General features: G+C 40.9%; 2 protein-coding genes and 1 pseudogene across 6 annotated transcripts in view; 2 read left to right on the top strand and 1 right to left on the bottom strand.

Moving 5' to 3' along the window:
* Positions 1-22,727: 22,727 nt before the first annotated feature.
* LOC112264680 (mucin-5AC) lies at positions 22,728-38,913 on the bottom strand. Of its 4 annotated transcripts, XM_042295515.1 has the most exons (9): positions 38,733-38,913; positions 30,238-30,398; positions 29,974-30,047; positions 29,436-29,575; positions 28,826-29,334; positions 28,103-28,780; positions 27,845-27,985; positions 27,076-27,160; positions 22,728-23,861 (listed from the first exon to the last, which is right to left on the bottom strand). In XM_042295515.1, the coding sequence occupies exons 1-8, from the start codon at positions 38,794-38,796 to the stop codon at positions 27,107-27,109; spliced, it is 1,821 nt and encodes a 606-aa protein (XP_042151449.1). In that variant the 5' UTR covers positions 38,797-38,913; the 3' UTR covers positions 22,728-23,861; positions 27,076-27,106. The 4 variants fall into 4 exon arrangements, 3 of the variants coding, with proteins under 3 accessions (XP_042151449.1, XP_024297215.2, XP_024297216.2); XR_002955662.2 differs by having other exon boundaries at positions 27,044-27,160; positions 28,103-29,334; XM_024441447.2 differs by having other exon boundaries at positions 28,103-29,334.
* Positions 38,914-48,608: 9,695 nt separating this feature from the next.
* Positions 48,609-59,100, top strand: LOC112266007 (annotated as a pseudogene).
* A 3,467-nt stretch (positions 59,101-62,567) lies between these two features.
* Positions 62,568-72,089, top strand: part of LOC112264679 (thrombospondin-3b-like) — a 24,664-nt gene continuing 15,142 nt past the window's right edge. For both annotated transcript variants that reach the window (XM_024441446.2, XM_042295514.1), the window contains exons 1-3: positions 62,568-63,073; positions 70,260-70,466; positions 71,403-71,656. In XM_024441446.2, the coding sequence (XP_024297214.2) occupies positions 62,989-63,073; positions 70,260-70,466; positions 71,403-71,656 (546 nt within the window). In that variant the 5' untranslated portion in view covers positions 62,568-62,988. The remainder of the gene's footprint in view (positions 63,074-70,259; positions 70,467-71,402; positions 71,657-72,089) is intronic.

Here is a 72,089-nt window from a genome sequence, read left to right as displayed (position 1 = left end):
TAATTTAGGCTTAGGTGAGGCTTAAAGTATGTGAACCCAGGCAGTTTGTTTGAGCAGCAACAAAACATTTCATCTGGGCTTGGCTACCATTAGCCTGATAGCAACATGCTGTACAAAGTAGACAACTACGTGTCACCAGAGAACTTGTTTTGTCAGTAAAGTTATGAGGTTAATATTGTTAGGTCGTGTCATTTTTAACATTTTGCTAAATGCACGCAATGTACTGTAGTGCTCATTGAGAGGATTGTATAATGTTAGAAGGTAGAATAGTTGTAGATGAACACTGATGAACACAGTAAAAAGCAAGCAAATACTGTTGTGTCACAATCAACATACAGAATATATAATTGACCCCTACCATAGCCTAACCTTTTCCTTGTGAGTTATGATTCCATCATAAGAAACCTGTAGTTTGTTTGAATATCTGCTTTCTTTATTTGATTATTCATTACTTGTTTTTTCATTTAACAATTGACTCTAACAAAGCGTCTGAGTCTTTGGTTTATGCTCTAATATTCCAGATATAATAAAATACTCAAACAGCAAGAATATTCTGGACTGCCCTTAAAATAATAAAATGTCTGTCCATTTGACATTTAGTCAAAAGCTAACTGACATTGCTGTCCTTGTTTTTGTGTCATTCCAGCCCTTGTGGACCACTGAACTAACTTTTAAAGTTCTTCCTTTTGTGACATTCTAGCACTTGTCGACCACCCTCCACATGTTTTCATTGTCAATAAAGTAACTGCTTTTACCGTAATATTTGTGCATGGTCCACTGATGCCTTATCCTCACTAGAGGGCAGCAGTGGTGAATGTGTTGATGTTCTAAATGTCTATTTTTTTTAATTATTGGCGATGTGTTTGACTGTGCTGTTCATGAGTCTTCATACCCCTTGAATTACTGCACATATTTTTTTTTACAGCCTGAATTCAAAATTGGTTAATTCAATTTTTTTTCACTCATCTACACACAATACCCCATAATGACATATTTTAAGAAATGTTTGCAAATGTTTTGAAAATGAAATGTGTGGGCCTGGGATGGCGTGTCTCATTCACATAAGTATTTAGTCAATAAGCTTGTAGAAGCACCTTTGGTAGCCATTAGAGCTATGAGTCTTTCTGGATAAGTCTCTGAGCTTTCCACACCTGGATTGTGCAACATTTACCCATTATTCTTTTTTTTTATTCTACAAGCTCTGTCAAATTGGTTGATGATCTTTGCTTGACAACCATTTTCAGGTCTTGCCATAGATTTTCAATCAGATTTAATTCAAAACTGTAACTCAGCCACTTAGGAACATTCCCTGTCTTCTTGGTAAGCATCTCCAGCATATTTGGCCTTGTGTTAGAGGTTATTGTCCTGCTGAAAGGTGAATTAATTTCCCAGTGTCTGGTAGAAAGCAGACTTAACCAGGTTTTCCTCTAGGATTTTGCCTGTGTTTAGCTCCATTACGTTTCTTGTTTATCCTGAAAACCGCCCCAGTCCTTAACAAGCATTATGCTTGAGTGTATGGAGAGTGGTACTCGGTGATGTGTAGTATTGGATTTTCTCCCAAACAAATCATTTATTTTCAGGACAAAAAGTTAATTGCCACATTTTTTGCACTATTATTTTAGTGCTTTGTTGCAAACAGGATGCATGTTTTGGAATACTTTTATTCTATACAGGCTTTCTTATTTTCACTCTAAATTAGGATAGTATTGTGGTGTCTACAATGTTGTTGATCCATCCTCAGTTCTCTCCTATAACAGATGTTAAAGTCTGTAACTGTTTTAAAGTCACCATTTCCATTCAGTTATTTAAAAAAAAATTGAACTAACAGGTCCTCTTTGCTTTTATTGGAAGTCAAACTGTAATTGGGAGAGAGAAAAAATTATACTGATGTAAGCATCCGCGATTATCATAATTTACGATGTCAAAGAGATTATTTGATTTGATTGATATCAGGATGATATCGACACCTGCTTTCTCCATACGCTGCCAATAATTCTTAAGTGTACTCATAATTACCTGTCCAGGTGTACAATATAGAACATTCAGTCCCTCGGTCCTCACTTTGTGTGTGTGTGCGTGTGCATGTGTGCATGTGTTACAATCTGATATCTCTGTTCAAGCACTTTGGGCGTTTCTCCAATATGATGAATAATGATTGCCATTTAATGGAAAGGCCTGTTGATATATTATCCAAAAATAAGGCCTTTGTTCTGCCCACCTCTCACCTTCTGACGCAAGTAATCTTCTGTAGATACTGTAGATCTAGGTGAAGTGGTGGTGGCCTTTGCCAATGTTTTACCTTAGAAACCAACCGTTAAACATATCAAAATTAACCACAAGTTCTCTTTACACAGTTGTGCTATCAATAAAGCAAACTCTTTGGTAAAAGAGTAAACGTATAACGCATTTGCAAAAATGTTGCTGATCACGTATTAAATCATTACTCCCACATTTGTAAATGTTAGTAAGCTAGTTAGTCACAAATGTATAAACAATGTTTAAATTATGCGTAAGATCATTAATAAGATGTTTAATATAGGCCCTTATAAACCACTGACTAATCATTAGTAAAGTATTTTTGCAGGGTCGACCTTTTTTGAATAAGTTCCTCTATTTTTTTTGTTTTTCCTCTAACTTATTCTGTACCTCTCCTGTGCCGTTTTTATTGCTATTTATCTGTACTGTTAGTTCCTCAATTTCCTTTGTTAATATGAACTCATTTGACCTCAATTGTTTCTGTTTTAAAGATGAGTATTTAATTGCATGGCCTCTACTGGAACATTTGAAAGTGTCCCATGCAATAAGGGTATCTGCTGTACCTATGTTATGTAGGAAAACGTCAATCATACATTCTTCTGTCTTGGTTAAAAACAAGTTGCCATCTAGCAGCTTTGATTAAATGTCCAATATCCTCGCCCACGTGGAAATTATGTAAGAGTAATGTGTACGCAAATTACAGTTGCAAGAAAAAGTATGTGGACCCTTTGGAATTACCTGGATTTCTACATCAATTGGTCATAACATTTGATCTGATCTTTATCTAAGTCACAACAATAGACAAACACAGTGTGCTTAAACTAATTAACACACAAATTATTGTATTTTTCTTGTATATATTGAAACAAATCATTTAAACATTCACAGTGAAGATTGGAAAAAGTTGGTGAACCCCAAGGCTAATGACTTCTCCAAAAGTGGAGTCAGGAGTCAGCAGCATACCACCCTGAATCTCACTACTGACTTTAAACAGGTGTCCTGGCACTCTGTGGTCACTAAAGATCCCATAGCACTTATTGTAAGAGTAGGGTAGTTAACCCTGGTGTCCTGGCTAAATTTCCAATCTGGCCTTCGTCAACTAAGCATCCCCAGCTTACAATTGGCTCATTCTTCCCCTCTCTCCTGTAACTATTCCCCCGGTTGTTGCTGTAAATTATAATGTGTTCTCAGTCAACTTGATTAAAATATATATTAAAAACCTGGAGTCCAGTCAATGAGATAATATAAAAAAATATACATAAAATATAAAAAACAGACAACATTTGAGTTTGCATTGCCTGATGTGAAGGATGCCTTGAACAAAAGAGATCTCAGAAGACCTAAGGTTAAGAATTGTTGACTTGCATAAAGCTGGAAAGGGTTACAAAAGTATCTATAAAAGCCTTGATGTCCACGGCAAGACAAATTGTCAATAAATGGAGAAAGTTCAGCATTGTTGCTACTCTCCCTATGAGTGTCTGTCATGCAAAGATGACTGCAAGAGCAGAGTGCAGAATGCCCAATGAAGTTAAGAATAATTCTAGTGTCAGCTGAAGACTTAAGTGTCAGCTGAAGACAGACATCTTTGGAACATGCTAACATCTGTTGACGAGTCTACGATACGTAGAACACTAAACAAGTGTGCAAATCTGTCATCAAGGGTGACTGAAGAATCTAAAATATATTTTGATTTCTTTAACACTTTTTTGGTTACTACATGATTACATATATGTTATTTCATAGTTTTGATGTCTTCACTATTATTCTACAATGTAGAAAATAGTAAAAACAAAGAGAAACCCTTGAATGAGTAGGTGTGTCCAAACTTTTGACTGGTACTGTATACATGGAGAATGATTAGTACCAAAAAGAAGGGGTTAAATACACATAAATATATATATATATATATATATATTTCCTGATCTTTCTTAAATCTCTCAGAACAAACTTGTTTTGATTATTTTTTGGGGACTATCTGTTGTTCCATGTCGTGAATCTGTTATTCAATGCATTTGTATGGACTAACAGCAGTAAAGCCCAAAACAAATTGTACTCAAATTTTATTTTAATATATACTTTATACTTCAAGGTGTCTTTAAAATTCCAAATCAAATAGCAACATTTTCCTTGGAATTATCTTCTTAAAACAATTCCACATAGCTTAGTAGAACCCCCCTCCCCCGGCTTAGACATGGCTTAGACTCTTATGGGTTAAAACTGTATTATAATATGGGTTAAAACTGTGTTATAACCGTAATAATAGGTTTAAAGTTAGTAACATTTCAAATAACTAACTACTATGTTAATTAGTCTGTAGAGCATCTACAGATGAACTATTCAAATAAAGTGTTACCTATTGTAAAATGTTCAATATATTTCCATAATTTTACTGCAGTGGGCTAAATCAGGGTTTACAAAGTGACTTTTAGTAGTGTTAAACACATCTACTTTGAAACAAAAGTATACAACTCACACACATGGATATGGGCTTAAAAAAGGAAGACACCAGTACCATGTCAGATACATAGGGGAAATGTATTACATTTTGAGTTTCCATCCTAATAGTATACTTCATATACATCACAGAAGACTGAATTATAACCAAACTGTTTGAAATAGAAACACCTGAAACACAAGATGCACAGGGACGCAGATGTAATTGCGGTGTACAGTGAAATACTTTAGCTCTGAGCTCCAACAGTGCAGGTGTGAATGAAACCATTTATTTTAAATAATAATAATATATACATATTTACAACTGTGACCATGATAAATATAAATGTCCAGGGTAATTGTCCGTGTGGGGGTGGGGGTGGGTGGGGGTAAAAGGGTTCTCCAGCTGTCCGCATAGGAACGAAGAAGAACCCCTTTTAGTTCCAGATAAAACCCTTTCCACAAAGTGTTCTACCTGGAACCCCAAACAGTACTTATATGGGGACAGCCTTATAACCCTTTAAGAACCATTTTTTGTAAGCGTGAATAGAGAGCAGCAGATGAGGGGAGGTGTAGGAGTAGTGGCGGCTATTCAGCATGATAAATGTCCATTGGGATAGATGTAGATGTCAGCTGGGGGGACAGGGGGAGCAGGTAGCTGACTAGTGGTGGCTATTCAGCAGCCAGATGCTCTGGGGGTAGAAGCTATTGGCCAGTCTGTTAGTTTAAGCCACAATGCTCATGTACTGCCAATGTCTGAGTGATGGAAGAGGGGAGAACAGGCCGTGGCTCGGGTGGCTGAGGTCCCTCGAGATCTTCTTGGCCTTCCTGTGGCACGTGGTGTTGTAGATGTCCTGGAGGGCAGGCAGTGTCCACCCAATGGTGCGTTCGGCTGAGCGTACCACCCTCTGTAGTGCCTTGCGGACAGCGGCAGTGGAGTTGCCATACCAGGCTGTGATGCAGCCCCGTTAGCATGTCCCGATGGTGATCTTTTAGAACACCGTGAGGGCCCTCAGGAACAGTCCAAATTTCTTCAGTGTCCTGAGGTTAAAGAGTTGTTGTTGTGCCTTCTTCACGATAGTGTGTGGTTTCACAATTTCAGCTCCTCGGAGACGTGTACGCAGAATTACTTGACGTTTTTGACCATCTCCATGGCAACCACATTGATGAGGATGGGGGCGTGCCCAGGCTGGTTCCTCCTGAAGTCCACAATCAACTCTTTTGTTTTGCTGAAGTTGAGGGAGAGGTTGTTTACCTGGCACCATACCGTCAGAGTGCCTACATCCTCCCTGTAGGCCGTCTCGTTGTGTTGGTAATTAGGCCTAGTACTGTCGTGTCATCAGCCAACTTGATGATGGAACTGAGTGAGGCCACGCGGTTGGGGGTATACAGGGAGTACAGGAGGGGACTGAGGAGCCCACGTTGAGGATCAGTGTGGAGAAGGTAATGTTGCCAACAGTTGAAGTCGGAAGTTTACATACACTTAGGTTGGAGTCATTAAAAATTGTTTTTCAACCACTCCACAAATTTCTTGTTAGCAAACTATAGTTTTGGCAAGTTGGTTAGGACATCTACTTTGTGCATGACAAGTAAATTTTCCAATAATTGTTTACAGACAGATAACTTCACTTATAATTGACTATCACAATTCCAGTGGGTCAGAAGTTTACATACACTAAGTTGACTGTGCCTTTAAACAGTGTGGAAAATTCCAGAAAATGATGTCATGCCTTTAGAAGCTTCTGACAGGCTAATTGACATAATTTGAGTCAATTGGAGGTGTACATGTGAATGTATTTCAAGGCCTACCTTCAAACTCATGGGAAAATCTAAAGAAATCAGCCAAGACCTCAGAAAAACATTTTTAGACCTCCACAAATCTAGTTCATCATATATATATATATGTATTGATTGTATATATATATATAATATAACTTTATTCCAAGGAAATGTTTGATTTTGCATGAATGACTCAGGAGAAAGATGTGTGAATGCACAATCAAATGTTCTGAACATAAGATATGGGGCATTACAAGTGTTATCAGTTTAGAGTGTGATGCTAACTAAAGCTAGCCAGCTTTAGTAAATCCTGAGTAGCTCTAGCTTGCATCGTAGTACACTGCAGATTTGTACATTTAATATCCATCTATTTACAAAACATAACTGGGTTCACTAGACTTGATGGGGGTAATGACAAAGTAAAGTCAAAAGGTCAAACACTGCAAATATGATAATCACAGACGCAAGTGTTCTTTATGGCATACAGTATCTATTTAATTGATAATGCCAGAGAAGCCGGTGTTTGGAGGACATATTGTCAGAGGTGTTGTTCGTCGAGGGCCGGCAAACGGTGCCGATATATAATATACAACGGGTTACCAACATATTCAAATAATGATTGACATATTTTCATTAAATCGTTATTTTTATTAATGTATTCATACTATTTAATCCTTCCACAAGATATAGTCCCGACACAAATCTAGGGTTGCTAGAGACGCGACCCAATCATTCAGTCTTATTGTTCTGTATCTATGTATGCGACTAAGTCGTTCGTTCTAAATGTTGCATTGCCATACTGGCTGGCAACGTTCTTGAGAGCAAGGTTTATACAAATCTCCGCTGTTGAAAACAAAACGTTAGTCTAAAAAGAAATGTGAGATCATGTCTAGATGCATTTTATAGTGGAGATCAAGTTTCCTGGCTGGGCTGATGAGACAGTGGATTGATGAAAATAGGCATTTTAACATCATAGATTTAGCCGGTGGCAAGTTATGGAATAGACACCGTCTGGAATGCGGTTTTAACCAATCAGCATTCAGGATTAGACCCACCAGTTGTATAAAAACATAGAGTTCATTGACAGGAAACCAAACAAGCTAAAACATTCCAAAGTTTTTAAAACCAGGCTTTCATTCTCTCCAAAAATTCAATTAGCTTTTAGTTCTGGGAAGCTAGTACTATCTAATCATGAATTGTTAACATGGTACAGTAAATAATGTAATTATTTCAATTTCCACATCCTGAAAATAAATCCCTTTGCATTACACAGTTGTAAGACACTCAACACCCTAGAATGTGATGCAAATCTGAGCCCATGTTGAGTGTGCATGATGTGTGATTTATTTTTGTATACTAAAACAAGGATTTTAAAGACAAGTGTAGGTGTGCATGTGTCTCATTTTCTAAGTGTAGGCACATTCTTATGGCCACATTGGCATTGAACGTGGTTACACCCTGCATTGTGTACGTGGCCTTTTCAATCTCATTATCTCCAATTCAACTTTCGACTCTATGTTCTCAATGGAGTGCCAATTAATCATCATGCAAATGGACCCGAAGTACTGCCTTCAAACACTCTATCGTCAGGCTATCATCATTAAGAATAACTCTGTGTTAAACAGTTTGCCGTAGCTGATAAGTGTCTTATCATATTGACCAGTGACGTGACAATCAGATATTTAAGACCAATCGAGCATTGCTACAGTGTTCATTGAAATAATTGAATGTAAAGTTTTAAATAGAAGTTACTGCCCACTATTGTAATGCTGTATGCTCATAGAAACAATGGGCAATAAATGACTGACATTGTCAGCATCAGATCAGTCCAGTCAAATACTGTAGCTTATGAAGAAATGCTTTGTTTAAACTATGACAAAAAAGTATGTGGACACCTGCTTGTCTAACACCTCATTCCAATATCATGGGCATTAATATGGATTGTGAGGAAGGTTGTGAGTTCAAACCCCCGAGCTGACAAGGTACAAATCTGTCGTTCTGCCCCTGAACAGGCAGTTAACCCACTGTTCCCAGGCCCTCATTGAAAATAAGAATGTGTTCTTAACTGACTTGCCTGGTTAAATAAAGGTAAAAAAAATAATTTTTAATTCTTCTGGGAAGGCTTTCCACTAGATGCTGGAACTTTGTTGTGGGGACTGATGTTAGGCGATTAGGCCTGGCTCACAGTCGGCATTCCAATTTATCCCAAACACGTTCGATGGGGTTGAGGTCATGGCTCTGTGCATGCCAGTCAAGTTCATCCACACCGATCTCAATAAACTATTTCTGTATGGACCTTGTTTTTTGCATGGAGGCTTTGTCATGCTGAAACTGGAACGGACGTTCTCCAAATTGTTGCCACAATGTTGGAAGCACAGAATCGTCTAGAATGTCATTGTATGCTGCAACATTAAAATGTCCCTTCACTGGAACAAAGAGGCCTAGCCCGAACAATGAAAAACAGCCCCAGACCCTTATTCCGTTCCTCCTCCACCAAACCATTCAGTCGGCACTATGCATCCGTGCTGGTAGTGTTATCCATTCATCCGCCGAACCCAGATTCGCCCATTGGACGAAAAGATGGTGAAGTGTGATTCATCACTCTAGAGAACACGATTCCACTTCTCTAGAGTCCAATGGCGAAGAGCTTAACACCACTACAGCCGACACTTGGCATTGCACATCATGATCTTAGGCTTGTGTGTGGCTGCTCGGCCATGGAAACCCATTTCATGAAACTCCCGACAAAATGTTATTGTGCAGATGTTGCTTCCAGAGTCAGTTTGGAACTAGGAAGTTAGTGTTGCTGCCGAGGACAGACAACTTTTACGCACTAAGCACTTCAGCATTTGATTGTCCTGCTCTGGGAGCTGGTGTAGCCCACCACTTTGCGGCTTAGCCGTTGCTGCTCCTAGACGTTTCCACTTCAAAATAACAGCACTTACAGTTGACCAGGGCAGCTCTATCAGTGCAGAAATTTGACAAACTGACTTGTTGGAAAGGCGGCATCCTATGATGGTGGCAAGTTGAAAGTCACTGAACTCTTCAGTAATACCATTCTACTGCCAATGTTTGTCTCCGGAGATTGCATGGCTGTGTGCTCGATGTTATCCACCTGTCAACAACTGGCTTGGCTGAAAATCTGAATCCACTCATTTGAAGGGGTGACCACATATGTTTGTATAATAAACAGAAACAATGTTAAATAAACTATGTGCAGGAAAACAATAGTACTCAATGTCAGTCAATGAAAAATAAATAAAATCTCTTAAAATGGATCGTATTAAGTTGTCTTGTTAGTTGGCTGTCTTTGTTAGCTGTCTAACTAACAGTGGCGTACAGCAGGTCAGCCACCAGGGGGAGACTCGTCGTGCTCAGTCCCAGAGTTAACAGAGGGAGCTCAGTTTTGTTCTCCCCAGGATACAGTCAGACCACGGAGCCCTGAAGACCACGGAGCCCAGTTTCCCGGAGGAGGTAAAAGACCTAGTCTTTTCTTTTCGGATGTTATTTAAATAAACACCCTTGAAACTATGCTAATCCAACTCTGTCTTTATCTGATCTATGTAAACGTCTTAACCAAATCCCCTAGTCTGCCACAAGTGGTGGAGATTCTGATACGTGGTCAGATCAGGGTTGACGTTTATGCAGCATCCGCATGGACGAGTTGATAGCTCAGTTCGTCCGGGCCCAACAAGCACAACGTATCTCCGTATCTTCAGGTCCGGAGTCATGGCCAGAGGAGCCCATCCTCCCCTTCATTGATTTCGAGGGACCAGCTGAGACACTCGTTGGGAGCCAACTGAGAGGACAATTTGAAAGCTGCCGAAGCCCAAGTGATAGTGATAGATGGACAACTACTTCCGGGAGTGAGTGACTGGTGATGCACCCATTTCCAAATGAAGAATAACCTTTTGTATCAGGTGTCGTGCCAACAGGGGGAATATTGAGAGGTACTGTGGGAACCGTTCTTCAGCTGGCCCACACCCACCTGTTGGGGGAGCACCTGGGAATGGATAAGACCTGGGAATGGATCACTGCCAGGTTCCAGTTCCACTGGCCCAGGATGAGGAGGGCCGTGGAAGACTAATGTCGCAGCTGCTCGGAGTGTCAAACCACTGCCCCAAATGCACACTTCCGAAACCCGCTGGTCCCCCTAAGGATTATTGGGGTACCCTTTAAACGCATTGCCATGGACATAGTGGAACCCCTGGTAAAAACAGCATGAGGACACCAATACATCCTGGAAATAGTAGATTATGCCTCCCGGTATCCCAAGGCCATTCCCCTACGGGCGGTGGTATCCAAGGAAATCGCCCGGGAGCTGTTCCACCTCTTTAGCCGGGTAGGCATCCCGAAAAAGATCCTGACAGACCACGGTACTGAGTTTATGTCCCACCTAATGAAAGAGTTGTGTGCTCTCCTGCAGATCAAGCAGATCCGGACCTCTGTCTTTCACCCAGAGACAGATGGGCTTCCACCGGGTTTCCCCCTTTCAAACTCCTTTACGGGAGGAGGCCACGTGGCCTACTGGACCTTGCCAAGGAGGTGTGGGAAGCCCAACAGACACCTTTACGCAGCGTGGTAGAACATGTGGAGAAGATGAGGGAGCAGATGACAGCCATATGGCCAGAGTTAAGGGAACATATGGAGAAGGCCCAAGTCGCCCAAGCCCAGGTCTACAATCTGGGAACTCAGCCCCAAAAATTCTAGGTGGCAGACAAGGTGTTGGTCTTAATCCCCACGACAGAAAGTCAATGCCTGGCAACATGGCACAGGCCGTACGAGGGGGTAGAGAAGCTGGGACCTGTCAATTACCACGTATGGCAGCCAGGGAGACAGAAACCCCAACAGATTTACCACGTGAGCCTATTGAAGAAGTGGCATGAGAGGACAGACTTGGTCGTGTTATGGTCGGGACCCAGGACGCCAACTGTACCGGTGGTGGTCCCGAGCAATGAAGACCTCGACCCGGTCCAGAGGCAAGCGCTGCGGAAACTTGTCAATCGGAACATGGCGGTGTTCTCCGAGAAGCCTGGCCGCACGACCCTGATTGAACACAACGTCCGTACCCAGCCCGGGAAACAGTAGGAAAGAGGCCATATCAGATTCCGAAGGAAGGCCTTGAAGCAGGAAGTGGAGGCTATGCTGAAGATGGGGGTCATCGAAGAGTCCCACAGCGCATGGTGCAGCCCCATGGTGTTGGTACCCAAAACAGACGGTAGCCTGTACTTCTTTAATAATTTCCAGGGTGTGAATGACATCAGCTTATTTGACACCTACCCCATGCCGAGGGTGGATGAGCTCATCGACCAATTGGGAAAGGCCCTGTACATCAGCACCCTCGACCTGACCAAAGGATATTGGCAGGTACCGTTGGCAGCCTCCTCCCAGGAGAAGACAGCGTTTTCGACACCGGATGGATTATATCAATACCGCATGCTCCCATTCAGGCTCCTCAGTTTCCTGCCCACATTCCAGTGGCTGATGGACAAAGTATTTCGACCTCACCAACAGTACCCAGCGGCCTATTTGGATGATATCATCATCCGCAGCCAAGGTTGGGAAGAGCACCTGACACGCCTCTAGGCAGTGCTGGACGCGCTCAGGCAAGCCAGGTTGACAGCGAACCCCAAGAAATGCAAACTAGAGTTCGAGGAGGTGGAGTTCCTTGGGTATTTGATCAGACGGGGGAACGTCAAGCCCCAGGAGAGAAAGGTCCATGCGGTACGGGACTGGCCCGTTCCATGCACCAAGGCACAGGTCAAGTCCTTCCTGGGACTTTTATTTATTTATTTTACCTTTATTTAACCAGGTAGGCAAGTTGAGAACAAGTTCTCATTTACAATTGCGACCTGGCCAAGATAAAGCAAAGCAGTTTGACAGATACAACGACACAGAGTTACACATGGAGTAAAACAAACATACAGTCAATAATACAGTATAAACAAGTCTATATACAATGTGAGCAAACGAGGTGAGAAGGGAGGTAAAGGCAAAAAGGCCATGGTGGCAAAGTAAATACAATATAGCAAGTAAAACACTGGAATGGTAGTTTTGCAATGGAAGAATGTGCAAAGTAGAAATAAAAATAATGGGGTGCAAAGGAGCAAAATAAATAAATAAATTAAATACAGTTGGGAAAGAGGTAGTTGTTTGGGCTAAATTATAGGTGGGCTATGTACAGGTGCAGTAATCTGTGAGCTGCTCTGACAGTTGGTGCTTAAAGCCAGTGAGGGAGATAAGTGTTTCCAGTTTAGGATACTATAGCCGGTTTACCCCCAACTTTGTGGCTATAGCCTCCCCCATTCCTGGAAGGCCCGCCTCCCGAAAACAGTGAAATGAAGGGCGAGACCAAAGCGGCATTCAGGCGCCTGAAGGAAGTGCTGTGCTCCCATCCGATTCTCGTAATGCCCGATTTCCAGATGCCGATGTTGGTCTAGACGGACGCATGCGTCTCGACACTAAGGGCCGTCCAGTCCCAGGTACACGATGGGGAGGAGCACCCCGTCATGTACATAAGCCGAAAGCTGATACCAGAGAGAAAAAGTACTCTATTGACGAGAAAGAGTGGCGAGTCACAGACCATGCTGGTCACAGACCATGCTCCCCTGGTCTGGATGGCCAGGGGAAGGGACACAAACGATCGAATCACCAGTTGGTTCTTTGTCCCTTCAACGCGGATGCCCTATTGAAAAGGGACCCAGGGGGCTGTCGCACTGACAGGCTCTCCGGCCAGGACTAACTGGGGTTGATTGTGCTTGGTGAGTAATCAAGGGGATGATTGCTCACCAGCTGGATGAGTCCCATAAAGCTGCCAGAAGGGCAGCACACAAGGGAGGGGACTGGGGGCAGAGAGGTTACTCCCGTATAGTCGTGCTCAGTTCCAGAGGTAACGGAGGGAGTTTTGTTCCCCCCAGGATACAGCAAGAACGCGGAGCCCAGAAGACGGTATCCCGGAGGAGGTCTCCTAGTCTTTTCTTTTCGGTTGTTTTTTTAAATGAACACCCTTGAAACCGAGCTAATCCAAGTCTGTCCGTGTCTGATCTGTTTAAACGTCTTGACCAAACCCCCTGGTCTGCCACATAACATATAAAAACAACACATCCAGTGATTGTGGGAGGCCTGTATGATCCATGGAAAAATTCATTACATTTCTGTTTCCAAAGAAGTTCCAAACAGCACAATCACCAATAAGGATTGCACAAAAAAGTTAGATTGAAGAATTCACATTGAATGGGACAAAATAGACATATCAAATGTTGTATGTGTGTTTGAAGTTGCTATATTTGTTTGTGTATGGAACTAGAAATGTAATGGAAATATATTCAATGGATTACACAGTTCTGGGTGAAGCCATCTCATTACAATCACACTGGTAGTACGTACGGCAGGAAGGGCTCGGCTGAACATAACTAAGTATTTGTGTAAAATTTTGTGGGATTATGGCCTGAAAGACTATTTTATTGTATAGATTATTGATTTTCCCCATTGTGTATTGACCCTGTACTTTACAACTCATAATGCACAAACACAATGTGGAGTTGGTGTTCATGGTGGTAAAGGAGGATATTCATAGACATCTTTATATTTATCTTTCTTATTCCTGATATTTACATACACCTGTGGTACCAACTGGTTTTGAACCTGTTAGCCTACTGAGCTAATAAAGCATAATAAAAATGAATACATATTTTTTTCATGTTTTATTGGAGTTTTTTTCCTTTTTTAATGCAAGATACAACAATACATGCCACAATATTTAATAAAGCATTGAAATTATTATTTCATATTTAAGCATTATTAAGAAAGCAATATAACGCACAAGTTTTCAGATCTCAGCCAAGTTTACTCATCATGCGAGCATAGTTAGTTTATCAAAGTACTTCATCAAACCACGTCTATTACACCTGCATCCTACAGTGAGATGGATGGAGAGAGATTTATAAGTTTCTTGCAGCATTGTGCCATTCACATATTACTCATATACCACACATGCTAAACAACCTGTCTGCTTATGAAATGCCAATGGTATTTGAATTGGCTCAAATGGATATGAATTTGGCAATTAAAAGGCATATCTTTTTTTGTGCTCTGTAGATTACATAGACAGAGGTAAGCGGTTGATGTGAATTTTCATTCATGAGTTTATTTTGTACCCGCCCACATCCTTTCTCTATGACTCATTACAGCCCCAACCAAATGTCATGTAAATCAAAGGACATTTGGGATTGAATGCATTTTGAATGACTTCAGATCAGATGACTTGAAGCATGTACTTCACTACATGACCAAATGTATTTTATACACCTGTCAGCAACGGGTGTGGCCTGAAATAGCCAAATCCACTAATTTAAAGGTGTGTCGACATACTTTTGTATATATAGTGTATTTCTTCATTTAACTACTTTTAAGGTAAAAAAAATACCAACTTTGACATTGGAGTGAACTGTCATTTTAATGACAATACTTCAATGAAGAAAAGGTTCTTGATTCTCCATTATTATTCTCTTTATTTACAGTAGAAGTCTTCCATTAAATTGTGCATAACGTGATGCAATATAAACTCAATACACAGAAATGTGCTCCTATTTACATGTGTAGTGCTCAAGTCCCTAATCCTAACTTGATATTTGTTCAAGTTCAAGTTATCTTTATTGTTCCAATTGGGAAATTTGTTGTGCAGAGTAACTTGAGTTTTTTCAAATCTTCCATTGACATCAATGATCTCTCAAGTGAAGTTAGGATTCAGCCTTAAATTGATTTGCATTTTGCAAGATGTCACATTATTACTGCACATGTTACATTATACTGCACATGTTGTAAGCCAATGATATGTATATACACTAGATGACTATTTGGCGGCGCTGTGTTGAAGCCACAATGCCTCCATCTTGGCATTCCCTCACCGTTGAAAAAATATTGTCACGCCCTGGCCTTAGTTATCTTTGTTTTCTTTATTATTTTCGTTAGGTCAGGGTGTGACATGGGGGATTTATGTGTTTTCACTTGTCTAAGGGTTTTGTATGTTTATGGGGCGGGACCCTTTCTAGGTAGTTTTGTATGTTTATGGGGCTGTCACCTTTCTAGGGGTTTGTAAGTTTATGGGGCTGTCTTCGTTCTAGGTAATTGTATGTCAATGGTTGCCTAGATTGGTTCTCAATTAGAGGCAGCTGTCTATCGTTGTCTCTGATTGGGAACCATATTTAGGCAGCCATATTCTTTTGGTATTTTGTGGGTGATTGTTTCCTGTGTCAGTGTTTGTGGCACAAGGGACTGGTTTCGGTTTTTCACGTTTCGTAGTTGTGTTCGTGTTGAGTTTTCCTATTAAAACCATGGGCACTTACCACGCTGCATTTTGGTCCTATCCTTATTTCACCTCTTCAGAGGAAGAGGAGGAAATCCACCGTGACAAATATTTTGGACGCTTTAGAAATGCATTCATTAATTTCTACATTTGTTTTTGACACATGTATTCTATTACAGACACCTTATTGCATACTTTTACATTATATTATGTGAGCTAAACGTAGAAATAAAAAACACAAATACATACATATTTTCCTTCAAAAATATTTTTTTTAGATTACGAATGCTACTGTTCCAACTACAATTTAAAAAAAACTTAAATAGATGTAATTTTGTCCTTTAATTGAAATACAGTAGAATTCTACTCATTCATATGGAGTAGTGCTCCTAACCGGTGAGTGCAAATTTTGGTTGACCGGTGGCTTCAAAGTCTGTCAATGGCCAAAATATAGCATCAGCAATCCAGGATTTATATACATCATTGCTGTAAACTCCCGATTCAAATATCTGACCAATTAAGGAACTCTTGATTTTCATATTTAATATTTCATAAATATTTAATATTTAAATTGAACAGTTGAACACAATGCAAAGCAAAACTGAGATATTTGTACCAATGAAAAGTCAGAATATAACAGACAGAAAAGATATATCAGGTTGATGCTGATTGTGTTCATAACAGGGTCAAAGACATCAAATACAGTACAAAAATACTATCAAGGTTGCCCAAAATTCATGCTCAAACATTGTGTAATAAATACAAACATATGAAACCAGTCATTCTGATCATTTGCATCCTTGATATATAACATACTAAATTCCTGACTAAATGTACAGTATCTGCAGAGGCTGTGACTTGGTTTTGCTTGTAGCTCATCTTTGTCCGATCTTGCTTGACTGGAAAAATAAACAAAGATGATCAGATAAATTAACATACATTTAATTAAGATGTTCATGAATATCTAACATATCAGATAGATTCTTATTTTCTTGATCAAGCAAAATAATGTTTCATGTTTGTTTTGCTTTAGGTCCTGTCGCCTTGACCAGACCTATACATAAAGATACTCACCCAGAGTATGGAACTACTGTTGGTTTCAACCAAAAGTGAAATTGCTTGTTCATGCCAATATTACATATTCTGTTTGAACCCATTTACTGGTCATTTAGACTGAAAATTACAAGTGATTCAAACCACAAACACACACAAACACACACAGGGTGAACAAGCCTGTTTTTGCCATTTGTCAAAAATAATTACTCATTTTGATTGAGCCTCAAATGGGAAAAGATCGCTTAATGAATTACCCACAATGGGAAGTGGGGAAAGACAGCATTGTATAGGCCTCTTCCCATACAATATTGAGCCATAACATTTGAGGCTATTATCAATATGATATAATTGCACTGGGCAGGGCCACTAGAATGCAGGTGTGAGTATATCTGCCACCTTTACTACCAAAGTAAATACAGTGGTATCAGTCACCATAAAAACAATGTGCCGGGTATCATTCCCAGGAAGTATCCCATATACGCCTTTGTAAGAGTGACATACAGTGGTATTAAGAATCAATGAAAGATTGTAGAGCTTTGATGTGAATGGGCATGCTGGGTATTGATCCAATATAATCTGATATTAAATAGCTAAGACAAACTGTTTTCAATGTTTTTAACTGTGAGAATCCTCTCTGCCCACAGCAGGCCGTTTGGTTGTCAAGAAATCTAAACTACAGGTTGCGAATTAGATTGAATGTGTTCCATCATTCCATCACTGTGCACATTGACACTAAACACAATGAAGCCATATCTATTTAATTCTTAACCTCAAATATATCTTAGCCATGATTGTGCTGCAAATGATTTGCGTAAATTCCTGCAATGTGATTACCTGACTGTTTCCTTTAACTCATTCCACTGTGTTGTGTATTTTGACAAGTTTGACGTATGTTTCTGTTCTGCTTGTATGTAATCTGCTGCAAACTAATTAAACCTCTGTACAGTACCAGGACAGTCAGTCGAAAGTTCTCTGTATATATATATATATATTTAATTCTAGCATTTTGACTTAAATAATTGTAAAAGTCATTGTCGAACAGTATTATGTGGTTGAATTGATATGTATTACTAACAATAGCAATATGTTATTTCTATGTCAAAGGTCAATGATATTTTAAGCCTTATTATAGAGTGACATAACATTCACAACCAATCCAGAATGGTCTTACATTGAGGGTCTGTTAAAACCACCAATCAGGTAATTCAACACACACACACACACACACACACACACACACACACACACACACACACACACACACACACACACACACACACACACACACACACACACACACACACACACACACACACACACACACACAGTGGACAAGCCTGTTTCTTTGCCATTTGTCAAAAATAATGACACATTTTGATTGAGCCTCAAATGGGAACAGATCGCTCAATGAATTACCCACAATCTGAAGTGGGGAGAGGAAGCATTGTATAGGCCTCCTTCCATAGAATATTGAGCCATTACATTTGAGGCTATTATCAATATGATATAATTGCACTGGGCAGGGCCACTAGAAGGCAGGTGTGAGTATATCTGCCACCTTTACTACCAAAGTAAATACAGTGGTATCAGTCACCATAAAAACAATGTGCCGGGTATCATTCCCAGGAAGTATCCCTTATATTTAAAAAAATGTATTTAACCTTTATTTAACCAGGTAAGCTAGTTGAGAACAAGTTCTCATTTACAACTGTGACCTTGCCAAGATAAAGCAAAGCTGTGCGACACAAACAACAACACAGAGTTACACATGGAATAAGCAAGCGTACTGTCAATAACACAATAGAAAAAAAATTATGTCTATATACAGTATGTACAAATGGCATGAGGAGGCAATAAATAGGCCATAGTAGTGAAGTAATTACAATTTAGCAGATTAACACTGGAGTGATAGATGAGCAGATGAGGATGTGCAAGCAGTGATACTGGTGTGCAAAATAGCAGAAAAGTAAATAAAAACAATATGGAGATGAGGTAGGTATATTGGGTGGGCTATTTACAGATGGACTATGTACAGCTGCAGCAATCGGTTAGCTGCTCAGATAGCTATATAAGCCTTCGTACGAGTGAATCAATGAAAGATTGTAGGGCATTGCTGTGAATGGGCAAGCTTGGTATTGATCCAATATAATCTGATATGAAATAGGAAAGACAAACTGTTTTAAAGGGACATAACTGTAAAAATCCTCTCTGCCCATAGCAGGCCTACTGGATGTCAAGAAAACTAAACTACAGGTTGCAACTTAGATTGAATGTGTTCCATCATTCCATCACTCTGCACATTGACACTCAACACAATGGAACCATATCTTTTTCATTCTTAACCTCAAATATATCTTAGCCATGATTGTGCTGCAATGATTCAAATGACAAACTTGACCACCCATCGATTGATAGCCTTTGTGGTGAATACTATAATACTGTTTGCTATCATTGATCCATTTCTGTAAAAGATCAAGATTCAGAAAATGAAGAATGTTAAAGATGATACAGTATAATAACATATCCTCACCCAACCTTTACCAGGTGGAGGCGGGCATTAAACACGTCTTGTAAACCAGAAGATCGTAGCCATTTTCTGTGTTTTATTTTGTTTCAAAGTTTGATATGTCTGTTTCAAACACTAACCGAACCCCAAAAAAGTTTCTTGCGACATTGACACATTGCAGTAGGTTAGTCTACTGCAATGCTCTACATTCCAGCTACCCAGATAAAACACTAAATAAACTTTAGTTTGTGGTAAACACGGCTGGTAGAATCTTGACTAGAACCCCCAAAAATGTGATCATATTACTCCAGTGCTAGCCTCTATACTGGCTTCCTGTTAAGACTAGGGCTGATTTCAAGGTTTTACTGCTAACCTACAAAGCATTACATGGGCTTGCTCCTACCTATCTTTCCAATTTGGTCCTGCCGTACATACCTACACGTACGCTATGGTCACAAGACGCAGGCCTCCTTACTGTCCCTAGAATTCCCTAGCAAATAGCTGCAGGCAGGGTTTTCTCCTATAGAGCTCAATTTTTATGGAATGGTCTGCCTATCCATGTGAGAGATGCAGACTCGGTCTCGACCTTTAAGTTTTTATTGAAGACTATTCAGTAGTTCCTATGATTGAGTGTAGTCTGGCCCAGGAGTGTGAAGGTGAACGGAAAGGAACTGGAGCAACGAACCACCCTCGATGTCTCTGCCTGGTCGGTTCCCCTCTCTCCACTGGGATTCTCTGCCTCAAACCCTATTACAGGGGCTGAGTCACTGGCTTACTGGTGCTCTTCCATACCTTCCCTAGGAGGGGTGCATCACCAGACTGGGTTGAATCACTGATGTGATCTTCCTGTCTGGGTTGGCGCCCCCCTTGGATTCGTGCAGTGGCGGAGATCTTCATGGGCTATATTCGGCCTTGTCTCAGGAAAGTAAGTTGATGGTTGAAGATATCCCTCTAGTGGTGTGGGGGCTGTGCTTTGGCAAAGTGGGTGGGGTTATATCCTGCTTGTTTGGCCCTGTCCATGGGTATCGTCAGACAGGGCCACAGTGTCTCCAGACCCCTCCTGTCTCAGACTCAAGTATTTATGCTTCAATAGTTTGTGTCTGGGGGCTAGGGTCAGTCTGTTAAATCTGGAGTATTTCTCCTGTCTTATCCGGTGTAAATTTAAGGATGCTCTCTCTATCTTTTTTCTCTCTCTCTGAGGACCTGAGCCCCAGGACCATGCCTCAGGACTACCTGGCCTGATGACTTCTTGCTGTCCCCAGTCCACCTGGTCGTGCTGCTGCTCCAGTTTCAACTGTTCTGCCTGCGGCAATGGAACCCTGACCTGTCACCGGACGTGCTACCTTGTCCCGGACCTGCTGTTTTCAACTCTCTAGAGGCAGCAGGAGCAGTAGAGATACTCTGAATGATCAGCTATAAAAAGCCTACTGACATTTACTCTTGAGGTGCTGACCTGTTGCACTCTCTACATCCACTGTCATTTTTATTATTTGACCGTGCTGGTCATCTATGAACATTTGAACATCTTGACCATGTTCTGTTATAATCTCCACCCAACACAGCCAGAAGAGGACTGGCCACCCCTCATAGCCTGGTTCCTCTCTGGGCTTCTTCGTAGGTTTCCTAGCTTATACACCTGCATTGCTTGTTGTTTGGGGTTTTAGGCTGGGTTTCTGTACAGCACTTTGTAACATCAGCTGATTTAAGAAGGGCTTTATAAATACATTTGATTGATTTATTTTGACAAGCTTATATAGTCTAAACGAGGCAAGTCAACTAGAAATGGAATGGTATTACTGTATAGTCAATGGATTACACGGTTCTGAGTGAGGGTGTTTTGCAGGAAAAGTACAAGGTTTTCTCAAAGCCATCTCATTACAATCACACTGGTAGCACACTGGTATTGCTCAAGAGAACATAAGAGTATTTGTGTAAACCATTTGTGTAAACCTTAGTGGGATTACGGCCTGAAAGACTATTTTATTCTGTAGATGGTTGACTTTCTCAATTGTGTATTGACCCTGTACTTTCGAACTCATAACGCACAAACACAATGTGGATTTGCTGTTCATGGTTGTACATTTTTTCACAGGCATCTGTAAATGTATCCTTCTTATTCCGGATATTTACATACATTGGTGGTAGCAACTTGGTTTGAACCTGGTTTTGAAGAGACAAACTGAACAAGTTCCACAGACATGACTAACAGAAATTGAATAATGTGTCCCTGAACAAAGGGGGGGGGATCAAAATCAAAATTAACAGTCAATCTGCAGCATCTGCAGTCCTCATGCCTCCTTGCAGCATTCCTAAGGCACGTTCACACAGATGAGCAGGGACCCAGGGCATCTTTATTTTGCCGTTTCTCAGAGTCCGTAGAAAGGCCTCTTTAGTGTCCTAAGTTTTCATAACGGTGACTTTAATTGCCTACCATCTGTAAGCTGTTAGTGTTTTAGTGATCGTTCGACAGCTGCATGGTCATTAATTGTTCATGGTTCATTGAACAAGAATGGGAAACAATGTTAAAACCCTTTACAATGAAGATCTGGAGTTATTTGGATATTTACGAATTATCTTTGAAAGACAGGGTCCTGAAATAGGGGCGTTTCTTTTTTTGCTGAGTTTGTGGTCTTCATATATTTATTGGTGTTTCCTTTTTTTAATGCAACATAAAACAAAACATGCCACAATATTTAGTAAGCCGTTTAAATGATTTAATAATAATAATACTTTTATTAATCAGATATGAGGTTAAGACCCAGATGCAGACCATGTCGAATAAACAATAGTTTAATGTTCCAACAAGGGCAGGCAATAGACAGGTCAAGGCAGGCAGGGGTCAGAAAACTAGAGGTGGGTCAATGGTACCGGACGATAGGAAGGGGTCAGGGTAAGGCAGAGGTTGGTAATTCAGAGGGGGCAAAGGTACAGGTCGGGCAGGCAGGCTCAGGGTCAGGGATAGGCGGAGTGGTCAGGCAGGTGGTCTCGGAGTCAGGACAGGCAAGGGTCAAAACGGTGAGGGCGAGAAAAGAGACTGGAAAAAGCAGGAGCTGAGACAAAATGCTGATTGACTTGAACAAACAAGATTATAACAACATTTACAGCTGACAGGGGCAGCTCTAGCAGGGAAGAAATTTGACAAACTGACTTGCCACGTTGAAAGTCACTGAGCTCTTCGGTAAGGACATTCTACTGCCAATGTTTGTATATGGAGATTGCATGGGTGTGAGCTCGATTTTATACACCAGTCAGTAATGGATGTGGCTGGAATAGCCAAATTCACACATACTTTTGTATATTTCTTCATTAAACTACTTTTAATGTCTAGAAATACCAACTTCGATGTTGGGAGTGAACTGTCAGTTTAATGAGGCTACTTCCATGAAGAAGAGGTCTTGGTTCTCAGCATTTATTTACAAGTCTTCCATTAAATTGTACATAACATGATACAAACTCAGTACTCAGAAATGTACTCCTATTTACATGTGTAATTCTCAAGTCCCAAATCCTAACTTGAGATCTGTGCGTGTAACTGGAGTTTTTGAAAATCTTCCATTGACATCAATGGGCACTCAAATCAAGTTAAGATTCAGACCTACATCTATTTCCATTTCTCAAGATGTCACATTATTACTGCACATGTTGTAAGCCAATGATTTATATATACACACTAGAATACTGTTTTGGCTGCTCTATTGAAGCCACCATGCCTCCATCTTGGCACTCCTTCAACGTAAAAAATATATTTTGGAAGCTACAGAAATGAATTTCTTAATTTCTAAATTTGTTTTTGCCACAACTATTCTATTTCAGACACCTTATTGCATACTTTTACATTGTATTATGTGAGCTAAACATACAAATAAAATATAGAAAAACGTTTAAAGTATATTTTTTTGAGATCACCAATGTTACTGTCCCAACAATAAACAAATATTTAAATACATGTAATTTTGTCCCTGAAACATTTAATTGAAGTACTGTAGAATTCCATGTATTCCTATGAAGGACTGCTCCAACTGGGGAGTGCCAAAATGGCCGACTGGTGGCTTCAAAGCCTGTCAATGGCAAACACATAGCATCTGCAATCCAGGGCTCATATACATCATTGCTGTAAACTCCCGATTCAAATATCTGACCAATTAAGGAACTCTGATTTTCATATTTGATTTAACATTCATCTTTAGCATTATACAATTGAGCAGTTGAACATGATGCAAAGCAAAACATCTGAGATATTTGTGCCAATGAAAAATCTGAAAAAATATATCAGCTTGATGCTGGTTGTGTTCATAACAGGGTCAAATATGACGACATCAGATACAGTTCAAAAATACTAGCAAGGTTGGCCAAAATTTATGCGCAAGATTTGTGGAATAAATACAAACATATGAAATCATTCCGATCATTTTCATCCAATATAACATGCTAAATTCCTGACAAACTATACAGTATCTACAGAGGTTGTGACATGGTTTTGCTTGTAGCTCATCTTTGTCAGATCTTGTTCTGCAGACAAGAGTTTGCCTGGAAAAATAAATAAAGATTATCAGTTAAATAAACATCAATTTACTAAAGATGTTCATTAATATCTATCATATAGATTCTTATTTTCTTGATCAAGCATGTTAATATGTTTCATGTGGGTTTGTCTGGGTTTAGGTCCTGTGGGCTTGACCAGCCCTAAACATAAATATCCCAAAAGTGAATAGCTTCTTCAAGTGATTCAAACACACACACACACACACACACACACACACACACACACACACACACACACACACACACACACACACACACACACACACACACACACACACACACACACACACACACACACACACACACACGACAAGCCTGTTTTTGCCATTTGTCAAAAATAATGACACATTTTGATTGAGCCTCAAATGGGAACAGATTGCTCAATGAATTACCCACAATCTGAAGTGGGGAGAGGCAGCATAGGCCTGTATAGGCCTCTTCCCATACAATATTGAGCCATAACATTTGAGGCTATTATCAATATGATTTAAATGCACTGGGCAGGGCCACTAGAATGCAGGTGTGAGTATATCTGCCACCTTTACTACCAAAGTAAATACAGTCGTATAAATCACCATAAAAACAATGTGCCGGGTATCATTCCCAGGAAGTATCCCATATAAGCCTTAAGAGTGACATATAGTGGTATTAAGAATCAATGAAAGATTGTAGAGTTTTGCTGTCCATGGGCATGCTGGGTATTGATCCAATATAATCTGATATTAAATAGCTAAAACAAACTGTTTTAAATGTTTTTAACTGGAAATATCCTCTGCCCACAGCAGGGCGTTTGGATAACACTTGACACAGTGAAGCCATATCTATTTCATTCTTAACCTCAAATATATATCTTGATATATATCTTGATCATGATTGTGTTGCAAATGATTTGCATAAATTCCTGCAATGTGATTACCTGACTGTTTCCTTTAACTCATTCCACTGTGTTGTGTATTTTGAAAAGTTTGATGTATGTTTGTGCTCTGCTTGTATGTAATCTGCTGCAAACTAATTAAACCTCTGTACAGTACCAGGACATTTTAAACGATCAAAAAGTCAGTTGAAAGTTCTCTGTATATATATATATACCTTATATATATATACAGAGAACTTTCAGCTATATATATATATATATATGTATATATATACTGCTAAAAAAAACAAGGGAACACTAAAAGAACACATCCTAGATATGAATTAATGAAATATTCTTTTTAAATACTTTTTTCTTTACATAGTTGAATGTGCTGACAACAAAATCACACAAAAATGATCAATGGAAATCAAATGTATCAACCCATGGAGGTCTGGATTTGGAGTCACACTCAAACTTAAAGTGGAAAACCACACTACAGGCTGATCCAACTTTGATGTAATGTCCTTAAAACAAGTCAAAATGAGGCTCAAGCATGTGTGTGTGGCCTCCATGTGCCTGTATGACCTCCCTACAATGCCTGGGCATGCTCCTGATGAGGTGGCAGATGGTCTCCTGAGGGATCTCCTCCCAGACCTGGACTAAAGCATCCGCCAACTCCTGTACAGTCTGTGGTGCAACGTGGAGTTGGTGGATGGAGCGAGACATGATGTCCCAGATGTGCTCAATTGGATTCAGGTCTGGGGAACGGGCAGGCCAGTCCATAGCATCAATGCCTTCCTCTTGCAGGAACTGCTGACACACTCCAACCACATGAGGTCTAGCATTGTCTTGCATTAGGAGGAACCCAGGGCCAACCGCACCAGCATATGGTCTCACAAGGGGTCTGAGGATCTCATCTCGGTACCTAATGGCAGTCAGGCTACCTCTGGCGAGCCATGGAGGGCTGTGCAGCTCCCCAAAGAAATGCCACCCCACACCATGACTGACCCACCGCCAAACCGGTCATGCTGGAGGATGTTGCAGGCAGCAGAACGTTCTCCATGGCATCTCCAGACTGTCACGTCTGTCACATGTGCTCAGTGTGAACCTGCTTTCATCTGTGAAGAGCACAGGGCGCCATTGACGAATTTGCCAATCTTGGTGTTCTCGGGCAAATGCCAAACGTCCTGCACGGTGTTGGGCTGTAAGCACAACCCCCACCTGTGGACGTTGGGCCCTCACACCACCCTCATGGAGTCTGTTTATGACCGTTTGAGCAGACACATGCACATTTGTGGCCTGCTGGAGGTCATTTTGCAGGGCTCTGGCAGTGCTCCTCCTGCTCCTCCTTGCACAAAGGCAGAGGTAGCGGTCCTGCTGCTGGGTTGTTGCCCTCCTACGGCCTCCTCCACGTCTCCTGATGTACTGGCCTGTCTCCTGGTAGCGCCTCCATGCTCTGGACACTACGCTGACAGACACAGCAAACCTTCTTGCCACAGCTCGCATTGATGTGCCATCCTGGATGAGCTGCACTACCTGAGCCACTTGTGTTGGTTGTAGACTCCGTCTCATGCTACCACTAGAGTGAAAGCACCGCCAGCATTCAAAAGTGACCAAAACATCAGCCAGGAAGCATAGGAACTGAGAAATGGTCTGTGGTTATCACCTGCAGAACCACTCCTTTATTGGGGGTGTCTTGCTAATTGCCTATAATTTCCACCTGTTGTCTATTCCATTTGCACAACAGCATGTGAAATGTATTGTCAATCAGTGTTGCTTCCTAAGTGGACAGTTTGATTTCACAGAAGTGTGATTGACTTGGAGTTACATTGTGTTGTTTAAGTGTTCCCTTTATTTTTTTGAGCAGTGTATATTCATTTAGTGTTCTTGGGGTAAGTTGCCAAGATACTTGGTTTTAAGTTGGCTACTTCTGTCATTCCAGGTGGAAAATGAAGTAAAACATGTTATGTGCACACACAGTGTGTGTGTGTGAGAGCGAGAGGGATAGATGGATATGAAGGAGAGAGGATGAAAGAGGTGAGAGAAAAAGCAAAAAGATCTGTGAGTTTGTGAGTGTGCATCTGCATGCATGCGTGCTTTTTGCTTGCGTGCCTTCGCTTTGAGCAGTGTATTTAATTCTTGCATTTTGACATAAATAATTGTTAAAGTAATTGTAGACCAGTATTATGTGGTTGAATTGATATGTATTACTAACAATAGCAATATGTTATTTCTATGTCACAGGTCAATGATATTTTAAGCCTTATTTTAGAGTGACATAACATTCACAACCAATCCAGAACGGTCTTACCACCAATCAGGAGCTGTGTTGGGTTTAGGTACCTGTTGGTATGTCACCTCCACATCTTCCTGCTCAGGGGTTCACTATGTACATGCCTGTTTTTTTCTTCTTTCGTGGGTCATCCTGCTGAGAGATGTAACTCAGTATCAGACAGATGCATTCATTTCAGAGGTTACCATTTAAACACCCCTTCCTATAATGTCTACTGTCAGATCATCCCAGCCACATTAAACGTATGCAAAAATGGTACAGCCAAATTTAATTGCTAATCCAATATACTTAACACTCCCAGTACTAAAATATTTGGCTTCAAGTGTTTCACTCTGTCTTCTCAGTTTGCAGCTGTTGCATTGATGTGGTTCTGTACCCAGCCACAATGTTTTCCCCACTATATGGTTCTTTCCATCTGTGGCTAATGCAGATAAGCACCAGCTTTTGACAAAAAGTTGCACTTGAGTTCTTACATCCGGAAAACTAAAGTACTTTGATAACAAATTTTACTCAGAGATAGGAAGGCCAAAGCCAAAAGGAAGGCCTCCAAGATGAAAGAGGAAGCTGAATGATCAAAATCTAAATCAATATTGTTCATATTCTTATTTCATTGCTCAAGATAAGTATTTTCAAAAGTACTGAAGGGGCCAGGTACATTGAATAAAGTTGTATTGTATTACACTAAATATTGTATTAGTAATATTAGCAGCTATAATATTCAACATTTCCAGAGCCAATGGCAGAAAAAGGCTATGTTGAGGTATACCACTATAAGTATCTGGTCAGATGATCAGACTTCATGTTTAGAGGTATTCTTACAATAGTCTCAAAGGTCTTGCCATTGGGTTGCTCCTGTACAGGGGCTTGGGGGACATATGTGGGGAAAGAGTCCATGTTGGGGGTGCTCTTTTTTTCATGAGCGTACGGACCATCTGACCTTTTACAGCACCAGCGCACCACCTGTTGAGAAAGTAACGTATAAGAAAGCTATCAGACAGTGAGGAAAACTGTTGCCGTTCAAGTGTCACAAAATATATATTTTTAGAATGTACACAAACTACCATGCAGGTTACTCACCATCATGATGAAGATGATAATGAGGAGCAGCAGGATGACAGCAGCTAACACCAACAGCGCAATGGCCCATCCCGGTACCCAGTCACTGAACCCCCCACCATTATCCCTGGATGCTGCGTTGGCAGTTGTGCTAGATTTAGTTGTTGTGCTTGACTGAGGCCCGATGGAAGGCTTCAGGGGACGGTTGGTTAAACCACCAGATGGGGAGATGTTTGGTCTCTTACTGTTTTTTTCTGGGTCCACCGTCTCAGGTGAAGGACTGGCACCATGACTTGTGGTGGGTGGATGAATTGTATTGGTCTTGTAGTTTCCTCCTGAACCACTAGTTGTCATTGAAGATGACATATTTGTAGGACTGGATGTAGGGAGTACACTATTGTTTCTCTTTCCGCTGCCTTTAGTGGAAGAGAAGGTTACTACGGTAATTGGATCTTGTGTGGTTTTGTCAAAAGAGGGATCTTTCGTAATTGTAGATGGAGCCAATGGGGTGGAAGTTGTTGGAAATTTCATTGTTGTAGTTGAAGCCAATGGGGTTGTTGGAATTTTGGTAGTTGTAGCTGGAGCCAGTGGGGTGGAATTTGTTGGAATTTTGGTAGTTGTAGCTGGAGCCAGTGGGGTGGAATTTGTTGGAATTTTGGTAGTTGTAGCTGGAGCCAGTGGGGTGGAATTTGTTGGAATTTTGGTAGTTGTAGCTGGAGCCAGTGGGGTGGAATTTGTTGGAATTTTCATAGTTGTATTTGTAGACAATAGGGTGGTTGTCGGAATTGTCACAGTTATATTTGGAGCCAATGAGGTGAATGTTTTAGGGATTTTTGTAGAAGTAGTTAGAGCAAATGGAGTGGAATTTGTAGGAATATTCGTAGAAGTAGTTAGAACTAAAGGAGTTGAATTTGTAGGAATGTTAATAGTTGTATTTAGAGCCAATGTGGTGGAAGTTGTTGGAATGTTCATAGTTGTATTTGTAACCAACAGGCTGGTTGTGGTTGGAATTGTCGCAGTTATATTTGGAGCCAATGAGGTGAATTTTGTAGGAATTTTTGTAGAAGTAGTTAGAGCCAATGGAGTGGAATTTGTAGGAATGTTTATAGTTGTATTTGTAGCCAATGGTGTGATTGTTGGTGGGTTAGTAGGGGTTGCAGTCATGTGAGTTATTGTTGTAGTAGGTGTGGTGGGGGTGGTTATGGTTGAGGTGGGGGTGGTTATGGTTGAGGTTGGAGCCGCAACTGTTTCTGCTGAAAAGAGAAAGGAGGAAATCACTCAGGTAAAAAAAATCTGAGTAATGATGTAATATTACATGATGGAAAAATGCAATTAGTATATTTGTATGTCTTACATTCCATATAATTTGTATCTATCTGGAGAGAGGCAGAAGGATTGGCTTTGATATGATTCAGGAAATCAAACTTGACCACAAATCCATTGATAGACGTTGTGTTGAAAACTATGTCAGCGTTTGCGATCACTGATCCATTTCTGTAAAAGATAAGATTCAGAAAATTAAGAATGTTAAGATGATACAGTATAATAAAATATTCCCACCCAACCTTGACCGGGTGGAGGTGGGCATTAAACACGTCTTGTAAACCAGAAGATCACAGCCATTTTCATGTTTTTATTTTGTTTCAAAGTTTGATATGGCTGTTTAAAACACTACCACAACCCACCAAAACTTAACCTGAAGGTTCTTTCGACATTGAAGCTATAATTTTGACAAGTTTACATAGTTTAGACGAGGCAAGTCATTCCAATTCATAATTCCATGTTTCGGTCTGTCAAGGACAGATTTAAATGGAGTGAGTTTATACTTTAGTTACACATCCTCTCAAAAGCTCATCTAAAGGATCCAGGTGACTTAGTCAAGCTTACTGTACCTGAAAGTCATTGTTGCAACGCCCTCATAAGTGGATGCTGTTCCGGATGTAGGAGACTTGTAGACATCAGCAAGCTGAAAAATACAAAATTATGTCACAATTTTCATCATTGTCATGAGACCACTTATAGAGATAATTCCTGCTGTGATAATATTGTAAGTAAGTAAGTAAGCCTTTTCTGAGCCAGAACGGCGCATAGACCCGTGCTGTGGTATAGTTTATATTGTGGTGTTGTTTAATTCAAGGCATGGTTCTCAATCTTACCAGTTGGCTGACCTCGTCATACATTTTCTTGTAGTCCTCGGAATTTGGATTCAATAGGGAGTCATTGAAGACACGATTGGTGATCTTTATGTCCATCTGGAATATCATTTTGTTTGTTGGGGTGGTGCTCATAACTGCTGGAGTGACTGACCACAGGGAACCTGTGGCAAGCAAAAATATTCACCTTACTCAAGTGGATCATTTAAGTGTAACATGGACTTCTATAGCCTTCATTTTGGGAATTTGAGGATTTTTGAGGTAGCCTAAAGTACTAACAGATGTAGGATCTTCATTTGAGCCAGTTTTTTACAGCAGGAAAATCTGCAGCAACAGACAATGTGAATTATGTGGATTATAACCAATTGACAATTTCTATAAGAGTTGATACATTTTTCATTATGGCAAATCAGGTCTGACATAAAGGGAAATGACTAACTTTAGAAGCCTTTTTAAACCTGGAAAATTCACGACAAATGTGCATTTCCTGCTGTGCAGGAAAATTGTCAGCAGCAAAAGAGTGATCAAATTAATATCCTATCTCTGTAGCACACACAGAGCTGTTGGCTGTATAGTTTGAGATTCCAATGGATTCAACGTCGGGTATAAATGAGTGTTATGATTAGAAAAGATTCCTCTCAAGACCTTTACAAGCCAGAATGATAAATACAACTATATTTTAACTTACTTTACCTGTTGTCCGTGTAAAGTAAATTCAAATCTCATTTTATTTAACATTCTGGCTTGTAGAGGTTGTGAGTGGAATCTTTATACTCCTGCTTCAAATCATAATTTATGCCCAATGTAGAATTCAATTCCATATCGGGTCTTCAGGCTAGGTTTGAGAGTGTATATAAAAGTAATACAGTGAGCAAATCTGGTGGCCCATTAGGAAACATAACAATCATAATGGAGTATCAGCTACTCATAAAGGTGTGGTATTAATTTGGTTTACTCTTTAGCTTTAGATTACTCTATCCACATCACACATCAATTGAAATACAATACCCCTCTCAAAAGTGTTAACACTTTGTTAATTTGTTGCAGGACACTCATGGAGTTCTGACTGTAGAGAATACTCTTGAGCGATTCCATAACTGTCATTATTATACAAGCCATTTAGGGTTGGAAACACAGTATACAATGTCCATTGTCCTTTCAGCTCAAATTAGTCAAACCAAAGTAGAGCGAGTTGAATTATGGATATATTTCAAAATAATAGTATTATCATGTCACAGAAAGTAGGGCATCTTTTCCCACTCAAAATCCATCAAGTACACCTGAATCACCAGTTGGGCCAAATTATAGCCTGTCTACTTTGTTATCTAATAGACATTTCATAGTCATCGCAATATATACTTGTGCTTTGAGTTGGCGCTAGGGACACAATAATTTGATCTGCTGGTCTTTCTGAATGTCGGTAAGTGCCATTGAATACACAGTCTTCAAAAATAGACAGTGAAGGAAGGTGGTTTACTGAATCAAGCAGATATATTATTAATAACATTATAGGCATACTATACAAAATGTGTACAGATAGATATACTTTTATATATCATACGCTAATATATAAAATAATATACAGTTGAAGTCAGAAGTTTTCATACACTTAGGTTGGAGTCCACTCCACAAATTTCTTGTTAACAAACTATAGTTTTGGCAAGTTGATAAGGACATCTACTTTGTGCCTGACACAAGTAATTTTTCCAGCAATTGGTTACACAGATTATTTCACTGTATCACCATTTCAGTTGGTCAGAAGTTTACATACATTAAGTTGGCTGTGCCTTTAAACAGCTTGGAAAATTCCAGAAAATGACGTCATGGCTTTAGAAGCTTCTGATAGGCTAATTGACATCATTTGAGTCAATTGGCTGTGTACCTATGGATGTATTTCAAGGCCTATCTTCAAACTCAGTGCCTCAATAGTACGCAAGTATGAACACTATGAGACCACGCAGCCGTCATACTGCTCAGGAAGGAGACACGTTGTCTCCTAGAGATGAATGTACTTTGGCGCGTAAAGTGCAAATCAATGCCGGAACATCAGCAAATATCCTTGTTCTTTGCTGATGCTGGATGCTGGAGGAAACAGGTACAAAAGTATCTATATGTCAGGCGGTGGGTGTAGCTGGTGCATGAAGTCAGGCGCAGGAGAGCAGAGATGAGTGAACAATGCACTTTACCTAAGAAATAGCACAAGTAACAATACCAATGTGCAAACAAAATAACGGTTGCCAGGGTGAAAACAGCACCTGGAAAAAAAACAGCCGGAAACGTACAGACCTGAACAATAAACAATCACACACAAAGACATTGTGTCACGTTCTGACCTTTATTTCCTTTGTTTCGTATTTATTTAGTATGGTCAGGGTGTGAGTTGGGTGGGCAGTCTATGTTTGTTTTTCTATGATTTGGGTATTTCTATGTTTCGGCCTAGTATGGTTCTCAATCAGAGGCAGGTGTCATTAGTTGTCTCTGATTGAGAATCATACTTAGGTAGCCTGGGTTGCACTGTTTGTTTGTGGGTGATTGTCTATGTTGATGGCTTGTTTCAGCACAGCGCGCATTAGGTTCACGGTTGTTATTTTGTTTACAATTTTTGTATAGTGTTCAGTGTTTTCTTTATTAAAATTCACTATGAACACATATCACGCCGCATTTTGGTCCTCCGATCCTTCTTGCCTCTCCTCTTCAGATGAAGAGGAGGACTACCGTGACACATTGGGGAAACAGTGGGTTAAATACATGACCGGTTTGTTGGCAGAAGTCGTGACAATATCCCCAGTAAAATGAGTCCTAGATCAACATAACCTGAAAGGCCTCTCAGTAAGGAAGAAGCCACTGCTCCAAAACCGCCATAAAAAAAACAGACTATGGTTTGTGTGTTAATAACATTTAGACTACGTTACCCAGCAGGCTATGCGGGTTGGGCATTTGGTTGAAGAATGCCTTGCATGGCTAAACAAGGAGTTTTCTAGCTGAAGTATATGTTCATTAAAATAGTTATACCTACGCCCCGGTTTGTCATTATATAAGTAACAATCATAACTTGGTGTCAGATTGGTAGTCGCTATGACGAGACAGATAAAAGAAAGGAGTAACTCTGCAAATTTCCACGACAAAAATGTAACATTCTAAGACAACTGACGTGAGTAGGTTACGATGCTAGGTTGCATGAGCGAGAGTGACAGCAGCGAGAGCGAGGCTGCATTGGAATCTGTGGACGAGCAAGTTGATGAGCAACATACTGAAGTAAGAGAAATGGACAAAAAAGACTCACTAGTGAAAGACTATCCTGTCTGTGGCATACTTGATAATGGACTCAAGGAGAGATTGCTGTGTGAGCAAGATTTAACTTTGGATAAAGCAGTGAATGTGTCGAGCAGCTGAAACCACCAGAGCACAAGTGAAAGAGCTGCGCAGGGATGAGACGTCAGTGCATGCAATAAAAAGAGGAGCACCACACACAACGCCTAACAAAACAAAAATAAGCGAAAGAGAGAAATCAAAACACTACGTGGAAAATGTGGATTTATCCACAAGCCAAAAAATTGCCCTGCATATGACAAATCATGTAACAACTGTGGGAAAAATAACAATTTCTCAAAATGCTGCAAAGCTTAGGCTACAAAGAAAAAGGTCCACACAGACAAGGAGGAGATTGAAGAATTTGGTTGATTCTGGAAATATGCAATGCAGTAAAAGCTGAATGGATTGTGCCATAGACTGTGAATGAAACTATAATGCCATTCAAGCTTGATACTGGAGCACAGATAAACCTGTTGTCGCTGGATGACTACAGAACACTGAAAGTGAAGAACAAAATACACTCGGTGAAAATTAAGGTTATTGGTTATACTGGGTAGAACGTACCAGTCAAAGGAAGCTGCAAAGTTACTTTACAGCACAAAGGAAAACAGTTCAGAGCAGAGGTGCTGATCGTGGAAAAGAGTGTACAGCCTATTCTAGGAATCAATGCATGTGAAAAGCTCAATTTGTTGAAAAGAGTGTATGTAGTGACATCACAGGCTGAAAATGACCAAGAATCGCTACTGGCTGAGTATGAGGATGTGTTTGAGGGTCTTTGATGTTTACCAGGAGAACACAAAATATGTACTGATGACAACATTACTCCAGTTGTGCATGCATGCAGAAAAGTTCCATTTGCACTGAGGAAAAAGCTCAAGGAGGAACTCTGATACATGGGAAAGATAGACGTCATCACAAAAATGGATGAACCTACAGACTGGGTAAGCTCACTGGTTATTGTGGTGAAAGATCTCAACAAAGCAATCAAGAGAGAGCATTTCAAGTTGCCAACCAGAGAAGAGATAATGTCGCAATTTGCTGGAGCAAAGTGGTTCAGTAAGCTTGATGCCTCATCAGGATTCTGGCATGTGAAGCTAGACGATGCAAGCTCAAGGCTATGCACATTCAACACACCTGAGGGCAGGTACAGATTTCTGTGTCTACCATATGGGATTCTCTCTGCACCAGAGGTCTTCCACAAGACAATCCACATGACCTTCGAGTACATTCCTGGAGTGGAGACCATGATGGATGACATCATTGTCTGGCGGTCCACAAAAGAAGAACACGACGCAAGAGTGAGACAAGTGCTGGACCTGACACGGAAAGTCAACCTAAAACAAAAGAAAAGAACAAATGCGAATTTGGTGTGAAAATACTTACCTTCGTGGGAGACGTACTTTCAGAGGACGGAATCAAACCAGACCCGAGGAAAACATCAGCCATCAACAACATGGAACGCCCGAAGAACAAGGACAACATGAGACGCTTCAAGGGCATGAACCCCTACCTTGCAATGTTCATACCTCAACTGTCAGCACAGTCCACTCCACTCAGATGTCTTCTGGAACAGAAAAATGAATGTGAATGGTCCCATGAACAGGAAAACCGCTTCAAAAACCTAAAGACAATCACAGAAGAGCCAGTGCTCAGGTTCTATGATCCAGAGAAAAGCACAAGGATTTCTGCAGACACTTCACAGTTTGACCTGGGAGCAGTTCTTCTGCAACAGCATGACGACACATGGCAACCCGTCGCTTATGCTTCCAGAGCCTTGACAGGCGCAGAGACAAGGTATGCACAAATAGAGAAAGAACTACTGGCGAGTACATATGCTTGCGAAAGTGTTCACCAATGCATCTACGGAAGAGACTTCGAAGTAGAAACCGACCACAAACCATTGGTGTCAATCATGTCTAAGCCACTGAATGATTGTCCAATGAGAATCCAGAGAATCTTGATCCGACTGCAAAAGTATGATGTGAAGATGATCTATACCCCGGGAAAATTCATGTTCGTCACCGACACTCTTTCTCAAGCAGTCGACAAGAAAGAGAGCTTCAGCACACAGAAAAACACTGAGATTTAGGCCTACGTCGACATGATTGTAGCATCACTTCCTGTGTCTTCTGAGAGAATGGATCAGATCAAAGGAGAGACCGCAGCGGACCAAACAATGACAGAGTTGAAAGAAACAACACTGATGGGATGGCCCGCAGAAAAAAAAAAACTTGTCCAAGGAGAATACAGGATTACTGGATGTGCAGAGCAGAGCAGAGCAGAGCAGAGCTCACTGTTGTGGATGACACAGTGTTCAAAGGAAACAAGATTGTCATTCCCATGACACTATGCAAAGAAATGCTACAGAAAATACGAGGGCCACTTGGGTGAGGAAAAATGTAAACAACGAGCACGAGAAGTAATGTACTGGCCAAGAATGAACCAGGAAATCAGCCAGACCACTGCTTCATGTGAACTGTGTTTGACCTACAGGCCAAAGCAGCAAGCAGAGCCGCTAATGCCTCATCCAGCACCCAACAGACAATACTACAAAGTTGGAGTTGACCTTTTTGACTGCAATTGCAAAAGTCACATTATTGTTACCAACTACTACTCAAACTACCCTGAAGTAGCAACACTGCCACCTACCTCCAGCAAACCTGTAATCACCTACCTGAAATCAGTCTTTGCTAGACATGGGGTTGTGTCTGAACTGTACTCTGACAATGGCCTGCAGTTCTCAAGTTCCGGATTCCGATCGTTCACTAACGACTGGGGATTCCAACACAACACCTCCAGCCCCAACTACCCAAGGTCCAACAGCTTAGCAGAGAGTTCAGTCAAAATTGTCAAAGGTCTGATGAAAAAGGCACACGATGGAAAGTAGGATTTCTGATGATCTACCGCAGCACACCGCTGCAGAAAGGACTTTCACCTGCACAAATGTTGATGGGACGTCGCATCAGAACCAACCTACCCATCCATGAGGACTTGCTAACATCCAGAGGTGCTCACAAGGTCAAACTTGAAGGAAAAACAGAAAGACAAACAAAAACAGCGACACGACAAAAGTGCAAGACACTTACCTGAACTGTAACCTAGAGATTATGTACGACTCCGAGACATCACTACAGGAACCTGGATGCAGCAAGGGTGTGTTCAGAGAGAAGTTGCAACGCAATCCTATGAGATCCAAACGGAGCATGGATCACAACTGAGACGAAACAGAGTGGATCTAAGGCTTCAGCCATTCCCTCAAAGGACTGAGGATCATCAGGAGGATACTGCTGAAGCGTCAAATGCCTTTAGAAATTGACAAATCAGTCAGAACACCTTGACTGACAGGACAGGAAGGACTTCAGCAGAACGACCAAAAAGGACTGTCAGAGCCCCTGAAAGGCTTATTGAGAATTGTTCCCAAAAAAATATATACTAAAAAAGGGGCACCTGGACTGAATGTTTTGTGCATGTGAAAAGAATTAGATCCACAATAGAGTATTGTTGGGCAGACTATATTTAGTTTAAAAAATTATACAAATATCAGAATATGTTTATTTCCTCTTAAGTTATGAGAGCAATGTAAAAAAAACAATTGGGGGAAAGAAATGTGTGTTATTGAAAATTGCATGTTACGCAGGTTGAGTAAACAAATGCGATGTGACGTGTAGTTACATAGAAAAGTAGGTTTCTTTTAAAGGAAGGAAGATGTGTTGTTATGTGTTAATAACATTTCGACTACATTACGCAGAAGGCTATGGTGGTTGAAGAATGCCTTGCATGGCTAAAGAAGGAGTTCTCTCCTTGTTTAGCCATGCATTACACTGTAAAGTTGTTGTATTCGGCGCACGTGACAAATAAACTTTTATTTGATTCTAGCTGAAGTATATGTTCATTGAAAGTAGTTAAACCTATGCCCCGGTTTGTCATTATATAAGGAACAAACATAACACTTTGCACCTGCACATGGGGACAAAGATCGCACTTTCTGGAGAAATGTCCTCTGGTCTGATGAAACAAAAATAGAACTGTTTGGCCATAATGACCATCCTTATGTTAGGAGGAAAAAGGGGGAGGCTTGCAAACCGAAGAACACCATCCCAACCCGTGAAGCACGGGGGTGGCAGCATCATGTTGTGGGTGTGCTTTGCTGCAGGAGGGACTGGTGCACTTCACAAAATAGATGGCATCATGAAGAAAAGTATGTGGATATATTGAAGCAACATCTCAAGACATCAAGATATCAGTCAGGAAGTTAAAGCTTGGTCGCAAATGGTTCTTCCAAATGAACAATGACCCCAAGCATACTTCCAAAGTTGTGGCAAAATGGCTTAAGGACAACAAAGTCAAGGTACTGGAGTGGCTATCACAAAGCCCCAACCTCAATCCCATAGCAAATGTCTGGGCAGAACTGAAAAAGCGTGTGCAAGCAAGGAGGCCTACAAACCTGACTCAGTTACACCAGCTCTGTCAGGAGGAATAGGCCAAAAGTCACCCAACTTATTGTGGGAAGCTTGTGGAAGGCTACCCAAAACGTTTCACCCAAGTTAAACAATTTAAAGGCAATGCTGACAAATACTAATTGAGTGTATGTAAACTTCTGACCCACTGGGAATGTGATGAAAGAAATAAAAGCTGAGATAAATCATTCTCTCTACTACTATTCTGACATTTCACATTCTTAAAATAAAGTGGTGATCCTAACTGACCTAAGACAGGGAATTTGTACTAGGCTTGTGAATTTTTGAGGGGTGAAAAACTGAGTTTAAATGTATTTGGCTAAGGTGTATGTAAACTTCCGACTTCAGCTGTATAATAGTGGTACAGTATATTGAAATTGATAGACAAACATATTAAATAACTATAATTGAAGGGATTGATTACTTCAAAATCAGTCTGTAAGACACTTAAACATCTCACAAAATGTGATTTTCCTGTCATTTAAGTACTACCCAAGTACCCATATAGTGTGCATCAGGTTTTTGAAAGAGATTGCATTGTAAAATCGATATAATTTCTTAATACTAAGGTATACAATATTATATATATATGTATTATTGATAATATGTACATTACCAAATAGTTACAATTCCTCCAACATCAAGCCTCAGAAATATTTCTCCTTTTTCCATAAAGCAAAAATAATGTTGCACCTTCTTAATGCAGTTAAACTGGATGCATTTTCTTACCTGAGATGGCAAATATGAAGATGCATTGTGTAATCCTCAACAGGTTAGTTGAAGGTAGTACCATCTTGATGGGTAAAATCTGGCTATTTAAACAAATTCAACCAAATGTATGATACAAACGATTTAACTTCTCAAGTATGGAGTTTAATGGTGAGATGTAGTTTGTCATCTGCAGGGTGAGGTACCAGTCTTTTATCTGGGGCCACCTACGTCAGGTGTGACTCGACAGGAGCCGCGTGATTCTGAGGCTGGGCCGTGCTAAAAGAAATTGTGAGATGTGAATCACAACTTTGATTGCTTTGGTGATTCATGAGCTGAACCCATTTGGATCGGAAAAAACGGAATATCTTTATTTGGGCGAGGGTTCATGTCCTGACACTTGTTAATGCTGGGCTGCATTAACTTAATAATACAATGGGAAATGGCTTAATAGTTGTATTAGCTCCTGGATAACACTATTAAATACAATTTTATACTGATGAGAGAGGAAGGCATGCAATTGAGACTTGAGGGGGCTAACCAAATGGACGTTTTTCCAATACACTGTACTCTGTCTTTGTGTTTTCTCAGACTAAATCAGCATTTTCATTAGCTCGATCAAAAAGCTATTTTATAATGAATTTAAACTTATTGATAACTCAATTTCAAAATTCATCATTGATGAGGACCTGTTTAAACACGAACAAAACATCACCTTGACTTTAGCTTTTTGACTAACCTATTCCTACAATCGTCCTTCAAAAAGGAGGGTGAGTCAAAGGAGGACACAAAGAAAATTGTTTGATGTATGTAGCTTGGCTTTTTAATCCATATATAAATCGGTTGTATTTGTTGTTGCACAGCCTTGGAGTAGGGAACACCTTTGCTTACTATTATTAAGTCCTTGTATCCAACCAAATGACTTGTCATGTTGGAACAATTAACACAGTGTTGTGGAATGGCAAACACTTTGGGATGCGATTTATCAACCACAAATAAAACTATGAATAAGACCAGGGTTGGGCAGTAACTGATTACATGGAATCTGATTTTTTCTTTTTTAAACGAGCTATTCAGTTACCTTGTAATCAGATTGCACATACTTAAAAAAATAAAAAAATACTTGGATTAATTTTAAATTCAGAAAGTATGTTTAAAGTAAAAAACACTTTGACACTTTTGTTATTGCAATGACATTCAATTCAGCATTGAGAACTAGCACAAGTTTAAGTTTGTTCCACCTGGCCACAGGTCAGAGACCACAATGATAAAACACTAAATGCGTTTGATGGATCCTTTTGTTTTCTAATGCATTTTAAAAGCGCAAGTAATCCAAAAGTAACTGTAAGTAATCATTTTATGTTGCCGAGTTGGGTTCATCCAAAAGTTACATTACTGATTACAATTTTGGATAGGTAACTAGTAACTTTAATCTATAACATTCCCAAAGTAATTTAACCAACCATGCATAAGACTCACAATATAGGCTACATATAGTGCACCTAGGCTATGACTGAGCTGCCCGATTGACAATCCAACACAACACAAATAATCAACAACACAGGTACAGTACCTGTTTTCTTGCATTTTCTTCCATGGTCACAACATTTTTCAAGGCTGGGATTGTCTTTACCAATGTATGACCAAATTAAAATCATATCACATACAGGCTGGTGAGACATTGGGTCCAGAATTTCTGTGGATTTTCAACTATAAAAAACAAAACTGTTTGCATTCTGACTGCCTGCAATCTGTTGGCTGTCTGTATGTGGTTAGTGCCACCCAGTGGTATAATGATTCATATTTGACCTAATTTTGCCTTGTCTGCTATTTACCTATACCGTGGTCCATGAAGTGCCATCTGCAGTGTTTTCAGTGTTTTTTTTTATGGAAGAGCAACATGAACTAATCAATCATGGTGTTATTTGACATCTATCCTGCTTACCGCAGATGTTAAATGTTATCTGCCATAAATGTCAAATTTTTACTTCAATGACACAAGAACCCTGAAAAGGTTGAGTTTACGTAAAAAATAAATGTAAAAAAGACTGAAACAAAACACTACACATCATGCCTAGGTTTGTATGGATATCAGGATGCAAACCTCCATTTCAACATTTGACCTCTACCTGACCTCATCCATTCTGCTCAGAATGAATGATCTTATTAAGCTTATTGTGCACTGCTAAGTTCCTCACCCAACCTCTATAAGGGGTATTGGCAAGTGCCCATGTCAACTAACCAGGAGTCATCAGCCTACCACACAACATTTGACAACATCAAACATCATATGAACTGTCACTGACTACCTCTCAAATGCCTCTCAGACCACAAAAAAATGAGATCCTCCAGCAACAGCTCATCTGCCTGTTAGGATAAGGGCTCTTTAGGACCAAGGACTTCAATCAGTTACACTTTCAGTCACTTACTACAAGCTTTCAGTTGTGCACACACATACTAACTGTCACGGGCATCGTAAGAAGCGGACCAAGGTGCAGCGTGTGGAGCGTACATATTCCTTTTTATTAGAATGTCGCCAACAAAAACGATACAAAACGACCATGAAGCTTAACATGGCTATGAAGCCTCTCACAAATTCAACTACCCACAAAGAAAGGAGGGAAAAAGGGCTACCTGGGTATGATTCCCAATCAGAGACAACGATAGACAGCTGTTCCTGATTGAGAATGCAGCAGACATTTTTTGGTACCCTTCTCCAGATCTGTGCCTCGACACAATCCTGTCTTGGAGCTCTACGGACCATGGCTTCGTTTTTTCTCTGATTTGATTTGATTTGACATGCACTGTCAACTGTGGGACCTTATATAGACAGGTGTGTGCCTTTCCATATCATGTCCAATCAATTGCATTTACCACAGGTGTCAATCTCCATGGCGATCCTAGCCGATCATCAAACAACAAAAGCCTTGTGTTCCTTTAAAATATTTTTTGGTCTCTGGCTGTTGGCGGTAGGTGCACCCAATTCAGCTGCCCTGTGCGTCGCTTAGGTAAACTGTTGCTATTTTGAACCATTTCATGTGTCTAAAAGGTACAAACTGTTATCCCGGCCCAGAGAGCAAATCAAGTGCCGCTGGCCAATCGGATGTCTCAGATAACCATGTCTGCAGTAACGCAGCAGACATAAAAGAAAGCTACATCAAATTTGATACTGTGAGATTTCAAAATATTTAAAATCATGACTATAGAGACTGTCAACGAATACAGCAAAGAGATGCTGTTTTTATGAGTGAGTTCATGTTTAAGTTCTTACTCAGCACTGTCAACACTTTGTATTCAACACTTTTATAAGCCATAAAATGCACGTTCTTCCTATTTACACCCAGCGCTACAACAAGCACTGCAGTAGTAATGAATGAGTAGGAAAGTGTATCTATAGGCTTGCGTTGTTATTATTAGTGGCTTTAGTCTTTTTTAATATCGAGGAATATTTCACTTTCACTGTTCATAGGAGTAAAAAACATGAATTTGTGCACGCGGCATAAATTATGCGGTGCGACTTGAGTTTCAAAATCATCATGAAGATGTGTTCATTTTGGTCAGTGTAAGTGGAGGAAAGGGAGAGCGGAGGATGTTGAGAGGCAGACCCTCAGTCCGCTGCTCTCTCCCTCCACTGAGACTGACCATCAGATGCAGGCACCATCAGCCCAGTAAAATACAAATAAAAAGCAAACGATTTAAATGTATTATTACTTGTGCTTCACAAGTAATACAACAATGGATCTGTTAATGATGTGTTCATATATCCTACCTCTAATTTGGAAATATATATATTTTTAAATGGCTCTAACAACAATGCATTGGCAGGGCAATTCAAGCAAAGCCAATATGTGTTGATAATGTATTGGGCCTATAGCTTACTGAACAAACCTCATTGCTACAGTACTGTTTTTATTTGGTTAATGGTTCATGTTAATGTTTTCAGTCATGGTAAATAATATCTGAGGGGTAGATCTCAGCTTGCATTTTGACTCAAAGTGATCTTGACTCAGAAAAGGTTGGTGAGCACTGTTCTAGGGTTTTCCCTGTTAACACTATCAACGTTTCCCTTTACTGTGGTAGTTGTGATCGAATCAACACAATAACTCTTATGGCTAGCAGAACCCCTCAACAACATTCCGCTGAAAAGGTAGCGTGCGAAATTCAAAAATATTTTTTTGAAATATTTAACTTTCATACATTCACAAGTGCAATACACCAAATTAAAGCTTAACGTCTTGTTAATCTACCCATCGTGTCCGATTTCAAAAAAGGCTTTACAGCGAAACCACAACATATGATTATTTTAGGTCAGAGCCTAGTCACAAAAACACATACATCCATTTTCCAGCCAAAGAGAGGAGTCACAAAAAGCAGAAATAGAGATAAAATTAATGACTAACCTTTGATGATCTTCATCATATGACACTCATAGGACTTCATGTTACACAATACATGTATATTTTGTTCGATAAAGTGCATATTTACATCCAAAAACATTCAGTGATTTTGCAGAGAGCCACATCAATTTACAGAAATAGTCATCATAAACTTTAATATAAGATACAAGTGTTATGCACAGAATTAGAGATATACTTCTCCTTAATGCAACCCTTGTGGCAGATTTTTTTTAAACTTTACGGAAAAAGCAAACCATGCAATAATCTGTGTACAACGCTCAGACAACAAAACAAGCCATACAGATATCCGCCATGTTGTGGAGTCAACAAAGTCAGAAATAGCATTATAAATATTAACTTTCCTCTGATGATCTTCATCAGAATTCACTCCCAGGAATGTTTGATTTGTTCGATAAAGTCCATCATTTATGTCCAAATACCTCCTTTTGTTAGCGTGTTCAGTTCACAAATCCAAACTCACGACGCGCGGGCAAGTCCAGGCGAAAGTTCAGAAGAAAAGTCATATTACAGTTCGTAGAAACATGTCAAACGAAGTGTAGAATCAATCTTTAGGATGTTTTTATCACAAATCTTCAATAATTCAATAATGTTCCAACCGCAAGCTACCTCTCACGTGAACATGCGTGATCAGCTCATGCCACTCTGGCAGACCTCTGACTCATTCAGCTCCCATTCCCCCCTCCTTCACAGTAGAAGCATCAAACAAGGTTCTAAAGACTGTTGACATCTAGTGGAAGCCTTAGGAAGTGCAATTTGACCCTATAGACACTGTATATTGCATCGGCAATGAGTTGAAAAACTACAAACCTCAGATTTCCCACTTCCTGGTTGGATTTTTCTCAGGTTTTTGCCTGCCGTATGAGTTCTGTTATACTCACAGACATAATTCAAACAGTTTTAGAAACTTCAGAGTGTATTCTATCCAAATCTACTAATGATATACATATATTAGTAACTGGGACTGAGTAGCAGGCAGTTTACTCTGGGCACGCTTTTCATCCAAACGTGAAAATGCTGCCCCCTATCCCAAACAGGTTTTAACCACTTTCAATGCAAAATACCAAAACAAAACAAACTATTTAAGAAATGTTGTTGTAGGCAGAATGCATCTATTGCATTGTCTCTTGATACTCAGCCCATACTCTACATAGACCAGTGCGGCATAAACAATCAGAGCTGCAGTAGGCCTATACGCAAATAGACCTTTGCTATATATGGATCTGTGCCATTTACTTTGAACTGGACTGTGTTTACAGCATGAGCAGTCGGAAATAGATGCACTTGGTTTGAGATCACAGCGAGAGCTGCATGTAGACACGTGCACATTTTGTTAGTGAGTTATTAGCTCAGTTATAGATCATTTGTTGTCAGTAATAGGGGGTGATTGCTTCCCACAAGAGCACAAAATGTGTACATTTCTAGACATCATTGGAAAGCGAGTCAGGTAAAGAATTATTTTTTTGTCTTAAAGGGGCAGTGTTGTATTTTGAGTAGCCAACAGGCAGAGGGTAGCATAATTTGTCTGATTCTCTGTAATAATGGGAATAATAATGCATTTTATGTTGTTTTATGTTGTAAAGTGGTTTCTTACATCACACATCTTGTCTGAATGATGAACAGGCTAATATCAAGCGCTGCACGTTTTTCTTTCAAAAGTCTCCTGGAATATAGGCCTACATTGAACACCACACATTGGCTGCTACTGTAGGCTGAATGATAGAACAGCTATTTCCATGTTGAAATGTTATGGGATCCATTTACTCAATTGTTTTTGATGGTAGGCCACTCTGGTAGACCTACATTATGATCCAATAACCACAATAGCCTACATGGCCACTGTTAAAACTGTAACTTAAAGCGGGTACAGCCTCAGTGTTCCCAGTAAACGCGCGCTGGAAGTTGCACAGAATTTTCACAACGTTCAAGTTTACGCTCAGCAGACCTGAAATTTGCTCAGTGTCAACATGTTTTTGAGGGGACATTGGGTTGGCAGACTAATTATTTTTTCCTTTTTCAATTTTGTATCACAACGTATAATGGATTTATACTCCCATTCAGTTGGTAGCGGTAATGCAACATATTGGATACCAACTGCCATTAAAACCTCACCGAATGAGAATATATTGGCTGATCAGTGGCCACTGCAATATCCAGTCCGCATTATGCATTCATTTGTAAAGTGAAATATTAACATGATTTAAAATAGCGTTGACTTTTTGTTTAGATTAATTTACTACCACTAACTAAAAATACAATTATCTGAGGTCATACACTAAAATATTTATGGACAGAGTAAACACTAGGGTATTAAGTGACCATGATTACCAGATGGTGTTTGTTTGAGATCATTGAAGGTTTAAACCATTAAGGGGTTAGCCTAGTGTTTGCTCTGTATTTGGCATAGGGTAATTCATATGGTTAATTACCGCAGTGAGCATCACAGGGCTGTTAACATAGAGATCCTACTAAATTATTCTAAATCCTAATTCAATGTCTGCTCATCTAACACACAATTAATGCTGATGTCATTGTGAATGGTGACACATGGAAAGGGACCGGCTCCCACTTTTGTTGGTGTTATAGGGACTTGCTTTGGACCCTGGCTGGCCTGTTTTCAATTACCCCAGCATGGATTATCTCACCGCCCAGTGCAGCTGTCTAAACAGCGTGCAACCATCACCACCACAAGAGGGGTTCAAAGAAACTTGAGCAAAGCCAAGAAAGGGGAAGATAACATAAATATTTAGATGCAGTATTTCAGTTATACTGCACTCTGACTACAATGTTTTTTTGTAAGTAAAAATTGCACTCTCCGACATGAGTTCGCTGGTATTACGGTTGCTGTCCTTTCAGCATCACAAGCCTGACACACACTGGAGGCCTAGGTCCAATAGGTTTGCAACTGCCCAAACATGTCTCTATAATAAATTCATATACAATTACAATTTCCCAGTCTGACCTTTACTAATAGTGAGCGCACAACTTTCCAACAATTTCCCCCACTCTTCCCTACCAGCGACTCAAGGAAATTGCGCAAAGTTTTCAGGATATTTTTTTCATGAAAGTAAAGGACAGTAATGTTATGAGTAAAGTAGGAATCACAGGTTTCAGTAGGCGATAAGATATACTCATGTTTCAAGAATGTATATACAGTGTTTGGCCTGGCGGAAAGCACTTTTATGCGATGTCTGAATGGAATGATTATTCTGAGTTTTTTTTACTCCCGTTGGTCGTGGCTGGTCTCGGGGAAGAAATCATGGTCTCAGTCAAGACTGAGTAACAAATGTATCAGGACCAAGAGACTCAATATGTGCTCAATACGTGGTCTCGAGACCGGACTCAAGACTGGTCTTGAGTACTACAACACTGGGTAAAAATCCTTACTAGAGTTATCTTGATAACATGCCACACACCTACTTGGTTGCCATGGCACCAGTGCATAAGTTCAAACAAAAAAATGAGTAGATGTGATTGGGAGCCACAAAGAAATGTCCTGCCGACCCATAAAGGCCTCTCACAATTACTGTGGCTCCCTCCTTGACATGTATTTTTAGGGGGTCTAAAAACTCGAATGCTTGTCAAGCTTTCTCAACTTCCATGATTTGTATCTAAACAGCACAGACCACAGATGACGATCTCATCTCTCTCTCTCTCTATCTCGAGCAGCTATGGCATAATCCAAAGTAGTTCAAACCATGTTCATGAACAGTGTTCATGTCAGCTTCTGTTTATTCACTTAGGTAACTAGGTTAATGATCTAAACCTGAACGTTTCTTTTGTGTCCCTCTAGCCAGACACGCTTCAGCTGGAAAACCTAAATAGCATTTGTCTACAGGAAAGGGGATGTAAAAGCGTTTTGCAAAACCCACAGAGGGAAGGAAACACTCAAATTATTTTTCCTGTGGCAGGAAAATAATGTAATGGTTTTCATTCTCGTCTGCAACAAAGTGGGGTCTCCCATTACTGAACCCACACCCGAGAGGGGTGGAGTATGGTTTCTAACGTATGGTAGTAGCCACAATGCCCTGAGCCTTCTCTACTATTACAACTACACTCACACACAGAGGCCATGGCCTATTCTGAGGGAGGGAGGGGTGCACTACAGCTAATGCTCTTGTGGGAGGGTTAAAGGTCATTTTCTTGTATACACATCCATCTGGCTGAGTACCAATGTTCTGGTCTAGCTGCTGTCTTCATTCTTTGACTTTCCAGCGATTTGTTTTTTACTTAACAATAAAAGTATATAAGGTTGCAACATTCCAGTAACCTTCCTAAAATTCCCAGGTTTTGTACTTATTTTCTCTCCTGATTCCAGGAATATGACAACCAAGATTTATGTAAAAACCCGGGAATTTTGGTAAAGTCAATGATTTTGTTATTATCCAGGCATAGCCTACCTTTAATGTTGACATACTTTTTTGTATATCCTACTCTAGGCTAGCTCCTTCCAGTAACTAAATTCTGGATCAAACTAGGCTATTTGTAGTATGGTGTTGGCCATGTTCAGGCCCTTGTTTTGAACATTTCCAAGATGAATTTCAAAATAAATTAGAAATTTGGGCCAAGTTGAGGCTAGCGTACTTGGCTTGTATTTTGTTTGTTTGGTGTTCTGTAGGTTTTTAATGCCCTCTCTATTTGAAATAGGCTATGCGTTCCACTCCATCCCTTGCAGACACCCAAAAACGAGGATGATTTATAAAGCGCTCTGAGCTTGTCTCTCGTCTCGCCACAGAATGCCTCAATCCTCAGCGGAATTTGCAAACAGTCCCGGGTGAGGGTATCTGCGTTTAATGTTTTTTAACTGCGGTTTTCTGGCATGTTCCGAAAATGGGGGGTTTGAAACTCAGAAAGACAACCTAGGGCCTCGTCACCCCTCTCCTTTCTCTTCCCCCCCTACCACTACCACCACCACCACCACCAAGCTACATGTAATTTAGCCCAGTAAGGGCAACTCATTTTAGCCTACTTCGTGCCAAAGCAATGATTGATGTCTTTGTTTTCATATATTGAATGTATTCCCCCCCTCCTCAACTTTCAAGAGGCCTAGCCTAGGCCTACACGTAGGCATAATTTAGGGAGCACAGGTTGGTTGTTTCATTTTGTTGGCCTGACATATCCCAGGGTTTAACTTCAAATGTAGTAAAAATAGAAAAATTCAGACACTTCCCCTGTCAGCATAAGGCCAGTACACATTTGTCTTGTTAAGGCAGGATAATCCTGGATATTCCTGCCTTTTGAGTCTTCCTAAAAAAGATCTGTCTTTGAAGGAGACATTGTGTTCTTTTATCACTCACTGACTTTTCAGAAGGTAATGAGTTATTTGGCAGGAAAAAAGTCATGCACCTCTCTTCAGTTCCAAAGACATGTAATTTCCGTCAGTGCGATCTGGTGATTTTCTTGCTGGATAAGAATCTCTGTGGTAAACGAGGCGTTTCACTGTCATAAAGTAGGAGGCACCAAAGTGTTATTGTGGTCCTGTATGGCTCGGGTTGGTAGAGCATGGCGCTTCCACCGCCAGGGTTATGGTTTTGATTCCTGAGGCCACCAATATGTAAAATGTATGCACGCATTACTGTAAGTCGCTTTGGATAAAAGTGTCTGCTAAATGGCATATATTATTATTATATGGAGTCATGACACCTTTATTGGAAACTGTTTTCTCATCCGTTTCTCATCCATATCTTTTTCTTTCTTTTAGGCCTATGCCAAGTTTCCTGGCGCTCCACTCAAAGTCCACAAGATCACCAACCTCTGGAGAAATCCCACAGGTAATTCCAATCCAGGGAACTGCTATGTTATGTTCTGATATAGGTACTCACCAGTAATGGGGGGAAAAAATGTATACAGTTACAATTCACAGTATTATTTTGGATGATATCATGTCAATACTTTGCTATTTTTTTCTAGGTAGAGTTAGCTAGCGCTAGTCGGCCACCTGCGCCAAAATGCCACTATTTGTCATCCTTTTCAGCTTGTTCTCCATCTTCTTTAAATAGTGAGCCAACATGTTTTCATCACTTTTATTTCCATGACAGATCTAAAGTAATTTTCTCATCCTCTCTCGTCTCTCTGCATCAGTGAGCAATATGTTTGGAACATTAAATCGCAATCGAATCGCAATACTATAGAATCAGGAGAATCACAATACCGTATTGTAAGGTAATTCCCAGCCCTTGTACTCACCATGCCTTTTTTTGGAATGAACTTGCCCTCTGTGAACCCGACTTTACACTCTTCTGAGATAAGGGGGAGAAGAAAAGGAAATCAGACCTTTCCCTCCTCACTGAACTCAGTAAAGGGTCACAGGTCATACAGTCACTGGGTCACACATCACCTGAGTAGAACATAGCTTTACTTCACAGTCTGCGTTCACTCACCCTGAGAAACATAGAGAGCGATGGTTTGATATATGAGGACAGGAAGCTCTCACTTTCCCCCTCTTCTCACTAGAGTAGAACAGGGTTCACAGGTCGTGGGGTAACAAAACGTCTGCAAGCACCAAAAGGTTCGCAAGCACCTGACATTCTTAATTCTCCCAATACAACCTCCTTTGTGTTCCAGCCCATTTTGGCTGTAGCCTCCTGTCTTCTTCACGCCACAGGGGGTTCAGACAAGTCTGTGGTTATAATGGTTACGGTTTTGGTCGTTTTCTTTGCAATCTCGCTACGCATCTTAGAAGATCTCTATATCATATTAATGTGGTTGCTGAGATGTTAAACACTTTTCCAGGTGTTGTAAGGTCTGATAATCTGCTCAGCACGAATGCAATAAAGACGATCTTGAAAGCGCCCTTTGGGCTGACTGTTCTGGTCCCTCGTTTCAGGTACCTTGCCGGCACTGAAGACCACAGAGGAAAGTATTGGTAGTCTTTCCAAACCCAGTAATGTCATCATTCACCTGAGAAAACAGGTGAGTCCTATTCCCACCATGTCTCTTCCCCTTCCCACAGGGGAGATTAATACTAAACAGGTGAAAGACAGCCTCTCCCTCCACCCCCCATCCCTTTACACAGGAAACATGTGGGTAACCATGCCCTTCCAAATTAGGAGCTATTCTGTAGGAAACAGATGTGTGTTTATGTAACACTAAACTGTTCTAAGAAACAGGTGACTGATATCCAGAACCATTTGTGGGGATCGTCATAGTCAGGAACTGATGTCCAATGTGTAATGCTTTTGGCCCCAAGGGATTTTCTCTTGGTTATATATTCTGGGCATGCAGAATAAATCCTATTTTGCCAAGGCACAACTTGGTTTCAGAAGGGTTTTCTTGAGCTCCAGTGACTACATGGTAATGATGAATCTCTAGAAGACATCCTCATCTATAGTTGGGTTGGGTACTAGTTATTTAGTTGTTGTGTTCACCTGAAATCAAATCAAATCAAAGTGTATTTGTCACGTGCGCCGAATACAACAGGTGTAAAACTTACAGTGAAATGCTTACTTACAGGCTCTAACCAATAGTGCGGAGAAAAATAAAATAAATAAATAAACATATCAATAATTTTAAAAAGGGGGTAAAAAGTGTGTGTGTGTGTGTGTGTGTGTGTGTGTGTGTGTGTGTGTGTGTGTGTGTGTGTGTGTGTGTGTGTGTGTGTGTGTGTGTGTGTGTGTGTGTGTTGATAAGTAAATAAATAAAACAACAGTAAAAAGACATTCGAAAATAAGAGTAGCAAGGCTAGATACAGACACCGCAGGCTTATTGAGGTAGTATGTACATGTGGGTATGGTTAAAGTGACTATGCATATATGATGAACAGAGAGTAGCAGTAGTGTAAAAGAGGGGTTGGCAGGTGGTGGGCGGGACACAATGCAGATAGCCAGGTTAGCCAATGTGCGGGAGCACTGGTTGGTCGGGCCAATTGAGGTAGTATGTACATGAATGTATAGTTAAAGTGACTGTGCATATAAGATAAACAGAGAGTAGCAGCAGCGTAAAAGAGGGGTTGGGGGGGAACACAATGCAAATAGTCCGGGTAACCATTTGGTTACCTGTTCAGGAGTCTTATGGCTTTGGGGTAAAAACTGTTGAGAAGCCTTTTTGTCCTAGATTTGGCTCTCCGGTACCGCTTGCCATGCGGTAGTAGAGAGAACAGTCTATGACTGGGGTGGCTGGGGTCTTTTACAATTTTCAGGGCCTTCCTCTGACACCGCCTGGTGTAGAGGTCCTGGATGACAGGCAGCTTTGCCCCAGTGATGTACTGGGCCGTACGCACTACCCTCTGAAGTGCCTTGCGGTTGGAGGCCGAGCAATTGCCGTACCAGGCAGTGATGCAACTGGTCAGAATACCAACCATATTAAGAAGTATGGTTAAGAAACATATTAAGAAGGGACACCTGCATCAGTGTGATACTGATACTACTGGTATGCAAAAGGAAGATGGTAGGCAAACTGGAGGCCCTTATATATTAGTGTCTAGGGAACTGGTGGTTTATTGATCATGGACATTGAGTCTTGGGGTAGAGGTTAACTGGCTATAAGTTGAGGTTAACTGGCTATGAGCATTGACTTGTATTGGTAGAACGTCTTGGCATATTGATTCACTAGGCTTAATTTAGTGTTTTAGGCTGGGTTATGAGTCTCAGGTGTACAAATCGTAGATCATAAACTCTATGCATAGATAAGAGGGGTCTCTCATAAAGTCACCGGAGGGTATACTACAAATCAGGATCAATGAGTTAGCCAGCTAACATGCCTTAATATAATATTTTAGGGAGATAAGCTTGAAATGGACATGGTCTAATTCAGAGTTTCCCAAACTCGGTCCATCCCCCCACCCCCGCGGTGCATATCTTTGTACTACACAGCTGATTCAATTAATCAAAGCTTGATGATGACTTGGTTATTTGAATCAGCTGTGTAGTGCTAGGGTGAAAACCAAAAATGTGCACCCTGGGGGAGGGTGAACTCAACAAAACACATCTAAGTTTAGCTTTCAGAAATCAATCAATAGTTATTTCTGGTTCTTTCTCAAAGTTAACTGTTCTGCCTTATTATTATTCGACCATGCTGGTCATTTATGAACATTTGAACATCTTGGCCATGTTCTGTTATAATCTCCACCCGGCACAGCCAGAAGAGGACTGGCCACCCCACATAGCCTGGTTCCTCTCTAGGTTTCTTCCTAGGTTTTGGCCTTTCTAGGGAGTTTTTCCTAGCCACCGTGCTTCTACACCTGCATTGCTTGCTGTTTGGGGTTTTAGGCTGGGTTTCTGTACAGCACTTTGAGATATCAGCTGATGTACGAAGGGCTATATAAATACATTTGATTTGATTTAACTCATTGATCCTGCTTTGTAGTATATCTCTCAGATTGTGCAACAGTTTAGCAGTGTTGTGGTAAGCGTCCACCATATTGCTTCCACCTTACAGATTGAGAGGTTAGGGCCAGGGTGGAGGGGTAGGGATTGAATTGGGACCGTCTCATTGGAGTCCTAAGAAAAGCTTGTTTTTTCACAACAGCAAAAAAAGAGAAGATATTTCACCATAGGAAAAGACCAGCGTTCAAATTCAAATGGTGTTTTCAAACACTTATATTGGCCTTAGTATTCACAGTATTTATAAATTAATGACTGCTTTCAATTGCTTTCATTATACTTTTCATTGGACAATGACAATATAAAACTTCATTGGAAATGAGTGTGCAAGTCAGGGTCATGGCATTTAGTTTAGTCTTGGGTCTTGGCAAAGTGTTTTATAGTTATTGTGGTTTACGGAAGCGGTTTGACAGTTATGCGTCTTGGCAAAGAGGTTTATGGTTAATGAGTCCTGGCAAAGGGTCCATGTGTAGAGGAAGTGGACAAACGATGAGGGGTAAGTGAAGGTGTCATTCTAGGATCCTTCCATTTATTGACACTGATGATTGCCATGGTCTTTCTTTTGGTAACAAGGTTTTTAATAGATGGTTTGTGGTTGCTTTGTGTTGACAACAGTGCTCAAACTTTAGTGCTCAAATTTACACTACAGAATAAGCTGGCAGCACTTTTCTCTTAAAGATTACAGTTGGTTTTCACTGTTTTAAAACTTCTTATACCATGGCATTGTTGAATACGTGTTTCTGATTAGCTTGAAGGGCATTCTAGAGCGTGCATTATTTCCCTATAACGCATGGTGTATCAGCACGGTAGAATTCAATGGCTATAGTTCATTATTGCATGTTCTATTGAGCTTCTGTACTTTCAAAAGCCAAGTTGTAAACCTTATTGGCATTGTTGAATTTGATTTTCATTATGGCAAGCTAGGACTGATGGTTTGGCTAGCTAAACTAGCAAGTCTGTTCTTTTGGTTACCAAGGCAACTACTGGAGCACAGGCGGTTGGTGGCACCTTAATTGGGGAGGACAGGCTTGTGGTAATGGCTGGAGCAGCATGAGTGAAATGGTATCAAACATGTTTGATGCCATTCCATAGGCTCCGTTCCAGCCATTCTTATGATCCACCTTCCCCTCAGCAGCCTCCACTCTACTGTTGCTATCTAGTAAACTTGCTAGCTACTTCAGTGGATGTTGAGCTCATTCTTCAAACTCTTTGAGCTTTGTAAAGGCCTTTTCACCAGAAGTTTAACTTTTGCAATGCCTTTTTTCCTAGTGAATTCTATTGACTCTTTTGTAAGGGGGACCATGCATCCATGCTCTCATCTAGGACCTGATATCCCAATATCTAAACTAAGTGGCTGACTGTCCTGCCTTTCAGAAATACAATGCTGACTATGACCTCTCAGCCAAGGGAGGGGCAGACACTCTGGCTCCTACTGGAGGAGAAACTGCTGCCTGCATTGGTGAGATAACTTCTGCCTGTGGAGAGGGTGATGGAGGAACGAAAAAGAAGACAGTTAATGGATTATTTTTCTCTTTTCACATACCATGTAGAACAGAGAAAAAGAAGAGAGAAGTAAAAGGGTGGCTATGGTGTAGCAGATCATGCTAAAAAACCCTAACCCTAACACACACACAGACAAATAAAAAACATCCCCACATTTTAACATTCCCATTATCGCCTTTCGGTGGAGGTTGATGATAAAAAAAAAATATCAAAGGTTTCTGCTCTTTTAGTCTGTGCCAGGGGGAGGAGTCGGATCAGATACCCCTGTGGATTCAGGAACGCTTTCAAGTCATTGAAAAAGCTAAAAGAAACTCTGTCTGACCCACTCCTAATAGATATGCTTTCTAAATGCTTTCGCCTGGCATGACCTTCAATGGGCAAGGTTAAATGCTAGGTTCTGTCTTGGTAATGCAGTTTCTCTCTCAACATTACAAGAAAAGTAAGCTATTGTGAAATATTCTTTAGAACTGTGGAATATTTGACTTCTACTCAGCTTAAGGTTAAAGGGGAAGTAGGCATTCATCGTCAAAGCCTTTGAAGCCTTCAAAACTTTTGAAGCTTAATTGAGCATTGATTAGCAGCTATAGTACCAAGCTTACTGGCCATGTTCCAATTTCCATTCTAGCATAGCACTTAGTGTGCAGCAATATATCGGGCATGTATTCTTAGTAGTAGGCTAGTATGAACATTGGAACAAGGCTCAGGGACAGACATGGCTTGCCTGTGTTTTCTCTTTGGGCCCTGTGGAGAATCCTCATAAGTTTACCATGACCAACCTGTGCCGCATTTTGTGTATAAAAGCATCTGGCATCCTGTGTAAAAGAGGGCAGTAATGAAACGGGCGACAGACATTGTGTCTCAGGGTGGATGGAGTTGCATCTAGAAACAAGCAGAAGAGTCTCAGGTATCTTTGACGACACCTGGGGTGACCCCTTGCATCTGCACCGAGCCTCTGGGAATAAAACAACAGTATGGCCTTACGATTAGGGAAATGGGACCCCAAGAGGGTCAGGTTAAATACTGTTATGCCCCTGGTTAAATTGCATGCATCATGTCGTCAAACATCTCGATTTAAAAATAGCAGTCCTAGCAATTGAAGTTATTTTCAACAAAAGGATCAACTGTTGGAAAGTCAGGGTGGTCCTGTCCTCTTAATTCACAGGTCTGTTTCGAAAAAAGGTGCATTTGATCTTCATCGTTGTGTTGGATCTATGAAGTGCCTTTTGATCATCATTTGTTGTATCTAGTTGCTCTAGCCAGTGGTCACCAACCTTTTCTGAGTCAAGATCACTTTCTGAGTCAAAATGCAAGCTGAGATCTACCGCACAGATTTTCTTATAGGCCCAATACATTATATCGGCCGTGATCGGGAGACCCATGAGGCGGCACACAATTAGCCCACAGCATATTGGCTGTGCTTGAATTACCTGTCAGTGTTGTTCTTCTCAGACCATTTTGAAATTATAGTTCAACAATTTTGGCGTATGATCACACTGGTAATAGATAATTTTTTGTATTAATTGTGGCACAGCTAAGTGAGCATAATAAGTAGCTTATTTGTTTTACTTGACTGATGGCCTGCATCTGATGGTCAGTCTGAGGGGAGGGAGGGAGCAGCAGTGAGGCTGCCTCTCACCCGAAACAAATAAGAAATAGAAAATGCCTTGGTGATCGACCAATCGATCGTGATCACCGGTTGGTGACCACTGCTCAAGCGAATACTGTATTCCCCCTCTATTCCCCTCCATCTATCTAAAGTGCCTTCAGAAAGTATTCATATCCCTTGACTTATTCTACAGTTTGATGTTACAGCCCGAATTCAAAATGGATTAGATTAGATTTTTTTTGTCACCCATCTACACACAATAATGACAAAGGGAAAACATATTTTAGATTTTTTTGCAAATGTATTGAAAATTAAATGCATAGAGCCTCCTGAGTGGCACAGCGGTCTAAGGCACTGCATCACAGTGCAAGCAATTGTGCTTGCATAGAGCCCCGGGTTCGATCCCAGGCTGTGTCACAGCTGGCCGTGATCGGGAGACCCATGAGGCGGCACACAATTAGCCCAGCGTTGTCCGGGATAGAGAAGGGTTTGGCCAGGCGTGATTTCCTTGTCCCATCGCACTCTAATGACTCCTTGTGGCGGGCTGGGGGTCTGCAAGCTGACACATTGGTGCGGCTGGCTTCCGGGTTAAGCGAGCAGTGTGAAAAGAAGCAGTGCGGCTAGGCAGGGTTGTGTTTAGGAGGATGCATGACTCTCGATCAAGTCCGTAGGGGAGTTGCAGCGATGGGACAAGACTGAGAAAAGGGGGTAAAAGTTCAAGTGCAAATAAGCTTTGCACACCTGGCTTCAACAACATTTGCCTGTTTTATTATTTTCAAAATTCTTCAATAACTGTCAAATTGGTTGTTTACTGTTGTTAGCCAACTATTTTTAAGTCTTGTCATAGATTTTCAAGCAGATTTAAGTCAAAACTGTAACTCGCCCAGTCAAGAATATTCACTATCTTCTTGGTAAGCGACTCCAGTGTGGATTTGGCTTTGTGTTTTAGGTTGTTGTCCTGCTGAAAGGTGAATTCATCTCCCAGTGTCTGCTGGAATCAAATCAAATTTTATTTGTTACATGCGCCGAATACAACACCTTACTGTGAAATGCTTACTTACCAGCCCTTGAACAACAATGCGGTTTAAAGAAAATGTAGTTATGAAAATATTTACTAAATTAACTACATTTAAAAAAAGTTAAAAATAAAATAACATTAACGAGGCTATATACCTGGGGTACCAATGTGCAGAGGCACGTGTTAGTCAAGGTAATTTGTACATGTAGGTAGGGGTAAAGTGACTATGCATAGATACTAAACCGCGAGTAGCAGCAGTGTAAAAACAAGGGGGGGTTGTCAATGCAAATAGTCCAGGTGGTCATTGTATTAATTGTTCAGCAATCTTAAGCTTGGGGGTAGAAGCTGTTATGGAGCCTTTTGGACCTAGATTAACAAATTGGGAGCAGTGGACGTGACGCGGCGCTGGAACACCGAGAACATCACCTTCCCACTCAACTTTCTGCTGCCCAACCACATTCACAACCAGCAACTGGAGAGGCTGAGGCTGGTGAGGGGAGACCCCAGACTGGAGCCCGGGCATCAGCTGGAGAAGGTGAGAAGGGACGGTTGAGGGTGTAAAATACATGTTGTTGGAGAAGATAAGACTGAGTGTGAATTGACACAATGGGATTTGGCAAATGGCCAGGTAACAGGTGGAGGGGGGAGATGAAAGGTAAAGAAGAGGAGGGTGATGCAAAAGAGAGGAACAAAGAGTTGATCATTCAGACAGTGAGAAATAAGAGATGGAGGGGAGTGATGAAAGAGTGTCTTGAGAAGCACAGAGAAAGGAGGTGAAACATGAGATGACAATAAGATGTGAAATGATAAGGGTTATACGGCCAAGTCTATGGATGGACTATCATCAAAGTAGTCCACATTGTAAATAGCAGCTAGCGATTACCAGAGAGAGGCCCCTGGATTGCCTCTTTGGTACCCTGACGTGGAGAGGGTAGTTCATGGTAATTGAAAAAAGCCAAAACAGTCTGTGTTTTCACAACACGTGGTAATTGGGTCAGGCGGTTCATCTCCATGGAAACCACGTTCAGGAATAATTAGTGAGGTGGTTGGGGGGGGTAATAATAAAGGGGTATTGTTCTCAAAGATCCCACCCTAAAAATGGTTTTATTTTATTTGTTATGCTATATCAACATGTGCATTGACTCAGTTTGTAACTGGGGGATGGGCAACTCCGGTCCTTGGGGGGAACCGGAGTTGCCCATCCCTGGTTTAACTAACTGTACACATAACCATGTTCTGGCTTCATTGAGGGATGGGTCATAAATAAGCTCCATGTGCACTTGTTTGCTGATGACCTTTTTCATAAATGCAAATACAGCTGTTCAGGCTGAGAATGCTTCTGTATGTCCATGCTGACGGTTGTCTGGGTGCTTTGGATCCCCTCCACAGCTTTACCATGACGTGCTGGAGTGCATGAACCTGCTCTCTCACCGCCTGGGCTTACACAAGTTCTTCTTCAGGGATTCGTAATTGGCTGCTGTGCAGAAAATGCAAATTATGTTAAATGTTTTTGCTAAATTGGATGCAAAGCAAATTATGTGAACTTCGGCTAAGTTCAAAAGCCATACTGCCGTGATGGAGCCACTTTGTGCATTGTCTCCACAGCCCATCCTCTTTGGATGCCAATGTGTTCGGTCACCTAGCCCCCCTGCTGAAGGTGAAGCTGCCTACTGGGAAACTCCACCAACACCTCAACTCCCAGGACAACCTGCGGCACTACTGCACCAACGGCCTGGTCCTCTATTTCCCCTCAGAGGGCGGAGGTAAGTTCCCTGGAGTATTATTTCTCAACTCCGTTCTTCGAGTAGTATCCCCAACAGTACAGTCACTTTTGTTGTAGCACAGGGCAAACACACCTGATTTTAACTTGTCAAGTGGGTGATTGGTTGACTGGTTGTATCAAAAAGCTGGACTGTTTGGGATACTCGAGAACCAGAGTTGAGACGTACTGATCTTGAGTACCTAGTCCAGCAGTGTGATACTCAACTCCAAAACACTGAAAACTCTAACTGTATTAACAATCAATTGCAAAAACTGGTTTTGTTCTGATACGCTATGTGCAGAGACTTCATGCTTTCTTCTCTTTTGACACTCATCCCAGGTGTCCGTCTATTCGGATGGTAGTGACTTTGACAACGAGCCCCATGAACAACGCAACCAAATCCTGTCGGTCCTGTTCGCCATGGGCTCCATGCTGGGCTATGCCATTTTGATGGGGATCGTCAGCATCCAGCACGTCTGACCGCAGGCAGCGCTAGTGGGACCCCACCACATCAAGGAGGAAGAAGAGGAATGAGCAGTACTGGCTCTGTATGGGACTAGGGACAAGGAGACGTTGTGAAGGGAAAATGGACGTTCTCTGATTTATTCTGTGTACTGCAATAAGGGAACTGGGATTACATTCCTCAAAAATCTCAATCCCCCACAATGCACGATAATCCTTTGTCAGAACAGACCCCTCTTGGCATCCACCAACATGCCAAGTTGGGCTGTCTCCTTTATTGGGGCTTGATTTTTGTTTTCTTGACATCCCAGGAAGGCATACCTTTTCTTGTCTCAGAATCTTCAAGTGAGTTTTGATATAATTGAAGAATTATGAAAAAAGTATGCCTTTCCTTTTTTACCCCTAAAATCACAATGGAAAACATATTCGACAGAATTATGCAGTAGAGCAGATATATTACCTGGAAGCTATTCTTCCAAGGGGACTTTAAGGTAACACAGAGAATGTTTCTGTTTCACGAACGCAGTATTATTTTTAACGATCACCCAAAGAAAGGTGACTTATAGAAAACATGCATACGGTTTGGTATTGAGAAATGATGATGCTGTACAGCTCTGCTTCCCAGCGCTATGCAATTAACTAGTAGACTGTAAGATGGAAGAGCACTGAGTGGAACAGAATGCTGTCCCTCTTCCTTTCTTGTGATTTAAAACAAATATATATATGCTCTTTTGTGGCACCCATGCTAGTCTTTCTTTACCACTCAACAATCATGTCAGAATTCTTGTCAGAATTCTCCTTTCTGTGAGAACGGATCACTCTGAGTTTTCAGTGGCATAAAACGTGCAGAACATAGATGTGGTAAAGAGGTCAATAGAACGCATCAAAACAATGGAAATGCCATGGAAACATATGGGGGAAAGATGCCGTGGAGTAAAGATCCCAAATCTCCTCATTGCCCCCAGCAAAATTTGCCTACGTTTAGGCTATTGTTTATGGTATATTGCACTATGTTGAGGTAAAAATCGGAGTACAATGCTTGTATGGATGTCAACCCCAATATATGTTCATGTCATCATGACCAAACAACTGCATTACAGTCAAAAACGACTTTGAATACCACCACCGATTTGTCTATGCTAGCTATGCTACCAGTTTATATGAACGGGAGTTAGCATTTAGCAGTCACTTCTTCTAAACCTGAAAAGGGACTACTTCTATTAATGTTATGCAGCGAAAACAGCCAAATATATCAAAATCTGACTTTAGTATACACAATGTGAGCCTGTTACCATACATAAATCATGATGGATTTGATGAATATTCACTTTGTTAGATCAGATTTGTTCAGTGTGCGCCAATTTGGCGTCCTTCTATAACCCACAGTCTGTGTACAATTGAACTCTTTTACGCATCTATTATAGATACACTACACAACAAAAGTATGTGGACACCCTTTAAATTAGTGGATTTGACTATTACAGCCACACCCGTTCCTGACAGGTCGAGCACACATCCTTGCAATCTCCATAGACAAACATTGGCAGTAGAATTGCCTGACTGAAGAGCTCAGGATTCCACCTTTCCAACAAGTCAATTTTTACAATTTCTGCCCTGCTAGAGCTGCCCCAGTCAACTGTAAGTGCTGTTCTTGTGAAGTGGAAAAATCTCTGAGCAACAACAGCTCAGCTGCTAAGTGGTAGGTCACACAAGCTCACAGAACGGGACCGCTGAGTGTTGAAACGCGTAGCGTGTAAACATTGTCTGTCCTCGGTTGCAACACTCACTACCAAGTTCCAAACTGCCTCTGGAAGCTTGGCCAGCACAATAACTTTTCGTCAGGAGCTTCATGAAATGGGTTTCCATGGCCGAGCAGCCACACACACACAAGCCTAAGATCATCATGTGCAATGCCAAGCATCAGCTGGAGTGGTGTAAAGTTTGCCGCCATTGGACTCTGGAGCAGTGGAAACGCGTTCTCTGGAGTGAGGAATCACGCTTCACCATCTGGCAGTTCGAAGGACCAATCGGGTTTGGCGGATGCCAGGAGAACGCTACCTTCCAGAATGCATAGGGCCAACTGTAAAATTTGGTGGAGGGGGAATAATGGTCTGGGGCTGTTTTTCAAGGTTCAGGCTTCTTAGTTCCAGTGAAGGGTAATCTTTACACACAGCATACAATGACGTGCTAGACAATTCTGTGCTTCCAACTTTGTGGCAACAGTTTGGGGAACGCCCTTTCCTGGTTCAGCATGACCATGCCCCGGTGAACAAAGCAAGGTCCGTACAGAAATGGTTTGTCAAGATTGATGTGGAAGAACTTGACCTGCCTGTACAGAGCCCTGACCTCAACCCTATTGAACACCTTTGGGAGGCATTGGAACACTGACTGCGAGCCAGGCCTAATCGCCCAACCTCACCAATGCTCTTGTGGCTGAATGGAAGCATGTCCCCGCAGCAATGTTCCAACATCTAAAAAAAGCCTTCCCAGAAGAGTGGAGGCAAAGGGGGGACTAACTCCATATTAGTGCCCGACCTCACTAATTAATGCCCATGATTTTGGAATGAGATGTTCGACGAGCAGTTGTCCACATACGTTTGTTCATGTAGTATAGAAAAGTCATAAATAGAGCATCAGACACAATGCGTTATAGTCTACAGGGCAGACAATCATATATTGTCTCCACAAAACATTTCTATCTGAATGTTATGTTATGTTACGTTACACTCTCCTGAACAAGCCCTGGTTCTTGCTCTTCTGAGGTTGCATATAAACAATGAAATACATACACTCAATAATATGCTGGACTAACTCCATATTAGTGCCCGACCTCACTAATTAATGCCCATGATTTTGGAATGAGATGTTCGACGAGCAGTTGTCCACATACTTTTGTTCATGTAGTATAGAAATTATACGTTACACTCTCCTGAACAAGCCCTGGTTCTTGCTCTTCTGAGGTTGCATATAAACAATGAAATACATACACTCAATAATATGCTGATAAATGTCTCCAACTGACAACAATGTTTGTGTGTTCTATGATGATCTACATTTGAGGCAACTACTACGAGGAGCGGGATATTATTTCCACCATATGTTTTGTCTCGACAGGAACCTTCTGACCTGTCTGTGTTGCCATGTTGTACAATGCAGGCCAAAACATTGCCAATGAGACATATATGGATTAGATCAATCACACTAATTATACTTTAGGTTAAACAGTCTCTCAAGAATCAATCTGCAACCACTTTATTTCAGAAAAGAAAAGTATAATCTGAAGGCATAAACCCAAAGCCATGACATAATCTCAGCAGTGGTACTTAGGCCAAGAGACAATAAAAACAAATGTTCATAAATACATAAGATCATTCTGGAAGACGCTGGCAGGTCATACCAGATGTTGTCAAGGGTCAAATGTGGCTGTTAGCTCTGGTCTAGTAGGATTGTCAATTCAATCCTGTGGGAATCTTTTTTTAATAAAATGGTGCTGTTGTTAAATGAATATACTGTATTTATGAGAGCTTAACCCTTACAAAAAAGATTGCAGTCAGAGTGCAGTATAACTGCAGTTAGAATGCAGTATGTCCAAAATACCACTGCAGAGTCCACTGAAAGTTACTGCACTTTTACTGCAGTTTCAAAACTGCAATCTTTTTTGGTAAGGGAAGGAAACAAGTCTTAAGCACACAAATGAAACTGACTCATTGCACCATAATAAAAAATGCAGTGTGATTGCAGTCGTGTACAAGTAAGCAGTCTTATAAGTGTCCGTTTATCATTAGGCTATGCAAGCTGGAGACAGTGAGCGCACAGAGGCAGTAAAACTTTTATTTGATTGACAAGCATCGTTATATTGCCCTGTTCACTGTCTGTAATAGCTCGCAGCCCATCTCATGTTTCTCATTTGGGAGATGAGGAAAGTGTTCGGCACAGCACACCCCAAGCTGCTCGGATCACGAGTGAGACCCGCTGACATCTTTCACCTTCACCCGAAGCATTCTTTTGCCTGGCGCGCGGAGTGCGACCGTGCGAGACAACATTTCTTGACAACCCATCCGCGCTGGTCAGCGTGCCGGTCGAGGAGTCTTCACACAGTTCCACTCGCGTTTCTTTACTTCGGTGGAGTCACAGTTGAAAAGTTAGATATTAGGTTATTTGGGGAACATTCATGAAGGTTGTGCCTTTACGATGGATATGGGGAGGCTTATGCAAAATGTTCTACTTGTGAGCGCGTCGCTTCTCTTGGGCTTCAGCAGGTCTTCAGAAATGCAAGGTAATTAAAAAATATTACGCATGCTTTGACAAAGTATTATTCTGATGTTAGTTTTCATTGCAATGTTAGTGAAACCCCTCTGCATCGTTCACTGACTGTGTGCCACAACTTCTGTAGAATAATTCAATAGTAAAAAAGGTTAATGATTACTGCTGTAATTCCTATCAAATTCACTAGAATTTTGAATGAAAGCGGTGTTGAGGCATTCTAATTAGGCTACATTCAATTGACCAAATTATAGACTCGAGTGTCAAAAATCCCCAAATGGACACTTCTGTGCCGGACGCGAAATGTGCGCTTTTCTGAACTGCTTGCAATCGCTCATCACCTCGTTCAATATTTGGGGTCATGCAAATTGAAGGACCACACCACAAAAACGCCCCAGTTGCTTTTTGCGTCCTACATAATCTCTATCATTTTACATTGCAATGTCATGTGAATAACACAGTGCATTTGGAAAGTATTCAGACATCTTGACTTTTTCACATTTGGTTACCTCACAGCCTTTTTCTAAAATGAATAACATTTATTTTTTTCCCTCATCAATCTACACACCGTTAAATCTAACAATTTAATCCATTTTAGAATAATGCTGTAACGCAATGAAATGTGGGAAAAGTCAAGGGGTCTGAATACTTTATGATTGCACTGTAAATGACACATATTAAGCATACATTTGCTTTATAAAGAGCTCCTAAACTTGAAATGGTAAACAACTATAGCCTATTATTTTTTTAAACTTAATTTAGGATACAATAGCTGCTGTCTCTATACAAGACAAAATAGATGACCAGATGTCTGCTAATTGCTGTTAAGATAGCAATAAGATTCCACCAGTGAAACAATAAGCACTCATGGGTCCACCTCCCACTAGTAGGTGGTTGCTGAACCATATGGTGCAATGGAGCCAAACAATAGATGATGGGCATAATTTTTCACAAGGACCTGCCCACAATGATGATGCAGCGATCGAATGGATGCCCCCTCAAGATATGTGTGTGTGTCTGTGTAAACGTCAACTATGACCCACTGAGAGTGAGGAGATAGTTGAGATATTCTAAATACACCTGTCCATCATACTGATTTCTAATGGGTACTGGCCCATACAACAGTCATTTTAAAGAGAAGAACCAGCTCACACATTCTTAACCCCTAGGGTCATTGCTGCTCTGCCTTTCCATTCACAAGGGCTGCTTTCAGTGGGACTGAACATTCAGAATGATGTAGCTAGAAATGGTATGTATAGACTACTCACTCTATATAGACTGGACTCACTCTTCACCTATACAATTGTGGCCGCAGAGCAATAACTTGGTGAAAAGGAAAGGTCAGTGTTCCTGGAGGTCACTGAGGCTTGGAGGAGGACAAGTGTCATATCCATTGTTACAGATCCTATCCATTCTTCATTTTCTTTTAAAAAAAATACAAAGAAAAGCTGTCCTCCATACCAGCACAAGAGGACAAACAAACAATTTACAGAAACATTTGTATATTTGTGTACTTTTATGATTTTTGTCATTTCCGTCCCTTTTATTGCATATGCCTCGCTCCATCATAGCATAAACCGTTTATTTTGCTGGCAAACAAACAAATTATTTACAGAATCTTTTTAACTGTGTGTGTCTGTGTTTACACTCTGAGAAAAAGGGTTCCGAAAGGGTTCTTTGGCTGTCCCCATAGGAGAACCCTGTTTGGTTCCAGGTAGAACCCTTTTGGGTTCCATGTAGAACCATCTGTGGAAAGGGTTCTACATGGAACCCAGAAGAGTTCTACCTGGAACCAAAAGGGTTATACATGTACCTGGAATCAAAAAGGGATCTTCAAAGGGTTATCCTATGGGGACAGCCAAATAACCATTTTAGGTTCTAGATAGCACCTTTTTTCATAACAATTACATAAATATGTTACATTTATCAATCAAGATCTCACCTCTTTGGTTGAAGGACTGAAGCAATTCCCAGCACTATATTGGTGTCAAATGGTATTTTATGTCGTCCGGCTGAACATATTCAAGGTCGTTAATATTCTCCACGCCGACATTTGCCCTCAGATGCTCCAACAAAGATCTCACCATCTCGGTCTCCAACTCGGGCAATTGGTGTTGAATTGCATCTTGAAGACCCTCCATGCCTACACTGGTTTAAGGAGAACACACTGAGTGATGCAGGGAAACAACATAGAAACTTGACACTTCATAAACTGGTAGTGGGTAATAATGCCTCAATCTATCTTTATTAACACACACATAATTCCTCCGAGAATCTGGTGTAAAATGAACCACGAGATCGACCAGTGACACAGACTGATTCACCCCAACAATTAAAAGGACCTGTGATTCTGTGACCAGAATCAGTGAGATCTTTCCAAATGTGTGTCCGTCATCATTTTCTTCCATGACAATTGGCTGCTGCATAAGTAAGATTGCAGTAACTGGTGGCTCTCAGACAAGTTTTCTGGCACACTCCTTGAAGTAGGAGAGCTTGCTCTCAAACCTCGGGGGCCCACAAACGAATGAGTCACCCAAATTGCAGGATGAGGTCGGGGTAGTGTAACAAGTAGTGATGCAAGGGCACTCTACCCCACGAGCAAAACTGTCGTTCACGACATTTCTATGTTTTTTTGCATGTGTAATGAATGCTTTAATATTTAGGAAACAGAAATAGCAGGATTTATACCTGAACATTCCCAATAAACCTACTTCCAGCTACCAGTCAGCCTGCAATATAAAAATTACACTACCCCGCAGCCACCAAATTGCATGCACACACCAAAAGAGCTATCAAGCTATACATTAATATGCAATTTATGCTAACCACACAATCTAAACAAAATAATTATAGACTACAAGGCTAAATCAAATATCAGTCTGTGCCTGATGTTTCCGATATCATTCATTTAACGTTGCCTAATTAATGGTTGATAAGGATCACTTCTGAAAGATTAGCAAAAGCACGAGGATAATTCAACTCACGTGGAAAAAATGCTACGACCATCGCCCTGAATAATGCTAGCAAGCTAACCACACAATCTGAAGAAAATAAAATATAACTTTAATATCCTGCAGGGTAAAATATCAGTCTGTGCCTGTTGTTGCTGAATTTATTAATTTAATGGACTAATAAGGGTAACAAAAGCATAGGGGGAATATTCCACTACACTTTTGCTAAATCACACGCACCCCAAGACTGAATAGAGCTAACGTTAACCAGAGATATTTAGAGAAAGGTGTCCAATGGAGTTCGCCATCTCCTAGCTATAGCTAACGTTAGCAAGCACCATTCCCCTTTCATCTGAGAGTTCCATTCCTCTCATTGCAACTACAGAATCACCCAAAAAGTATTCATCCCAAGGCAAAATGTCAATCTGTGCCTGCTGACAAACTAAATGTGTATTTCGACATAGCTAAACTCTCGCTCCCTCCCTAGACGAACTGTATTTTTGTCTGGTGAAGCCTACGACCACTTTGCACTAATACCATAGTGTTAGCACCCTGTCACCCATGTCATGCACCCACCGGTTAAGTAGCCTATCCAAAGAAACACACATATGGATTTCTGCACGTTGTTAATACTAAAATGATTTGCTCTATAGCTACAATATCACTGATTATTTTACCAGCAAGGAAGATCAACGCAACAGAACGACATGTCATCTTGGCTATACTGTTAGCGAACACAATCCAAACAAGCTAACGTTAGCTAGCTAGTTAGTAGATTAGTTAAGGAAACCTGCAGTAGGTATATAGAAGTATTAGTACATACAGTTGAAGTTGGAAGTTTACATACACCTTAGCCAAATACATTTAAACTCAGTTTTTCACAATTTCTGACATTTAATCCTAGCAAAAATTCCCTGTCTTAGGTCAGTTAGGATCACCACTTTATTTTAAGAACATGAAATGTCAGAATAAAAGTAGAGACAATGATTTATTTCAGCTTTTATTTCTTTCATCACATTCCCAGTCGGTCAGAAGATTTACATACACCCAATTAGTATTTGGTAGCATTGCCTTTAAATTGTTTATCTTGGGTCGAACATCTCGGGTAGCCTTCCACAAGTTTCCCGCAATAAGTTGGTGAATTTTGGCCCATTCCTCCTGACAGAACTGGTGTAACTGAGTCAGGTTTGTAAGGCCTCCTAACTCGCACACGCTTTTTCAGTTCTGCCCACACATTTTCTATAGGTTTGAGGTCAGGACTTTTGCCACAACTTTGGAAGTATGCTTGGGGTCATTGTCCATCTGAAAGACCCATTTGCGACCAAGCTTTAACTTGACTGATGTCTTGAGATGGTGCTTCAAAATATCCATATCATTTTCCTCCCTCATGAAGCCATCTATTTTGTGAAGTGGACCAGTCCCTCCTGCAGCAAAGCACCCCAATAACATGATGATCCCACCCCTGTGCTTCACGGTTGGGAGGGTGTTCTTCGGCTTGCAAGCCTCCCCCTATTTCCTCCAAACATAATGATGGTCATTATGGCCAAACAGTTATATTTTTATTTAATCAGACCAGAGGACATTTCTCCAAAAAATACGATCTTTGTCCCCATGTGCAGTTGCAAACTGTAGTCTGGCTTTTTTTATGGCGGTTTTGGAGCAGTGGCTTCTTCCTTGCTGTCGATATAGGACTCATTTTACTGTGGATATAAATACTTTTGTACCTGTTTCCTCCAGCATCTTCACAAGGTCCTTTGCTGTTGTTCTGGGATTGATTTGCACTTTTCGCACCAAAGTACGTTCATCTCTAGGAGACAGAACGCGTCTCCTTCCTGAGCGGTATGACGGCTGTGTGGTCCCGTGGTGTTTAAACTTGCGTAGTATTGTTTGTACAGTTGAATGTGGCACCTTCAGGCGTTTGGAAATTCCTACCAAGAATGAACCAGACTTGTGGAGGTCTACAATTGTTTTGGCTGATTTTTTAAGATTTCCCCATGATGTCAAGCAAAGAGGCGCTGAGTTTGAAGGTAGGCCTTGAAATACATCCACAGGTACACCTCCGATTGACTCAAAAGATACCAAATAGCCTATCAGAAGCTTCTAAAGCCATGTCATCATTTTCTGGAATTTTCCACGCTGTTTAAAGGCACAGTCAACTTAGTGTATGTAAACTTCTGACCCACTGGAATTGTGATACAGTGAATTATAAGTGAAATAATCTGTCTGTAAACAATTGTTGGAAAAATTACTTGTGTCATGCAGAAAGTAGATGTCCTAACCGACTTGCCAAAACTATAGTTTGTTAACAAGAAATTTGTGTAGTGACTCCAACCTAAGTGTATGTAAACGTCCGACTTCAACCATTTGGCGCAGAGCATCGCATTAGTGGAAATCAATTCTGTTCTCAGGGCAGGCCTGGTTGTAGATAGGTCCGAGTCATGTTGGGGACATTGTTAGCGTTTTTAGCGTTTTTAGCCTAATTATCGTAACCCGCTGCATTAATTGTCGTAACCTGCTAACTTCTGCTAGTCAATACCGGCAGACCTGCCCTGAGAAGTACGAGATAGAGCTCTCTTTCTCGCTCTCACACACACACACCACAGACCGTTTGGCGCTGCCAACTACAGTAGTGTTTGTGTACTACTGTAAAGAAAAACATTAAGTTAGAGTAATTTCAACAGGAGGCTTACAATTACAGTTAATAACAGTATTTTTCAGCATTTTACCCATAATGCAGTGCAAACTACAGCATTAATTCTGTAAAACACATTTAAGGTATTTTACTGTGCATTCTACAGTGTTTTACTGTTGAAATTACATAAAAGTCTTACAGTGTGGACCTGTACTATAAGCGGGGAAGGTATGCAGAGAACGGCACCCACAAGGGGAGAATTGGTGGTTAGAGGCACCCCTGATGTCTATGGCTTTAGTGTCATGCAGACTGCTGAATTTGCAGCCACTAGGGAGGCAAGAGAATGATTAGAAAGAGGCTGGTATGTCTGTCAGATTATTCTGCCATCTCTTTCATCTCCCTCTCTCACTCACTCACTCACTCACTCACTCACTCACTCACTCACTCACTCACTCACTCACTCACTCACTCACACACACACACCTGGACGAGAGAACAGGCAAAACACTCATAGGGGAAAGTATCTCATTTATCTAGGCCTTGTACATACAGCACTTGTTACTTTACAAGTGAGAACTTATACATTTCAGTTTTTGTTTGCTGCACACATTTGCAACTCATGAAGCTACAAGCATTTTAAGACTTTCCCTGTCATCTGCACTCCAGTTGGTTTCTCCCTACAGTATTTCTAACCTCTCAAAATGTTTCCACTGCGTTCAGACACCTAGAAGGAGCAAAGGAACGTACTGTATATTGCAGCCCCACATCAGGCGTGATTGCTAAACCCTGGCCATTAACCTATGTTTATAAGACCAATAAATTTCACCCTAAATGGAGAAACATCTCGTAAAGAAAAGATTCCAGCAGCACCCAGTTCACCGACAGACAGAAATTCTGCTACCGACAGTGACAGCAAAGGCTGGTATTTTCTGTGAGATGTGTTAATTTTGCGGCAGGGGTAACAGACCAGAACGATGAAGACAAGAGGCATTGAGTTTGTGTTCTGGCTTATACTTTCTCAATAAACCTTCCAAAGTGGCATTAAACTCAAAAGGATGAATCCCCCACGGTCAATAAATGAATCCTTTCTCTTCTTCTCTCTCAGCATCTCTCTGACTCTCTCCCATATCCATTTTTTTTGCGTCGCCTGTTTTCGCCTTCTTTCTCTTGTGTATGCCTATTTTCTCTCTATTGCAATATCCCTATTGTTCTAAACTTTGCATCACTATCCATCCCTCCTTTTTTTCACACCCTACACATGTGCCCACTTAATTTACTGCAGTGGGCTAAATCAGGGTCGCACAGTGTTTCTTGGTAGTCTGAAACAAATCTACTTTGAAACATAAGTATACACCTCACAAACATGGTTACAGGCTTTCGAAAAAGAAGACACCTGTAACATGTCAGATATAGAGTTGAGTATTCAATTTTGAGTTTGCATCCCAATATTATACTTTATATACATCACAGAAGACTAAAATTTAACAAAAACCTTTGATATAGAAACACTGGATTTTCGGTGGCTTTTCCACCCATGAGGCCATGGTAATTTGACTGCAGAAAAGGGGTCGACGGATGCATTTCCAAAGTATTCAAACTGGACCACCATCTTTCAGTGATTGACATGCTGGAGCTGCACGACGCCAAGCAGAGTGCGTCCGCGGTGGGAAAGATGTCGGGGGCTCTGGGCTTCGTGTCGGATTTGTACCTGGTGTCCACTCTGCGATTGCCGCCCAAACTGGGAGGAGTGCTGCTGGGCGTCTACAACAAAGACGACAACAGGAAGTACCTGGAGGTGGCCCTCATGGGCAAGGTCAACAAAGGTAGGGTATTGTCAGTAGAGGGGATTGGGAGGGAAGTGTGATAGATCGATATTTTGGTGTAGCCTAAATTTATTTTCTTCAAGGCGTATACCTAAGACACCGTCACCCAATCCCATTAGTGGGATTCCCCAATCGACCCCTAGCCATACCCCATTGACACTTGGAGATCTGAGAGGGTTGTATAGTTGCAAAACAATGACCAATATGCATGTTGTTGTTTTTTCATATGGTGCTCTCGTTCTACAAACTGTTCTATGTAGGCTAGCTTCAATGATGCTCGGGGTTGCCCGATCTCTAAATTCTGGGTCCATATATGTTAAGAGAAGGGATTAAGATATCTTAGAACGAGGAGTGGAACCGGAACATGGAGCTCCACCCTCTTTCTTTGCAATTTACGGGCAAGTTCATCTCAGTTACCTAGAAGTCAAATTATCTCTCGAAAGTTTGTAACAAAAATGGGGGGGATTCCATTAACAATAGTTAACATTTGTGATTGCCTTTGTAGAAAGCGAAGTCTCCTCCCCCTTTCAAACAGAAACTCTCTGCCAAACCCCTCCCTTTTGCTAATTTCAACCGTGTTAATCTTGAGCAAAAATCACTTTTTTTGTTTTCATTCATTTTTACGGTACAGCCAATTTTGACTTTGTGGCTATGGAACAACGAAAACCCAAAACTAGGAACTACTGTCCAATAGATATTAGGGGAAAGTCTATTTGCCAAATGTCCCCTCCACTTCCAAAATTCGAAAGATGCTAACACCTGCGAAATCGTGATTTGTCCAAATAACCAGTGACGAAAAATCCGAACACAGGAAATACTGCTGCTCTTTATCCCTCACATTCCATTACTTCCAGACAAATTCTATGGTACCAGGTATAATTCCGTGGATCTGTTGACAAGAGATTACCTGATTTTTTAATCCTTTATATTTCTCAGTTCTGGTGCGCTATGTACGTGAGGACGGTAAACTCCACACAGTGAACCTCCAGAACCCCGGCCTCTCCGACGGACGCACCCAGTCACTCATCCTCCACGTGGGTGGGCTCCGACGAAACTACCTCCACATGGAACTCTATGTTAACTGCCGATTGGCCGACTCAGCACAGGCCCTGCCGTCATTTGTCCAGCTCCCATCAGAGGCGGAGTCTGTGGAGATACGAAATGGGCAGAAGGCCTATGCCAGGCTACAGGTGATAAAACACAATTTTCTTTTTTCCTAAATTCCCAGCAGTCCTAGGCTGAAGTTAAAGGTAGACTCAGAAATAAGAAATTATCATACACAGTGCGGTATCCTGCAAACAGAAAGCAACAACAACAACATTTTAATCTGCCCTATGTTTTCCACTATTGGCTCGTCCCAATGTGGGCATGCCTCAATATGGGCATGCCTGCAATAATTGGGAAGAGCCAATAGTTTTTGTGAAGCAGAAAGCGACACGGCTGCAAATCGTCATATTGCTTAGTCTACCTCTATTTCTTCAGAGCACGTTTCAGAGAATGCTCTCAGACTCAGAATGTCTCTAATCGGACTTCCTAACGTAACCATTTTTACTACACTACTTTAAGACTAAAGCAAAGGGAGTATTCCGGATCCCCATAGAAATCATGTAATTAGGTCATTCA

Source organism: Oncorhynchus tshawytscha, linkage group LG13, assembly GCF_018296145.1.
Source record: "Oncorhynchus tshawytscha isolate Ot180627B linkage group LG13, Otsh_v2.0, whole genome shotgun sequence".
Taxonomy (NCBI): Eukaryota; Metazoa; Chordata; class Actinopteri; order Salmoniformes; family Salmonidae; genus Oncorhynchus; species Oncorhynchus tshawytscha.
The sequence above is the reverse complement of the archived record's forward strand: the minus strand, read 5'-3'. Positions and strand labels throughout refer to the sequence as shown.

Bases quoted from the DNA above. Each gene is read 5' to 3' on its own strand.
- LOC112264680 (XM_024441447.2), bottom strand. From the start codon at position 38,796: ATGGTACTACCTTCAACTAACCTGTTGAGGATTACACAATGCATCTTC. The intron at 30,399-38,732 runs GTAAGAAAATGC...TGCTTGCCACAG, and splicing joins CTTCATATTTGCCATCTCAG to GTTCCCTGTGGTCAGTCACT. The intron at 29,576-29,973 runs GTACAGTAAGCT...TATCTTTTACAG, and splicing joins GTTGCAACAATGACTTTCAG to AAATGGATCAGTGATCGCAA.